Source organism: Mauremys reevesii, linkage group 24, assembly GCF_016161935.1.
Source record: "Mauremys reevesii isolate NIE-2019 linkage group 24, ASM1616193v1, whole genome shotgun sequence".
Taxonomy (NCBI): domain Eukaryota; kingdom Metazoa; phylum Chordata; order Testudines; family Geoemydidae; genus Mauremys; species Mauremys reevesii.
The window spans coordinates 20,829,192-20,890,139 of record NC_052646.1 but is presented as its reverse complement, the minus strand read 5'-3'; the positions used below and the strand labels follow the sequence as shown (position 1 = coordinate 20,890,139).

General features: G+C 59.0%; 5 protein-coding genes across 11 annotated transcripts in view; all 5 read right to left on the bottom strand.

Annotated features, from left to right (window-relative positions):
• Positions 1-206: 206 nt before the first annotated feature.
• Positions 207-7,530, bottom strand: LOC120390752 (phospholipase A2 inhibitor and Ly6/PLAUR domain-containing protein-like). The gene is made up of 5 exons (XM_039513606.1): positions 7,461-7,530; positions 4,686-4,808; positions 3,958-4,107; positions 3,385-3,528; positions 207-516 (listed from the first exon to the last, which is right to left on the bottom strand). Exons 1-5 carry the CDS (start codon positions 7,528-7,530, stop codon positions 299-301), a joined length of 705 nt encoding a protein of 234 aa, XP_039369540.1. The 3' UTR covers positions 207-298.
• A 13,516-nt stretch (positions 7,531-21,046) lies between these two features.
• Positions 21,047-27,755, bottom strand: LOC120390462 (phospholipase A2 inhibitor and Ly6/PLAUR domain-containing protein-like). 5 transcript variants are annotated; one of them, XM_039513159.1, is made up of 6 exons: positions 27,160-27,678; positions 26,504-26,620; positions 23,842-23,949; positions 23,066-23,221; positions 22,482-22,625; positions 21,047-21,818 (listed from the first exon to the last, which is right to left on the bottom strand). In XM_039513159.1, the coding sequence occupies exons 2-6, from the start codon at positions 26,565-26,567 to the stop codon at positions 21,661-21,663; spliced, it is 630 nt and encodes a 209-aa protein (XP_039369093.1). In that variant the 5' UTR covers positions 26,568-26,620; positions 27,160-27,678; the 3' UTR covers positions 21,047-21,660. The 5 variants fall into 5 exon arrangements, with proteins under 5 accessions (XP_039369093.1, XP_039369096.1, XP_039369094.1 ...); XM_039513162.1 differs by having other exon boundaries at positions 27,468-27,678; XM_039513160.1 differs by having other exon boundaries at positions 21,048-21,818; positions 27,623-27,755.
• A 3,457-nt stretch (positions 27,756-31,212) lies between these two features.
• Positions 31,213-34,846, bottom strand: LOC120390464 (phospholipase A2 inhibitor and Ly6/PLAUR domain-containing protein-like). 2 transcript variants are annotated; one of them, XM_039513166.1, is made up of 6 exons: positions 34,756-34,846; positions 34,212-34,318; positions 33,472-33,579; positions 32,688-32,843; positions 32,129-32,272; positions 31,213-31,877 (listed from the first exon to the last, which is right to left on the bottom strand). In XM_039513166.1, the coding sequence occupies exons 2-6, from the start codon at positions 34,264-34,266 to the stop codon at positions 31,720-31,722; spliced, it is 621 nt and encodes a 206-aa protein (XP_039369100.1). In that variant the 5' UTR covers positions 34,267-34,318; positions 34,756-34,846; the 3' UTR covers positions 31,213-31,719. The 2 variants fall into 2 exon arrangements, with proteins under 2 accessions (XP_039369100.1, XP_039369101.1); XM_039513167.1 differs by having other exon boundaries at positions 34,212-34,313.
• Positions 34,847-45,125: 10,279 nt separating this feature from the next.
• On the bottom strand, positions 45,126-50,802 carry LOC120390463 (phospholipase A2 inhibitor and Ly6/PLAUR domain-containing protein-like). 2 transcript variants are annotated; one of them, XM_039513164.1, is made up of 6 exons: positions 50,719-50,802; positions 50,174-50,280; positions 48,894-49,004; positions 48,179-48,334; positions 47,600-47,743; positions 45,126-45,817 (listed from the first exon to the last, which is right to left on the bottom strand). In XM_039513164.1, exons 2-6 carry the CDS (start codon positions 50,226-50,228, stop codon positions 45,660-45,662), a joined length of 624 nt encoding a protein of 207 aa, XP_039369098.1. In that variant the 5' UTR covers positions 50,229-50,280; positions 50,719-50,802; the 3' UTR covers positions 45,126-45,659. The 2 variants fall into 2 exon arrangements, with proteins under 2 accessions (XP_039369098.1, XP_039369099.1); XM_039513165.1 differs by having other exon boundaries at positions 50,174-50,275; positions 50,719-50,795.
• Positions 50,803-57,058: 6,256 nt separating this feature from the next.
• LOC120390649 (phospholipase A2 inhibitor and Ly6/PLAUR domain-containing protein-like) overlaps positions 57,059-60,948 on the bottom strand; it is a 4,155-nt gene continuing 265 nt past the window's right edge. The window contains exons 2-5 of the mRNA XM_039513411.1: positions 59,681-59,797; positions 58,536-58,688; positions 57,774-57,914; positions 57,059-57,414 (exon numbers count right to left, since the gene is read on the bottom strand). Coding sequence (XP_039369345.1) covers positions 57,257-57,414; positions 57,774-57,914; positions 58,536-58,688; positions 59,681-59,797 — 569 coding nt within the window. The 3' untranslated portion in view covers positions 57,059-57,256. The remainder of the gene's footprint in view (positions 57,415-57,773; positions 57,915-58,535; positions 58,689-59,680; positions 59,798-60,948) is intronic.

The following is a 60,948-nucleotide window of genomic DNA, read 5'->3' as shown; positions in this document are numbered from 1 at the left end:
CTGGACTCTCGGGGGCTGCTGTGGAATACAAGAAGACTCAGCGCTGTAACACAGCACATCACAGTCTGTGCAGAGACACACCAGCCCCCTCCTCCCACTCTGGCTGCAGTGGGCTTTGGGTTGGGTCCTGACTCCCTGGATCTTTGCAAACGCGGTTCAGCATCATTATCCTTTGGACACAGATGGGGAAACGGAGGCACAGGTGGGTTGGAGGGAGAGGAGAGAGACCCACGGACCATGAGGGCATCATCCAGCTGCTGGGTGGATCCCCCTGGGGTGGGGGTGGTACAGGGGGGTGTCAGGAGAGGAATTTCACCGCCAGGAGCCCAGCCAGACTGGGCAAGATGCTCCCCAGGCCGAGGGGGCCCAGCAGCCGCTGAGCGCCGCTGGGCGTGTAACACTCAGTCTGGGTTATTTTGTAGGTGAACACTCCTGAATCCAGAATCTCTCCCTTCTCGAGGGCGCAGGCGTGCGGGGTGGCGCAGCCTTTGGCTGCAAAGGGTATCGTGATGTCATCTGCGCCGAGAAAGAGACACTGATCAGACACGGGGCATCTGCTGAGCCAACATAACCCCCCCAACCCACACACCTGCAGCCTGGAACTCCCCAGCCATGCATCTTTAGCGCCGAGTGGCACCAAGATGCCAACGGTAATTAGTAGGCTTCAGAGTCAACACCTTGTTGAGACAGAAAGGGCATGCGTCACCCCCTGGGGGCTGTGGGTTTCGGCCTGCCTGGAGACTCTCTGCTGTTTGCGGGATTCTCTTGGGTCTGGTGGGGGGAAGGCAAGTTCTTAACTCCCATTAGCTAATGCCCGGTGACACAGCAGTGACGGAGGCAGTGGGCCTGGCTGAGTTGCTCTGAATGGAGAGTCAAGAACTGGTCGCTGTGACGCTGGCAGACCAGGTGCCAGCTCATGTCAGAGCCCCAGGCCATTTTACTCGTGTGTTAGTGATGGGTGGGTGGTAGGACGGGGTATTTGGTATTGGAACGTCATGCAAACGAGTGGGGGCTTCACGCGCGTTGGTTGCACGGATCTGCCTCCTGCTTTGATGTCCTAGCAAACGTTCACACCCTGTAACCAACAGAGCCGGGGTCATTCCAAAGCACGTGGCCCCTGCGTGTGAGGATGGGCAGTTAAGGACTCAAAGCGGGTTCCTCGCTCTCCGCCGTCGAAGGGGGAGCCCACGCGGGCGGGGACCCTGGCGGCTTGTTCTCTGGGAGCGGGAGCTGGACGTTTGGCTTCAGGAACAGATCCTGCGTCTCTGGCCGGCTTGGCGTCCAGCGGGGCGGCAAGAGGGAGATTCCCCAGGGTTATTCTGGGCAGCCCCTGGCAGGTTGCGGGGGTTGCAGTTGTACCTGCTATAACCTCTCCAGAGCTCTCACCTCCTTTGACTAGTGAATAAGCCTCTCGGGGGGTTACTACGGCGTTACCTGCCAGCGCTGCCTTTGGTGTGAGATCTAAAGCACCAGCTGAGCTGGGGGGAGGGACGGGGAGCAACCTGCTGGGGGGTGATTTTTGGTGTAAGTGACCATTGGTCATAAGTGCAGTTCGGTTGGGTGGCAGGAGAGAACTGGGGTGTCTCAGGGGACGGGCTGGGACTCCGTGGGGAGACCGTGTCAGCGAGCCAGGAAATGGGGCCCGATTTGAAGACCCGGCGGCGCTCCGGGGCTGCGGCAGCACTTCGGCGGCGGGGGGTCTGCTCCAGGGGTCTTTGGTGACATTTCGGCTACGGAGGGTCCGCTCTGGGTCTTCCGCGGCACCGAAGGACCCCCCGCTGCCGAAATGCCACCGAAGCCCCGGAGCAGACCCCCCCACCGCCGAAATGCCACCGAAGCCCCGGAGCAGACCCCCCCACCGCCGAAATGCCACCGAAGCCCCGGAGCGGACCCCCCCGCCGCCGAAATGCCACCGACGCCCCGGAGCGGACCCCCGCCGCCAAAATGCAGCCGAAGCCCCAGAGCGGACCCCTGCCACCGAAATGCCGCAGAAGCCCCGGAGCGGACCCCCCACACACTGCCGAAATGCCGCCAAAGCCCCCTGGAGAGGACCCCTCCGCCGCCGAAATGCCACCGAAGCCCCCCAGAGCGGACCCCCCTGCCGCCGAAATGCTGCTGAAGCCCCGGAGCGCCACCAGGTAAGTAAAAAAGTAAAAAAAAAAAAAAAAAAAATGAAAAAGGCGTCTAAGACGCGGGGCCCGATGCCGGGGAATCGGGCGAATCGGCCTAAGCCGGCCCTGCCAGGAAATCTCGCTCGATGAAATCTAATGGGAGAACACGCCGTGCTCGGGGGGTCTGCCCCGAGACAGGCACCCACGGTCCTGTCCAGGCAGCGTGACCGCCGCCCAGCCGGGGAACTGGCCCGGGCAGAACCGGGCATTAATTTGTAACGCCTGGCGAGGGGAGAGACGGCCTCCACGCGCCAGCAGCCGGGGTCCCGGGGCGGGTCACGGCCGTGCGAGCTCAGCTGCCCAGCGCTGGGGAGCAGCTGGCCGCACGCCGCACGGTGGGCGTCTCTTGTTCTGTCCTCGGCGGTTGCTACTCCAGGCTCATGGGAGGCCAGCGGGAAGCCGGGCCCCGGGGACTGCGGGACAGCTGGGGCCGGCTAGCGGAGCTGGCGACGAGCTTGAGCCTCGGCCGCACTGTAGAAGCGGATTTTGTGGGGTTGTGGGCCAGGGCAGGTGGGAGCAAGTGTGGGGGGGCTCAGCCCCCCTTCTGCCTGCGGTGCCACTCCCGTTCTGCCCCTTCCCCTGCGGCCCTGCCCCGGTTCCACCCACCCCATTGCAGCCCCTGTTTGCTCCCCCCTCCCCATGGCCCCAAGACCGGAGAAGATCTGCCCCCCTGCCAGCGCACCTCAGGCTGCGGCAGGGAGCGAGAGCTCCTCCAGTCCTCGGGCCAGGGACCAGGCTTGGGGTGCGGGGGTGCCCATTTTCCAGGGCTGAGGCCGCTGGGCACAGGCCCTGATGGCCTATTGGCTAATCCGCCCCTGCTGCACTGTGGGTAGAGGCGCGGGCTCCCCCGGCTGAGCTGGCCTGGCAGGGCAGGGCAGGTACAGGCAGGGGGCAGGGGGCTCTGTGTGTGGACGGAGCGGGATTTGGGTTTAAACATGAGTCAGAGCCGTGCCCACAGGGAGAGGGGGAAGCCGGCTGGCTTTGGACAGGGGACCGTGTCCCCGAACTCGCTTGCAAAGGGCGTTGGCCCCATAGGGACCGTGGGGCTGAGTCTGGCACAGAGCTGGGCCGGGGGTGTAGCCAGTTACAGCGGGCACTGCCGGGGGGCTGCGGGGGCCTGGCACACTGGGGATCCCGGCCCCGGGCCTCCCTTTGTCCTAGTGCCGATGGGCCCGGAGAGCCGGGGCCGGAAGGATCCGGGACACGCGCTCACCTTCCGAGATCTGCCCGCTGATGGAAATGCACTGGCTGGCGCGGCCCTCGCACTGCAGGGTCTCCTCGCTGGAACAGTTGCTCCGGCCCGGGGCAAAGCAGATCGGGCACCGGCCTCCCGTGTAGACGGAGTTGATGATCGGCCCTGCAAGGCCCCCAGAGAGCGGGTCGGTGGGGGTTGACAGGGCTGGGCTGGGGACAGATTCCTTCTCTACCTTGTTACCACTTATTTCTAGCACAGCAATAACTGAGATCAGGGACCCCCTTGTGCCAAGAGCTGCACAGAGCCCCCTCCCCGCCGGCTCGAGATCAGGGTCCCCCATCAGGGGCTGTACGCCCCCTGCCCCAGAGCAGGGGCCCTGACTGCACTGGGCACTGCAGACATCCCCCCCAGCCTGCTACTGGGGGCCCCCCATTGTGCCGGCACTGCACCTCTCCCCCCCTGGAGATCAGGATCCCTCCCATGGCACCAGGTGCTACACGGGACTCCCCTCTTCTCCAGGAAAGAACCCTTGTGACACTCAGTCGGTGCCTGGGCCGCTGGGACCAAGCAGGGAGGGATGCAGAGACGTACAGACAGGAGGGAATGCCGTATTGCAGCCGTTCGTAGAGCAGTTCTGGGACTGAATCTTCACATACACCCCGTTCCCGAAGAAGAGGGAGATGTTCCTGGGGCTGGCGGAGGATACACAGGAGAAGGAATAGCCTCTATTTTCCACAGATCCTGGTTAGAAGCAAAACAGTTACAAAAATTATTTACAGATGAAGCCAGCGCCCCGAGGGCGGGCGATTCCTGGGAGCCGCCTCACCCCTTTTCCTGGCGTCCCAGGCCAGCAGGGCCCATCCCAGCGCCTAGTCTGACCTGCCGCATAGCCCGGGCCGGAGAATTCCCCCCTCCACGGGGCCCGATCACGCGTGTTTGATGAAAGCATCTTCCAGGAGGGCAGCCGGCCTGGCCTGGGAGATGCCGAGGGACGGCGCATCCACCACGTCCCTGGGGAGCTTCCTCAGCACGTCTAGCTAAATACTTATCTGGCGCCCATCACCATGGTCTCTGAACCCCTCGTCATCTTTCATGTATTGTCCTCACAGCCACCCTGTGTGGCGGGGCTGGGCTGTCACCCCCGTTGAACACATGGGGGAAACTGAGGCACAGATCCTCTTTGAAGCTCTGGGCCTAAGTGGCGTGTCCCAGGTAACGCAGGGCGGCTGGCAGAGAGGGGACTGGAGCCCAGGTGTGCTAAGCCCTCGATGCGCCCGCCCCGCCCCGCCCGCCGCCAGCAAACGGTCGGCGCCACCCACCTTTGACCAGCGTGTTTGCTTCCCAGATACTGAGGCAGGAGCTCTGACCGGCAGGGCAGGACTGTGCCTGAGCAGGGCAACTACTCACAGAATTTTCCCTGCACTGCTTGCAGGACTGAGGATCTGGGGAAAAAACAATCAGTGTTTCCATTTTAATTTCTGGGGCCGTCGTCCCCCCTTTCCCGTCTGGTCCCCGCAGGCCTAGGGCTCGCGGCGGTGGCCTGGGCTGGTTTGATCTCACCCCCCCTGGCTGGCCGGCACGCCCAGGCCGTGCGGTACCCACCCCGGCTACGCCCACGAGGTGAAAAGTCGCAGCGTTGATGTGTGCGGTGCGGGCTGGTCACCCGAGGACACGCCGGGCTCCCGGGGCAGGATCACGTGGCCACTGGGTGCATTGCCACTTTTAGGGCTTGTCACCACTGACAAGTTACTGCGCTGAAAGTTTTTCACTCAGGGGTGTGAAAAATCGCAACAAGTTTCAATGCGGTAAAGTGCCGGTGGAGACAGGCTCCCGGCACTCGGAGCTACGCCCCTCAGTGGCTCTCTCCCACGCTCTGATAGCACCCCGAGGAGCAGTGCCTGGAGCCACTGCCTGGGATCGGTGCCGGCAGCAGCAGGGGGCACCGGCCGGTATCTGCAGCAGGTTGGGGTGCAGAGGGATGCGACAAAGTGGGAATTTAGCCGCTATTTCTACCATGCCGCGGCGTGCCTCGGTTTCCCTCCGTGCTTCGCAAGGCTGTGCAGGGCATGGAGAGGGCAGGAGACTTGCGGTATTTGGGCCACTCAGCTGTCTGGGGCGGGAGGAACGGGTTGCTCCGGGCCGGCTGGCACCAACCTTTGGCAAGGGTGGATCGGGAGACACAGTGGGACCCGATTGGCCAGGACAGTGCGACGAGACCGGAGATCCCCTCCCCCAGCTCCCAGCAGGAGAAGGCCTGGAGCTTGGGAAGAAAGGGGGAGGGGGCTGGGACGTGAGCTGCCCCCTGCAGAGACCCCAGTGCCAGGGAAAAGGGGGCAAAGTCCGAGGGCACCGGGCTGGCACGGGTGGTCTGAGCCCTGCCTGGACCTTTGCCGCTCTGTGCCAGGCTAAGGATGCTCAGCCTGGGCGGCTGATAACGCGTCACATTGCTCGGCAGAGGCTGCTGGGGGGCGCTGCAGACTCACCCTGGGACAGGGCCAGCCTCCCCTGGGCTGGATTCGCTGCAGGGAGACAGGGATCGCTGGTGGCAAAGGCCCAGTCAGGCCACGAGCCGGCCCCGGTGGACCTGTGGGTCCGTGGAGCCCGGGGCACTAAAGGGGCCCCTCTCGGGGGATCGGTGCCAGGCTGGGCGCAGCCCAGAACCCGTGACAAGGGCCCAGTTCCTCAAAGCCAAACTCCAGGGCGCATTAGGCGCCCAAAACCATTGGGCAATGGGGGCCGAGAGCTGGGACTGACTGGTTTGGGGGCTGGCTGGGCTCGGGGCGAGTGGTGTGTGTTATATGGGGGAGGGTTCCCCTTTCTGTTTGTTCTTTTCTGTACCAGCCAAGCGAGGAGCCGCCCCCCCACCCAGCAACCCCAGCGGCTCCGTTCCTTCCCCGGTCGTTGGGTCTCTCCCCTCCTCGGCTGAAACTAATTTAGGAAATTACCTGAATTTGCATTTCTGGGCCCAAAATGGTTGCCTGGTTCTAGCAGGAATGGGGGTGGGGGGCAGAGACGGGGTGACACCCTCCCACCCCTCCACTGAAAGCTGCTTTGTCCTTTGCCCAGCAGTGACGTGTTAACCTGCCCCCTTCCCCCCCACCTCTGTTACCCGCTCCTGGCGCAGTCCAGAATCACTCCCTCGCCCCGCCCCCCACACCCCCTGCCCCTCCCTGAGTCAACCCAGGGCTCCTTAAAACAGTTCCTGCCTCCCCTGACCAGCTCCCCCCTCTCTGGGCTGCCCCCCATTAGCCCCAGTGACCCCTGCTCCCTCGGAGTCCCCCTCCCCGCCCCTTGTCCATGGGCACAACCCCACTGAGTGTGCATGGAAACTGGGGAAAGCCTGATTTCTCCATCCAGGCTTCCCCCCACATGCACATCCATCCATCGTCCTACGTGCCCACCCTTCCCCCCATAAACCCATCCATCCATAATTCCATCTATCTCTCCACCCCCCTTGACACCCATCCATCCTCCTACACACCCTTCCATCCATCTATCCATCCATCCATCCCCCTACACATCCATCCATCCGTCCTCCTACACATCCTTCCATCCATCTATCCATCCATCCATCCCCCTACACATCCATCCATCCGTCCTCCTACACATCCTTCCATCCATCTATCCATCCATCCATCCCCCTACACATCCATCCATCCGTCCTCCTACACACCCTTCCATCCATCTATCCATCCATCCATCCCACTACACACCCATCCATCTGTCCCCCTACACATCCATCCCTCCATCCATCTGTTGTCCTACGTGCCCGTTCTTCCCCCAATAAACCCATCAGTCCATAATTCCATCTACCTCTACATCTGTCCCTTACACACCCCTCCATCTATCCATCCCTTGTCCATCCCTCCATCCATCCCCCTGTATGACTATCCATCCATCCATCCCTCCCTCCCTCAACACATGCCCCATCCGTCCATCTCCCTGCACTCCCATCCAGCCATCCCCACACTCCCTTCTATCCCCACACATGCTCCGCCGTCTCCCCTCTTCCCAGAGCGGCTGTCCCCCTGGGATGGCCCCTGTGTCTCGGGGACACGCGGGCACCACGGCTCCCCCGGAAGCCAGGCACGTACTTGCTGTTGTCTGGGCATCAGCCGCAGCCAGGAGCGCGGCGAGCAGGCAGAGGACGCGTGGGGCTGGCATGGCGCGTGGGTCTCCGATGCCGCCAGCTCCCCTGCCAGGAGGTTTTATGCACAGAGCCGGGAGTGCTGCCGGGACGTGGGAAATCACCGGACAGGATCCAGGAAACAGGGAATGAAAATACCTCATGTGGCTTCCCATCACCGGGCACCTCCCAGTCTTTAACGCCTCCATCCCCACCATCTCCCAGGGCAGTGACGGGCAAAGTACAAAGTCGAGCTCAAACCTGGGGCCTCTGCAGGCCCCTGCGCTCCGGGGAATGGGGGTGGGGTTATTTGCGTGCAGGGGCTGAATTGCTGTGGGGTGGGGAAGTCAGAGGGGAACAGCTGGGTAAACAGAGGCAGGGCTGAGTAGGTGGCATGAGGCACCAGGTGAAAGATGACGCCTTTATGTGGGTTTTACAGCTAGCACAATAGTGATGGGTAAAAGTCCAGGTGTCATATATGCATATATGGCTGGGGTTTTTATGATACATCCCTGCCTGGGTATGGGTCAGAATCACAGCTTTCCTTTAAAAAAAAAAGGAGGAATTTTCTAGCCTTTGTGGTTGGGGAGAAAAGTGAAAAAATGTGTGTGACTTACGCTTGCCTGAGTCTGCTGAGAGCCTGAGCTCATTGCTGTGGAGAGAGGAGCTGCTTTGTTCATCTCAATGGGCTGTTAAGTCTGAGAGCTGTGGGTCTGGAGGCCCCACCAGCAGAGGGCTCTGGATGGTCAGATGGGGTGCATGGGAAGGATGGGCAGGAGAGGGATGCATGTGGGGATGGATGGAGAGACAGACGGCAGGGCCCCGTCTTGCCAGGCACGGCCCAGATACACAGCCCCTGCCCCCAAAGGCTCACGGTGTGAGGTGACAATGGATGGGAGGGGAAACTGAGGCATGAGGGGGGAACGTGATTTCCCCAAGCAGAGTCCAGAATGGAATCCAGAAGCCCTGACACTGTGCTCCGAGCCAGCAGCCAGCATGGACGTCTGGGCATCTCTAGCCTCTCTCACCGCTGGCCAACCTCTGCTTTATTCCCCAGGCCCATTAACGGCCTGTTCCAGATGTGCTGCAGCAGCTGGTGGGGGCTCAGGGGCCTCTGCAGGAGAACTCTGGTTTTGGGGAAGCCAATATAACGTTCTTGCTCCAGCCAACGAGGGCACGAGGAGCTTGGGGGAGGGGGTTGTTCCAGAAGGATTGTGTCTCCCTTGGGTTTGCCCAAGCCAGTTGCAGACCCTTGTCCCTGGGAGTGTCTCTGGAGGACAGGAGAGGGGCTGGGGTTAGGCCCCCGTCATGGCCGGCTGGTGAGGGGTACCTGGCTGACAGAGAGGGGTGGGGCTGTCGCTCCAGTTGGGCGGCTTGTCTGCCTCGGTTTCCCCCTCTGGAGAACGGGGAGAGGGAGCTCCCAGAGATCCGGTTAGACTGGAAGCCGTTTGAGGCAGTGGCTGCCTCTCAGCACCCGGCACAACGGGGGCCCCGAGCTTGGGGAGCGGAGTGGGAGTGAGGCTGGGGGCTAGGCCGGGGGGAGGGCAGGGACTGGGAGCGAGGACACCTGGGTTCCATTGGAATCCTTCGCAAACTCAGATAAATGCCCTGAACCCGAGGGCTTTGCTACAGGCCTCCTAGACCCGGGGGTGACGGGCTCCCTGGGGTGCAACCTGGGACTGGGTTTTACTGCTCAACTCTCGGGTTTCTCGCACATGTGATGCTGTGACAAGCTGCCAACCCCTCCAGGTCCTGCACTCACACAGCCGTCCACGGGCAGGGCCACTCCCAGCCGAGCTACACGAATGCTTCTCCCAGCCACTCACGAGTCAACAATGGCGAGGCTGCAGCCAGGTCCCCCCCAGCTCCCCAGCCTAGGACCCCCGGGCTGGACCGTCCTGCCCCGGGCAGACCCTGAGCAGTGTCAGGGTGCGAGCCAGGCCGCCACGTCTCCAAGGGAAAGGCAACGTGCACCAGCACATTGAGCAGATTCCCCAGGCACCTCCCGCAAAGCCACCGTTTAGGTAAAATATCAGAACAATTGATTAACTGCAGACAGAGCCGTGTTCAGCGGCTGTAGGCAGCGAGCGAGCAGATCCAAGCTGGTCACAGAAGAACTAAAAGGAAAATCGCAGCCTGAGTTCCAGAAACCAGCCGGGGTTTGAATCAGGCCGTGTCACCCTGACGGGATCGTTCCTTGATACACCGGCTGGGATTCTCCTTTCCAGCCCAGGCTCCCTCCCCTGTTCAGTCTTTGTTCTCCAGCCGTGTGCCCAGGGGTTGGGTTGTGGGGGGAGGGGGGACAGGGGAGAACGTCCCCCCCACATTACAGGTTCCTCCAGCTGGCTGGAAAGAGCTTTTGCTGTGAGCTGAGTCAAGCAGCCCCACCCCCGTCTCCGTGCTCCCCCTGAGGCGTCTCCATCGGATCCAGTTCCTGGGTCGTCCTTGGGAGTGTGGATCCCTCAGCGCCGTCTGGCTGCTCCACTGTTTCCCCCGAAAGGCTGGTTGTGGGTGTTCCCAGCCTCGCCCCACGTTTCAGTAACACACACGCAGCAAAGCTCCATAGCGCCCCATGCAATGGCAGCGCATCCAATCCAACGGGATATTCATGTTCAACGGATCCAGACTTGTACAATGCTCCCTCCCAAGGCAGACTGGGTACAAGACACATCATGATCCTGTCACCATAATCTAACTCCCCGGGCAGCGATGAGCTGCCAAAATCGTAACAACCGGTTCCCTCTTCACCCCTCGAGGGGGTCATGGGCCAGCCCCCGGGACTCCTGCCCCATCCAACCCCCCGCGTTCCTTGATGCCCCCCCACCCCAGGGACACCTGCCCCATCCACTCCCCTTCCCTGTACCCTGACTGCCCCTCGCCACCCCATCCAACCCTCTTCTCATTCCTGATGGACCCCCGGGACCCCTGCCCCATCCAACCACCCCTTCTCTGTCCCCTGACTGCCCCTGGAAGCCCTGCCCCTGACTGCCCCCCACCGCCCCATCCAACCCCTGGTCCTTCCTGACTGCCCCCCCAGGATCCTTTCCCCCATTCAATCCCCCTGTTCCCTGCCCTCTGATTGCCCCAAACCCTATCCACCGCCCCCACCCCCGAACTCCCCTGCCCTCTCTCCAACACCCCCTCACCGCGCTGCCTGGACGTGGCTGGCGGCGCTACAGTCCGGCTGCGGATGGAGCCGAGAGCCCGGGGACGTGGGGCCGGGATAGGAGTCGCGCGGCTGGAGCCCAGGGATGTGGGGACGGAGCCAGGAGCCCGGGGACGTGGGGCCGGGGCAGGAGTCACGCGGTCGGAGCCCGGGGACGCGGGGCTGGAGGACGTGGCGGGAGCCGGGCAGCCGGAGCCGGGGAGGGCCGCGGATGGAGCCACGCGCCCGGAGCTGGAGCCGGGCAGCCAGGGATGCGGGGCCACCGCCACACCCGGACCCATGCTGCCGGAGCCCGGCCACGTGGCACCACAGCAGGAGCCGGGCGGCTGGAGCCACGGGGCCCAGCCAGGCCGGAGCCGGGGGGCCGCGTCCGGAGCCGGGCATCCCGGTAGGTGGGGTCGCGGCCGCCACCGTGTCCAGACCCGCACTGCTAGAGCCGGACCGTGTCGCACCACAGCAAGAGCCGGGCGGCCGGGGATGCGGGGCCGGGCGGGGCCACGGCCAGAGACGGGCAGGGCCGCGGCTGGAGACTGGCGGCCGGAGCCAGGCGGTCGGGGCCGGGCAGGGCTGCGGCCGGGGCGCACGTCCCTCCTCGTTCCCTCTACCCCTACCTCAGCTCCGTCTTCCTGGGCCGGGGAAGCCCGCTTGCTGCTCAGCCCTCCCAGGCTTCCCGCGCGAACAGCTGATTCCCGGGAAGCGGGGCGGGAGGAGAAGCCGGGCGGAGCATTCGTGGGAGGAGGTGGAGGCAGAGCTGAGGTGAGCTGGGGCCGCAGCAGCGAGCGCTTGTTACATTTAAATGCCCTTTTAGAACCAGTTTTCCCACGCGGGACAACCGGTTCTAACAGGGCTTCTAAATTTAACAACCGGTTCCCGCCAACCGGTGCGAACCGGCTGCCGCTCACCACTGACCCCGGGGTGTTGCTCTGGGGGGCAGAGTGTCACACCTGCCCCCTTAGTTTCCTGCAGGAGCGTTAGTCACTGATGAATGCAGAGGCCTCGGGCCCAGGTTTCTCTTTCGGTCTGAGCGTACAACGTCCCAGCATTGCTGTACATTGTAGTGTTACCCACACGGACTCTTGCAAAGTTGTGTGTCCCCGTTAACACTTTGTGGCTCGGTTTAGCGAACTCAGAGGCAAGCCAGTGTGTCTCCTCTGGGTTGCTAGAAAACGTCTCTTTGTATCCGTGCAGCGTTGTTAACCGACCATTGTGCTTTTCCAATGGGAGTTAACTCAGTGCAGATATTATTGTTTTTAGAGTGTAGGAATCTTGGCATTTAGCCATCAATGCCATGAGGTGGCGTGCCTCAGTTTCCCCTTCCACACCGCCAGGTTTATTATGGTTTTCCTGCTGTGCCAAGCCTCAAATCTGCTTACAGGTACTAGCTGAGAAGCTGTATTTCCACTGCACCAGGGTGTGTTCTTATTACACTCCTAGCATGTCCAAAAACTTCCCCCAAAATCATGCACGTTGCACCTTTTCATAGGATTTACCATCAGCACCAAATTCCTTGTCGTCAGGTTTCCCATTAACAGCTAACGTTTTATCATGATTTAACAACGCCGAATCTTTTATCACCGGGAGGCGTTTCCAAGTATCTTTCTCATAGGAGGCCTTCTGTTTAGACAGCAGAGTTTCTTGTTTGCTCAACACCCACTGTGTCCTCCAGCTCCTCCCTGAACCCTCACGTGTGTTCAGTTGCTGGTGTTTCCTTCCCTTCAGTGGGGGATCTCAGGCTCCCCGTGGCTTTGGGGTTTTGGCACTCGAGGGCCTGCTGAGTAAGGGTGTCAGGGGGCTTTGCATGTTGACTGGCCCTCTGTGGAGCTGCTTCTCAACCCCAGGGTTATGCCCATGCAAAAAATCCACCCGCCTCGTGGGGTTACCCTGTGATCCTCACTCCCAGCACTGGGACCTCCCTGGTGCTCTCTGGGCTAAGAGGCATTTCCCCCCAGCAGCTCTTCCACAGCTGCTAATCTGTGTCCTCCTCCCCATTGTGGGCAGGATCTGCCTCCTGTCTGAAAGAGACCGAGGGCTTGTCTACACGGGCACCTCACAGCGCTGCAACGTTCTCGCTCGGGGGGGTGAAAAAATGCCCCCCTCCCCAGCGCAGCAAGTTTCAGCGCTGTAACGTGCCGGTGTCCATCCCTGGGCCCTGTTCACAGCCACCAGCCCGGACCCTTGATTCACACCCCCCTCCCCTCCTGAGGTGCGTCTCCAGCCGCAGGGCAGGCGCTCGTCTCAGCCACCCCCACCCCTGGGAGCGGGCAGCTTCCCCCTGCTGCAGAGGAATCAAGGAGATTCGTTCAGCCGTTCCCGGGCCCTTCCCCTCTCCCTCTGCGGCCCCAGCAGAACGCTCCTCCTTGGGGCAGGCCGACCCCTAACAGCCGGAGAGACGAGGAGAAACCCTTCCCGATTAGCCTGTCAGTGGGGTTATTGTCCACCACACCCACTGATACTCCAGGTTCTATCCCCGCAGTTTCTATACGTGCACTTTGGCCAAAGGCACGAGGATTTGTGTGATTTGTCCTGGCAGTGTGTCACCCTCTCCTCCTGTACTCGCCCGATCGCAGAGATTTCGGCCCCTGTATCTTCCCTCCCGAGGTGTTCCCGGCCATTGACGCCGACAGCCCTTCTGTGCTTCGTGCCTGGCTCTGCGGAGGCTAATGTCACAAAGCCAGGATGATACATGGCAGGTGCCCGAGGGGCTTCTGTGCCCAGGTAGCAGCATTCCCGTGGGCTACCTGCTGCCTGCTCCCTCCCAGCACAGGGTATTTGTTCCTCAGGTGATCAGTGGAATCACGGACACCAGCTTCCCAGGAGCTCTGGGGCTGGAGCACCCATGGGAAAGAATGGTGGGTGCTCAGCACCCTCCGGCAGCCAGCTACCCACCTCCCCCAGTGCCTCCTGCCTGCCCACGGCCCCGAACCTCCCACGGCAGATCAGCTGTTCCGAGGCCTGCAGGAGGGGCTGTGGGGGAGGGGGAGGAGTGAGGGCAGGGCACGCTCAGGGGAGCTGGCAGAACAGGGGTGGGAAGAGATGGGGCAGGGTGGGGGAAGGGGTGGGGTGGGGGCTGGGGCTGAACCGGGGGTGGGCGAAGGCAGATTAGAAAATCAGCCCCGCTGCGTGGAATTACCGGGACAGCATCTTCTGGGCTCTTCTCTTTTCACAGGAGATTTGGGATGGTTTGGGGGGAGGGGAGCACCCAACCTCCCAGCCACCCTCCTTCTTCCCCGGGGTAAACGTGCTTCCCTCATTTACACCCCTCGCTCTGTGGTTTAGTCACAATAGATGCCCGGGTCTGTTCAAAGCCATCAGCTAGAGATACCAGTTCAGCCCCAGTTCTCACCTTTTTGCCCCACAGACGCTGTCTCGCGTCATCTCTACGTGTGCTCAGGAAATGCTCCTGAGCAACCAGGGCAGATATTTCTTTAAAGCTTGTAACCCCTTTCCCCTCCCCCACTTTCCCATCAATCTCCCTCGGTTTCAGGGGTCACCTGAACTCATTGCAAAACAATTTCTTTACATGTACAATCACCGAAAGCCTCCTCAGCTGCATCTTACTGAACGGAGCCAGAGCTTTACCTGTTACCTTTGTAACCCACGTGGGGAGCATCTTGTCTCCGGGAATCTGATGACTCGCACAAAGGGAGTGAAATATTCAGCAATATCACCTGCCTCGTTGTCTGCAGGACACAATTGTTCCCATTCGTGGGTTTTTGGAGCGGTGGGAATCAGTGGCGGGGGGGTTCTGGCTCCTCTTTTCTAGCAAGTCCAATTGGGGTTTCCTCTCTCTTTCTCCTCAGATTCTTTGGCTTTCCGTTCCAGGGCTCTCTGGGGTGCGGCTGCTGGCCTGGCGTCCTCTGCCCCCCATAGCCCCCTGTGTTACTCCCGGGGGACCGCGCAGAATCCCTGTGTCCCGCAGCGTTTGGTAGTTTCCTGCAGAAAATCCATTTGACCAAGAAGCGCTGCAGTTCCGCCTTTTGCCCACCAGAGGCCGCTGTGACACCAGAACAGGCATCAGCATGAATCCAGCCGGTTGATCTGGTGCCACAGTGGCCTCTGGTGGGCAAAAGGCGGAACTGCAACACTTCTAGGGCAGATTGTATTTTATGCAGGAAGTTACACCACCTGTTCCATACTTTCCCCACCAATACCCAACTTCCCTCTTCCTCAGCGCCTCTGTTACCCCTGACTCCCCACAGCCTTTGCTCTGCTTCTGACAGGTGCAGAAAAAACAGGGCTGTATCGTAGTTTAAACGAATTACACAAAGTTCTATATTTAGATGCATAGTAAGAAATCTATTTGTAAAAATATATATATATATATTTACACCAGAATTTTTTTTCTTGGTCTGTATTGTTTTAGACATACTTGCAGACAAAGATATTTTTAAATAAATTACGAAAACAATTGAAACTGGCGAGATTATATTGTGCTATTTTGACAAATAAAAATGCAGAATTTTGTAGAATTTTCAAATATTGTGTGCAGAATTTTAAATTTTTTTGGCACAGAATTCTGCCAGAAGTACCATGTGCAGCCTCCTCTCTGGCAGCCTCTGCCTGCTTTAGCTCCAAAATTCACCTGTGTTTCTTTTTCTTTTTCTGCTGCCTGCAGTCTGAACAGCTCCAGCTTCCCAATGCTTTCACTGGTTTCACTCATCTGGCTGCTTTTCTGTCCATACTTCCTTTTTCCAAAATAAGCAAACTGAAAATAACAAACTGGTGACCTCTTCGACTGATCTCCAGCCACCACACGTAACATCTCACTTCAGAGCTGTACACCGGCGTATGAAGTGCAAATCTCACTCAGAACAAGCTGTGCATTTCACACTGTAGAAGCAGCAAAGAATCCTGTGGCACCTTATAGACTAACAGACGTTTTGCAGCATGAGCTTTTGTGGGTGAATACCCACTTCTTCGGATGCAAGCCAGAAGTGGGTATTCACCCACGAAAACTCATGCTGCAAAACGTCTGTTAGTCTATAAGGTGCCACAGGATTCTTTGCTGCTTCTACAGAACCAGACTAACACGGCGACCCCTCTGATACATTTCACACTGTTCACTGCCCAACTGTGACACGTTCCCCAGGGTGCAACCTGGAGCTGGGGTACCGCTGAGCCTCTGTCCCACCAGCCTGGGCTCCCTCTTACACTGTGATGCTGTGACAACATTGCAAACCCCTCCAGGACCTGCACTCACACAGCCGTCCACAGGCAGGGTCTCGCAGAGCTGTGTTACATGAATGCTTCTCCCAGCCACTCATGAACCAACAATAGGGCGGCTGCAGCCGATTCCCCCAGCTCCCCAGCCTAGGACTCCTGGGCTGTGCCGTCCTGCCCGGGTCAGAAACCTGCCAGTGTAAGTTCATTACCCAGGTCGCCACGTCTCCAAGGGAAAGTCAACGTGCACCAGCTTTTGTACATTGAGCAGATTCCCCAGGCACCTCACGCAAACCCACCGTTTAGGTAAAATATCGAACGGATGGATTGACAGCAGCCAGAGCCGTGTTCAGAGGCTGTACGTAGTGAATGTGCACATCAAAGCTGGTCACCTAAGAAATAAAAGGAAAAACACAGTCTGAGTTCTAAAAACTAGCCAGGATTTGACCCAAGCTGTGTCTCAGCCTGATGGTAGAATATTCTTAATCCATGGGCTGGGACCAGCTCCCCCACTCAGTCTTTGTTCTCCAGATGTGTTTCCAGGTGTTGGGATGTAGGGGGGAAAGAGACCAAGTGATTATGTCACTTTCCCTCTTCTATTGGTTCCTCCAGCTTGCTGGAAAGGTCTTGTGCTATGACGTCAGTCAAGCAGCCTCCGTTGTCTACATGCTCCCTCTGGAAAGTCTCCCTTGTATATGTTCCTGGAATAGTCCTTGGGAGTGTGGATTCCCTTCAATGGGCCATCCACGCTTTCCGGAGCCTCCACTGTTGCACCTGAAAGGCTGGTTGTGGGTGTTCCTCAGATCACAACAGAATCATAGGAGTGGAAGGGACCTTGAGAGGTCATCAAGTCCCGTCCCCTGCACTCATGGCAGGACCAGCACCATCTAGACCATCCCTGACAGGTGTTTGTCCAACCTGCTCTTAAAAACCTCCAATGGTGGAGTTCCCCCAACCTCCCACAACCTGGGGGAAAAGAGGAGACTAAGGGGGGACATGATAGAGGTCTATAAAATCATGAGTGATGTTGAGAAAGTGGATAAGGAAAAGTTATTTACTTATTCCCATAATACAAGAACTAGGGGTCACCAAATGAAATTAATAGGCAGCAGGTTTAAAACAAATAAAAGGAAGTTCTTCTTCACGCAGCGCACAGTCAACTTGTGGAACTCCTTACCTGAGGAGGTTGTGAAGGCTGGGACTATAACAATGTTTAAAAGGGGACTGGATAAATTCATGGTGGCTAAGTCCATAAATGGCTATTAGCCAGGATGGGTAAGAATGGTGTCCCTAGCCTCTGTTCGTCAGAGGATGGAGATGGATGGCAGGAGAGAGATCACTTGATCATTGCCTGTTAGTTTCACTCCCTCAGGGGCACCTGGCATTGGCCACTGTCGGTAGACAGATACTGGGCTGGATGGACCTTTGGTCTGACCCGGTACGGGCTTTCTTATGTTCTTATGTTCTCTCTAGGCAATTTATTCCAGTGCCTAACCACCCTGACAGGAAGTTTCTCCTAATGTCCAACCTAAATCTCCCTTGCTGCAATTTAAGCCCATTGCTTCTTGTCCTGCCCTCAGAGGTTAAGGAGAACAATTTTTCTCCCTCCTCCTTGTAAAAACCTTTTAGATATTTGTAAACTGGTATCAAGTCCTCCCTCAGGCTTCTCTTCTCCAGACTCAACAAACCCCATTTTTTCAATCTTCCCTCCTAGCTCATGTTTTCTAGACCTTTCATCATTCTTGTTGCTCTTCTCTGGACTTTCTCCAATTTGTCCACATCCTTCCTGAAATGCGGTGCCCAGAACTGGACACAACCCTCCAGTTGAAGCGTAATCAGCGCGGAGCAGAGCGGAAGAATTACCTCTCGTGTCGTGCTTACCACACTCCTGTTAATACAGCCCAGAATGATGTTTGCTTTTTTTTTTTTTTGCAACAGCATCACACTGTTGACTCATATTTAGCTTGTGATCCAGCCTTACCCCCAGATCTCTTCCCGCAGGCTCCTTCCTAGGCAGCCGTTGCCCAGTCTCTGTGTGCAGCTGATCGTTCCTTCCGAAGTGGAGCACTTGGCTTTTGTCCTTACCGAATTTCATCCTACTTCCTTCAGACTGTTTCTCCGGTTTGTCCAGATCATTTTGAATTTTCATCCTGTCCTCCAAAGCACTTGCAGCCCCTCCCAGCTTGGTACAGTCCACACACTTTATCAGTGGGCTCTCTCTGCCATGATCTAAATCATTGATGAAGATATTGAACAGAACCGGACCCAGAACCAATCCCTGCAGGACCCGACTCGTTATGTCCTTCTAGCCTGACTGCGAGTCACTGATAACTACTCTCTGGGAACGGTTTTCCAACCAGTTATGCACCCACCTTATAGTAGCTCCATCTAGGTTGTATTTCCCTAGTTTGTTTATGAGAAGGTCACGCGAGACAGTATCAAAAGCCTTACTAAAGTCAAGATATACCACATCTACCACTTCCCCCCGTTCACAAGGCTTGTTACCCTGTCAAAGAAGGAGCTGAGGTTGGCTTGACACGATTTGTTCTTAACAAATCCATGCTGGCTGTTACTTGTCACCTTAGTATCTTCTAGGTGTTTGCAAACTGATTGCGTAACTATGTGCTCCATTAGCTTACCTGGTACAGGAGTTAAGCTGACTGGTCTGTAATTCCCCGGGTTGCCCTTGTTTCCCTGTTTAGAGATGGGCACCATATGTGCTCTTACCCAGTCTTCTCGAATCTCTCCCAGAGACAATCGCTAATGGCTCAGATCTCTCCCCAGGCGGCTCCCTGAGTGTTCTAGGAGGCATTTCATCGGGCCCTGCTGACTTGAAGACACCTAACACGTCCAAGTACCTTTTAACTTGTTCTTTTCCTATTTTAGCATCTGAACTGACCCCATTTCCACTGGCATTCGCTAAGGCAACCTCCTTGGTGAAACCGACACCAAGACGTCATTGGGCACCTCTGCCATGTCCACGTTTTCTGTGACGGCCTTTCCCCCGCACTGAGCAATGGGCCTGCCCTGCCCTTGGGCTTCCTCTCACTTCTGATGTATCTGTAGGATGTTTTCTTGTTCCCCTTCATGTCTCTAGTAGTTTGATCTCGTTTTCTGCCTTGGCCTTTCTCATTTTGTCCCTACAGACGGGTGTTGTTTGTTTATATTCATCCTTTGTCATTTGACCAAGTTTCCACTTTTTGTAGGGCTCTTGTTTGAGTTTCAGATCACTGAAGATCTCCTGGTTAAGCCAGGCTGCTCTCTTGCCGGACGTCCTGTCTTCCCTACACAGGGGGATAATTTGCTCTTGTGCCCTTAATAACGTCTCTTTGAAAAGCTGCCAACTGTCTTCAGTTGCTTTTCCCCTTAGACTTGCTTCCCCTGGGATCTACCTACCGACTCCCGGAGTTTGCTACAGTCTCTCTTCTTGAAATCCACTGGCTTTATTGTGCTGTCCTCCCTCCTACCGTCCCTTAGAACCGTGAACTCCACCATCTCATGGTCACTTTCCCACAACCTGCCGTCCACTTGCAATTTCTCAACCACTTCCTACCTCTTTGTCAAAATCAAATCCAGAGCAGCCTCCCCCCAGTAGCTGGCTCCACCTTCTGAAATAAAAACTTGTCTCCAAAACATTCCAAGGGCTTGTTGGAGAATCTGGGCCGGGCTGTGTTATTTTCCCAACAGATGTCTGGGGAGTTGAAATCCCCCATCACCACCAAGTCCTGTGCTTTGGAGGATTTTGTTAGTTGTTTGAAAAACTCCTCCTCCACCTCTTCTTCCTGGTCAGGTGGTCTGTAGTAGACCCTTACCATGACATCACCTTTATTGACCAGCATTTCGAGTTCTTCCTGCTTATTCCCCACACTTCTCCCCTTACTATACAAACATCTAAGACACTGATTGGATTCCCCCCACCCGAGTTCTGTCTGGTCTCAGGTTGATTCCTGCTCTTACAGCCCATGCGCCCCACCCAGACCATCACCCAGGGGTGCGGAGGCTGGAGTTCGCTTGTCCAGCACTCCCATTTCCCGCTTTTCAGGCCTGTTGGAAACAGGGTTACAGTGACCAGCCATCCTTGAAATACTCCAGGGGTTGCCCGGTCATGCTGGCAGGCTCGGGGGCACTGGAAGGACGGACGTGGCCTGAGTCAGTCTGTGGTGAGCCAGCCTGGAGAAAAGGGAGGGGGCGAGCTGGGCCTCTCTGCCTTAGGGAGCAGCCTGCTTTGTCTCTCTCTGGTTTGGGACGGTTCTTGGGTGTGAGTGTCCTGGATTCTAGGGGGTGTCTGTTAGAGTTGCCAACTTGGTAATATTTAAAAACCGGACACTCCAGCAGGAGTGCTGGAACCTCCCCTGTCCCGCCTCTTCCCCCCGAAGCCACACCCCTGCACCCCCTCTTCCCCAAGGCTCCACCCAGCCCACTCCTCTTCCCCCCTCCCTGCTTTGCTCACTGCTTTTCTCCTCCCCCTTCCTCCCCCGCCCCCCGAGTCAGGAGGGACTCACCTGTGGGGCTGGGGCTGGGAGCTGCAGCTGCCTGACACCGGTAGGAGGGAGCGCTGGCTGAGTAGCAGCTAGTGTGGATGATGACCCAGCACCTCCCTGCCTCCCCCACCTGCAGTAACCAGACTTTGAGTGTCCGGTCAGTGGATCTGACAGCGTCAGGTCCCTTTTTCAACTGGACTGAACTTTCCGGTTGAAAACCAGGCACCTGGCCACCCTCGTGTCCACTTGAAATGTGGCCACTGTAGCACTTCCGGGTAGACGCTATAGCCGCTGACTTCGTGGGTGCTCCAGCCCTGGAACGCCCATGGGAAAAAATTAGCGGGTGCTTAGCACCCAGCAGCAAAATCCCCCTCACTCCTCCCCTCCCCCCAAGGCATCTCCTCCACTGCCAGCCCCACCGATCAGCTCCTCCCCCTCCTGCAGCGCCTCCTGCAGGCCGTGGAACAGCTGTTCAGGGGTGTGCAGGGGGTGCTGGGAGGGAGGGGGAGGAGCAGGGCCGGGGCACACTCAGGGGAGGGAGCTTGGAGGAAGGGGTGGAGTGGGGCAGGGCCTAGGAGGGGTTGAGCACCCTCCCCCCCCGGGTACAGAGGAAGTCGATGCCTATGGGAGACACGACCTACACGAAGGGGTGGAGTGTTCCCATCCAGAGTCAGTCCATCTCCCCGAGAGGTGGGAGCTGGGACGTCTGATTTCCCCCCGTCGACCCAGCGCCGGCTACACCAGGGCTACGTCGGCTTCCTTACGGCTCCCAGCGTGCGGCTGTTTCACACCCCGGAGCGATGCAGCCGGGTGTTTAGCGCAGAGCCGCCCTCGGCAAGAGCCTCCTTTGACATGAGTCTCTGTTAGTCTCTGGGAGGAGGCGGGGGCCAGGACTCCTGGGTCCGGCATGGACGGGGGCAGCGGTACAGACACATGCTCTGCCGGGAATTTGGATTTAGGATGCAGCTTTATTGAGTGCGTTGGCGTGCGGAAATACGAAAGGTGAGAACAGAGGGTGGAGGGGTGGCAGGATGCCTGGGCTCTGTCCCTGGCTCTGGGAGGGGAGTGGGGACTAGTGGTTAGAACAAACATAGCTGAGAGCCAGGACCTTCCCCTGGGTGCACACGCTGAGGGGAAGCTGCTAATGGGTCTCTAATACTCAGGCCTGTTTTTAAGCCCGTCACACTCAGTGCAAAGCCCATCATGGGTCTCTGGCTCGGGCCTTGCATGGCACCGTTATCTCCCCCCGGGGGGAGGGAACTGAGGGACCACAGGGGGGGCAGCCACGGAGAGGCCTGGGGGTGCGGGGGAGGGAATAGCTCGAAGCAGGGGTGAGCCAGCGGGATGGAGCTCAGCAGGTGTCAGAAGTCATCCACGGTCTCCGTTCTGGGGGCCGGGCTTAACTGGATGCTCTTGATCCGATAGGTGAATACGCCCGACACCAGTATGTCCCCGGCTTTGATCTTGGCCACATCCTGGGTGGCGCATCCTCTGGCTGCGAAAGGGATTTCGACGTTGTCTGCCCAGAGAAATTGTTGTTATTATCCAGCCTGGGGGGGCGCACAGAGCCCCTGGCATGGGGGGCACAGAGCCCGTGGCCCCATTGCGCCAGGCGCTGGAGATCCAAGGCCGGCCGGGGCGAAGACGAGGAGAGGAGGAGACAATTCCGGTTGGCCTGGGGCCATTTGGAAAAGCCCCAGGAAAGAGTGGGGGGGGGGCTCCCAAAGGGGGGAGTCAGGAAGGGGGACGGAGGAGGAGACGGACAGGAAGGAAAGACGAGAGGAAAGAGGCGGACAGAAGAAAAAGAAAAAGAAAGAGGGAATCAACCAAGGAAAGACGGGAAGAGAAAAGCGAAGGGAAGGAAACAAGGAAAGAGGGGAAGTGAAAAAGGAGAGAAAAGCCAGCGAGCAGACGAAGGACGCCGAGGCAAGTGACCCTGAAGGATGAAGCGAAGGATCTGAGGGGGAAGATGGGAAGGAGAAGACGAAGTCGTTCTGAGCCATCCACCCACTGGACCCTTTTTTTGCCTCCAGATTTTGACCACAGGCCCTTTCTCCCCCCAGCCCCGCCCACGCGCCCTGCAGCCTGCCCCACTCGCGGGGGGGGATTGGTCCAGTGCCCGCTGGCAGGCCCGGGTGTCTCCCGGGCAGGTTTGGTCTGGGGGGGCCGATGGGGAACTCACTCTCTGACAGCGTCCCCACGACGTCGACACAGTGGTTGGCGGCCCCCTGGCAGTGCAGGGTGACGTTCTGGAGGCAGCGGTGGGATCCTGGGGCAAAGCACGACGGGCACTGGCCTCCGTTGGGCACGGTGCTGATTTTGGGGCCTGCGGACAAAGGGGGGGAATCAGAATCGGGGCTGAAGCAGGAAGCAGCTCCTTGTGTCTCGGCGTTTGCAGGGCGGGTGGGCTGCAGTGAAGGCACAGGACTGGTGTCAGGACGCCTGGGTTCTCTTCCTCCCAACTCTGCCACTGACAGGCCGGGGGAGCTTGGACATTTCTGGGCCTCAGTTTCCCCAATGGGAAGATGGTGAGAATGATCCTGCCTGGGTCCATTCAGATTGGAAGCTCGTTGGGACAGGAGCTGTGTCTCCTTGTGTGTCTGGGCAGTGCCCGACATGATGGGGGGGGCCCCGATCTCAGTCGGGGGGGAGGGGCTGGGCAGCGCCCGGTGCAATGGGTCCCTGATCCCCAAGGGTGCAGGGCAGTGGAGGGAAAGGGCAGGTGAGAGGTGCCAGGGTGGGGGCGGGCGCAGGCCGGGTACGTACGTTCCTTTTTCTCCCCCGTGTTGCAGTTGGTCTCTCTGCAGATCTCGGAGTGGACCCTCACGTAGACGCCGCCCCCGAATTCAAAGTCCAGGTCGCCCTCCAGGCTACGCATGTTGTAGCCACATGCCTGGAGGATGCCCGTGTTCACCACGCCCCCTGGTGGGGAGGGGAAGGAATGGCTGTCAAGGGGTGAAAGTGAGGTAGCTCCCTGAATCCCCTACCTCCCACCAGCTCCCCTACAATCAGATTAAGGCCACACCCCCCGCCCCACATGGCTCTGCCTCTGAGTTTGACCCAGGCCCCCCTACCCGGAGTGAGGGTGTGTTCAAACTGGTGGCAGTAGTGGGATCCCAAAGGCCTTAACCTGGCAGTTGGGGCTTTCTGCTTTGGGGGAGAGCCTGTTGTGCTCTGCCCCTCATGCAGAGCCCCCTGGCTGGGGGCAGGAGGGTTCATAGGGTCCCCCCCACCCAGGGCCAGGGAGCTGGGAGTTAAGACCCCATTGAGATGCCTAGGGCAGTTTACTCTCATTCTGGCAATTGGCTCAGGCTCTCGGCAGACCCAGGCAGCATCGGTCACATTCAAGGCAGCTCCCCCATCCCATCAGTGGGCTCAGGCTCTCGGCAGACTCAGGCAGCATCGCCGCATAGCTCACACTGACCGTAATGGCCTGGGACCTGTGTTTTCTTTTAGCTGAAAGCTGCGATTTTGATTTTATCTGCTGATTCAGGATGCGTGGCCTAGAGAGCCTGCGCCTTGCTCTGCGTCACGGCACGTACCGAGGGTGTTCTCTTCCTGAACAGTGAGGCAAGAATTCTCATCCCAGTTACATCTCCTGGCTACGCTGCTTTTCCCAAGGACGCCCTGGTAACAGCTGTGAGGCCACACTACGAAAACCAGAGAAGAATTCCTCCTGAGTTCTGGCAAACGATTCTTTGTCCGCTCCTTGGCCACTATTTAGTGGCTCACCAGGTCGGTTTCTGACCTCCGGGGTGGCTCAGCTCCACTGAGCCGGGTTCTCAGGCCCCCAGTGAACGTTTTGGCTCGGCTGGCTGCCCTGCGAGTTATTTCAGGGGCAGAGATCGTAAGAACGGCCAGACTGGGTCAGACTAAAGGTCCATCCAGCCCAGTGTCCTGTCTGCCGACAGTGGCCAGTGCCAGGTGCCCCCGAGGGAGTGAACAGAACAGGGGATCACCAAGTGATCCAGCCCGTCGCCCATTCCCAGCTGCTGGCAAACAGAGGCCAGGGACCCCATCCCTGCCCAGCCAGGCTACTAGCCATTGATGGACCTGCCCTCCATGAACTTATCTAGCTCCCTTTTGAACCCGGTTATAGTCTTGGCCTTCACAACATCCCCTGGCAGGGAGTTCCACGGGTTGACTGTGCGTTGTGTGAAAAAATACTTTCCTGTGGTTGTTTTAAACCTGCTGCCTGTTAATTTCATTTGGTGACCCCCTAGTTCTTGTGTTATGAGAAGGAGTAAATAGCACTTCCTTGTTTCCTTTCTCCGCACCACTCATGATTTTATAGCCCTGTAAGGGAGTGGACTCTCCCCTGCGGCGCCTCCTGCTGGTCGTCCATGGGAATTGGCTCTTCCACCATCCTGGAGCGCCCCCTGCAGGCTGGTGATCCGCCTTCTCGCTGACCCTCCATGTCCCTCCCAGGACCCCCGTGCCCCTTTCTCTGGGCTGCTGCCCCCCAGCAGTACCCCCCCACTCTGGGTCTCCCCACCCAGGGGAACCCCCACCCACTAAACCCACTTCAGTGTACGGCTACTACCAGTCCCCATCTAGCCCCACTCCCTGGGCAGACTGCGGTGTCTGCCTGTCATAGGTCTCACCCCCCCTTGGAGCTGTTGGGTTCACAAGATGGGGACCTGCATGGATCCTTCTAAACTTAAATCCTAGTTTAGATCTGGTAAAAGCTGCCACCACCCAATAATGTACGTGTATTGGGACACAGTCCTTCCCCAAAATCCTTGGGGATCCCAAGAGCCCCAAATCCATGGAGTTCTTACACCTAGAGGGGAATGGTTTATTTCTCCTTCTTCTCTCCCCCCTCCCTTTTCCTAGGAGAGATACCGGGATCCAACTACAGAGGGATGCCTCCTTACTCCCCTTTCCCTGAGAATCCACCCAAGGAAAGATCAACCAAGTCCTTAACAGAAAAGATTTATTAAAAAATAAAAAGAAAGTAACTTGTCTCTGTAATCCAAGATGGAACAATACACAGGGTCTAAATTTATTAATCTCTGGAGAGAATCCCCCTCCTTTCTTTCTCAGTGAAAGCAAAGTAACAGCAAACAGGAATAAAGAATTTCCTTCAGCAAACGCACAATTGCAAATGTAGAAATCAAATTATAAGACTAATCCGCCTTTCTAATTAATACTCACTAGTGGATAGTAGGAACTACACCAGGAGAACTTGGAGACATGTCTGGCCTCTCTTCGATCCAAAGAGAGAGCACAGAGCCAACAAAGAACACAGACAAAGGCTTCCCTCCAAAGGGATCTGAAATTATCCTGTCCCTTGATTGGTCCTCTGGTTACTGAGCTTGTTAACCCTTTCCAGGGAAAAGAGACCTTAACCCTGATCTGTTTATTTATGACACGGCCCCTCATCACCGGCAAGGGGGGGTTGGACCTGCTGCCTTGGCCTCCCCCTGGGCTGCCCTCTGCAACCCCCAGTACCCGTTGGCCTTGTGCTAGGCCGTAGCCTGGGGCTTTCCTAGGCCAGGGCTCCCCAGCCCAGCTCCCTGCAGCCAGGCCCCTCTCCCTCTACCAGCAGAGAGTCCTGCCTGCCCTGGCCTTCTTATAACGCCCGGTTGGTCTGTTTGGGGCGTGGCCCCAGCTGCAGCCACTTCCCCCATCAGCCGGGGCCTTGCTCCCTGCCCCAGCCCCAGCAGGGCATTTCCAACCCCTTCAGGGCTGGAGCGGGTGCTCACCCCGCTACCATCTCCCCCCTCAGTCACCTCTTTTCCAAGCTGAACGGTCCCAGGCTTATTAATCTCTCCTCCGGCGGAAGCCGTTCCAGACCCTGAATCATTTTTGTTGCCCTTCTCTGCACCTTTCCCAGCAGGTCCCTGGCTGGAAAATGGGAACGTTTCCCATGGTGATTTTCTCAGGGGAACAATCCACGTGATGCTTTCCTAAGAGCTGCCCAGACCCCGTCTGAGATTGCCCCACAGGCGCTGCACCAACCATGCCCGAGATTGGGCCCCCCTCCATGCCAGGCCCTGCACAGACCCACCGTGAGAAAGAGTTAACGGTCAAACAGACAGAGCGGTGGGGGAAACTGAGGCACCGAGCAGGGACTTGCTCACTCACAAAGCGGGGGATAGATCCCGTTATACCCCACTCCCTCTCCTCGAGCTGGGCTAGAACCCAGAGTCCTGGCTCCTAGCTCCCCTCCTCTAACCCATTAGCTCCCAAGAAACTCACACGACACAGCATTAGCTGTAGCTAGCAGAGCCCAGAGGAGGCAGAAGATGAGACGAAGTTCCATGGGTCTGGAGAGGGCGGGGGGCTGGTCACAGAGCCACGATGGAGCCGCCTAGCCTGGAACACAGGAAATACCACAGGGCAGAGTCTGCTTTTCTGGCCCCAGCTCTGGGAGGGGAGTGGGGCCTAGTGGTTAAACCAGGAGGGGCTGGGAGCTTGGATGCCTGGGTTCTCTCCCCGGCTCTGGGAGGGGAGCAGGGTCTGGTGGTTAGAGCAGGTGGGGGCTGTGAGCCAGGATGCCTGGGTTCTCCCCCCAGCTCCAGGAGGGGAGTGGGGTCTAGTGGTCAGAGCAGGGGGGGCTGGGACCCAGGACTCATGGATTCTCTTCCTGGCCCTGGGAGGGGAGGGGAGTGGTTAGAGCGGGGGGGGGGGGAGGGCTGGGAGCAAGGACTCCTGGGTTCTCCCCCAGCTCTGGGATTACCCCCTGCATTAGGAAGCCCTGATATTCTGTAGGGGGCCCCAGCATTGTGCAGCTGTCTCTGGGGAGTGCTCCGGGCAGGGTTACCCATCTCACCCGCTGAGCCCAGCCATGGAGTGAGGGAATTCCCAGAGCCAGGCCCCTCCCATGCTGCCCAGCTCGAGAGACGCCCTGGTACCTGGCATGTGGCTTTCTCCTGCCCTGAGCACTGGGTTTCATGCAGCTCCATCAGGAGCAGGGGCAGGGACTGGCATAAGAGCCAGGGCCTGTGGCCGGTGAGGGAATTCTCCCCCCAGGCTGTGGAGGGTTCGGGGGTGGGTTTGTGGCTCTTCCCCTGGAATTAGCTGGTGACCAGGCACGCGGGGGGGTGGGGTCCCCCGATTCCCGAGCTCTTGGTAATGTTACGCTCCATGAGGTGGTCTCAGGACACCAAGGGAGACGCAGCGCTTCCGTCTTCTACGGCTGACACGAACCAACTGAAAGCACCTGCTTTCCCTTCATGCCTCCACTTTCCTCGTCTCTAGCACCCCCGCCGAGCACCTTTCCTCTCAGTCGCCGCTTTGCGCAGTCTCCAGCCCACCCAGACACCCCAAACTGAGCATTACCCTGCAGGAGGCTGGAGCCGTATTCGCGTGAGTCACCTGCAGATTTCCGGTGGCCAGCCAGGGCTGGCGATCGCAGTGTGGCCACGACACGTCCCGCTTGACCCACACCCACAAATCCCCTTTTATACCCCAAAGTTACACAGCCGGGTCTATCAGCCGTGGGGCAGAGCCGATCGAATGGACTCAACTGCTGAACAAAAGGAAATCTGACCCAAATGTCAAAACAGGATGTGGTGATGCGGTTTCCAGCTGTTCGTCTGGCAGGCAGAAATATTTCCAGACGCCTGGTTTTCACAGACATCCAACCCCACACATCAGGAAAAGGGCACAGACACAGGGTGTCCGGTTCACCCCTCCTGCTCCCTTCCAGCATTGCCGTAGCTAACCCGAGTCGCTACCAAAATCTACTAACTAACTATTCCTGGCAATAAGGAAAATAATTGACAGTAGTTGGCTGTGGCTTATGCACCTGATTGTTTGCAAAACTGCCCCTGTTCAGGGGCGGGCTGCTTAAATCGATGGTGCGGCGCCCGTCCAGGGCACTTCTCCCCCGCTCGCCCCTCTCCCTACTGAAGGGCGGCCCACAGAGCTGGCTGCCAGGGGCCAGATTTGCATCTGGTAACAGAAGCCACCTCACCGACTCCAGTGCAGTGACTCCTGATTTACCCTGGGAGAAGTGAGAGCAGAATGCGCCCCAGGGGGGTGACTCCTGATTTACACCGGGGGGAACGGGCCCCAGTGGGGTGATTCCTGATTTACACCGGGGGGAACGGGCCCCAGAGGGGTGATTCCTGATTTACACCGGGGGGAACGGGCCCCAGTGGGGTGACTCCTGATTTACATAGAGGAATGGGCCCCTGTAGCCTATAGGATTAGCCTGCTTGCTTGCGTATCATGGAATCTCAGGGTTGGAAGGGACCTCAGGAGGTATCTAGTCCCACCCCCTGCCCAAAGCAGGACCAATCCCCAGACAGATTTTTGCTGCAAATGGCCCCCTCAGGGATTGAACTCACACCCCTGGGTTTAGCAGGCTAATGCATATCTCTATATATTTCGTATAGGCGAGCAGGAGGCGCTGGGTGGGGGGAGGAGTGAGGGCAGGCCACGCTCAGGGGAGGTGGCAGAATGCGGGTGGGAAGAGGAGGGGCGGGGTAGGGTGGGGGCTTCGGGGAAAGGGTGCAGTGGGGGCGGGGCCAGGGGCTGAAACTCAGGGTTGAGCCCCCCCTGGCAGATTAGAAAATCAGCCCCGCTGCGTGGAATTACCGGGACAGCACCTTCTGGGCTCTTCTGTTCTCACAGGAGATTTGGGATGGTTGGGGGGAGGGGAGCACCCAACCTCCCAGCCACCCTCCTTCTTCCCCGGGGTAAAGCAGGAGCCTGCTTCCCTCCTTTACACCCCTCGCTCTGTGGTTTAGTCACAATAGATGCCCGGCTCTGTTCAAAGCCGTCAGCTAGAGATGCCAGTTCAGCCCCAGTTCTCACCTTTTTGCCCCACAGACGCTGTCTCGCGTCATCTCTGCGTGTGCTCAGGAAATGCTCCTGAGCAACCAGGGCAGCTATTTCTTTAACGCTTGTAACCCCTTTCCCCTCCCCCACTTTCCCATCACTCTCCCTCGGTGTCAGGGGTCACCTGAACTCATTGCAAAACAATTTCCTTACATGTACAATCACCGAAAGCCTCCTCAGCTGCATCTTACTGAACAGAGCCAGAGCTTTACCTGTTACCTTTGTAACCCACGTGGGGAGCATCTTGTCTCCAGGAATCTGATGAATCGCACAAAGGGAGTGAAATATTCAGCAATATCACCTGCCTTGTTGTCTGCAGGACACAATTGTTCCCATTTGTGGGTGTTCGGAGCGGTGGGAATCAGTGGCGGGGGCGGGGTTCTGGCTCCTCTTTTCTAGCAAGTCCAATTGGGGTTTCCTCTCTCTTTCTCCTCAGATTCTTTGGCTTTCCGTTCCAGGGCTCTCTGGGGTGCGGTTGCAGGCAGCCCAGAGCCCTCTGATTCCCAGCCACGGCTGAGATTTAAAGGGCTCTGGGCTCCCCTGCACTCCAAGCAGCGGAGAAACCTAGCTCCAAATATTGGTGGAGCAGAGCCCCTGAGTGTGAATATTCCTGGGGCTTTAGCCCCACGAGCCCATATAAGTTGGCGCCCATGCCCGCTCCAGCTGCCCCGAGGAGGGGCCGAGCCTGCCCCTCGCCAGCTGCCCCGAGGAGGGGCCGCGCCTGCCATCCGGTACTTACCCCGAGGAACTGATGGTGGTCGAGGCTGCCGGCGATGCTACGACGACTCAGGCACCCTACGAGGGGGAGTGCGGAAGCCGCCCGGGGGCAGCCGACCCCAGTCTGGCTGCTACACGGCCAGAGCCCATGTCGGTGCGGCCGGGATCCCCATTGACGCAGCGAGTCTCCGCCGCTGCCAGGGCCCCGGGCTGGGACGCAGTGGAGAGGGAGGGGCCTGCGGCCCCCCTGCCACCCCACTCCTTGGGTGGCATCTCCCCCCCTCCCTGGCCTGGAGAGGCTGGGATCTCCTGTTAGGTAACTGCTGCCCCGCCCTGACCTAGGGCCTGGGCCGCTATGGGGACTATGGACTCAGCCCCCGCTGCAAGGGCCTGAGCCCCGAACCGAGTGTGTGTTACTGCCCCCGACCGCAGAGCCGATGGGCGGGGGACCAGGGCCAGGCGGTGGGATACCCCACGGCCCCGCTGAGAGACCAACCGCGGCAAAGCCGCACCACAGTCCTCCAGCCGTGTGCCCAGGGGTTGGGTTGTGCGGGGAGGGGGGACAGGGGAGAACTTCCCCCCCCCCCCGTTACAGGTTCCTCCAGCTGGCTGGAAAGAGCTTTTGCTGTGAGCTGAGTCAAGCACCCCCCCCGTCTCCGTGCTCCCCCTGAGGCGTCTCCATCGGATCCAGTCCCTGGGTCGTCCTCGGGAGTGTGGATCCCTCAGTGGATCCACTGTTGCCCCCGAAAGGCTGGTTGTGGGTGTTCCCAGCCTCGCCCCACGTTTCAGTCACACACACGCGGGAACGCCCTGCACAGCCCGTCCGACGGGGGATTAATGCTCAGCAGATCAAGGCTTTTCGAATGATCCCTCCCAAGGCAGACTGGGTACAGAACACACCTTAATGCTCTCACCGCGGTAAATACGGGGCTGCCGGGGTGTTGCTTTGGGGTACAGAGTGTCACAATGGGATGCTGGGGGGCACAGACTGCACCTAGATCGGGGGCCCCCATTATGCCAGGTGCTGCGCAGCCCCCCGGCTGAGATCAGGGAATCCCTGTCGTGCCAGGCCCTGCCCTGAGAGCCAGCCCCTGCCCTGGAGAGCTTCCAAGCTAAAGAGACAAAGGAAAGATTATTGCACAGAAGGGGAAACTGAGGCCCAGAGTGCAAAAGTGGCCGATTTTCTAGACAGCTGTTTCTTCGCTGTCCCTCTCCCGCCCTGCCTGGACTTGCAGCGATGCAGCCGGGTCCCCCCAAGTGTTTAGTGCAGAGCTGCCCTCAGCAATAACGTCGACTGGCACAAGAGTCCCTGTTGCTCTCTGGGAGGTGGGGGTGGGGGCCAGGACGCCTGGGTCCAGCATGGACGGGGGCAGCTGTACAGACACATGCGCTCTGCAGGGAACTTGGATTTATGATGCTGCTTTATTCAATGCATTGGCATGTGGAAATAGAAAAGGTGAGAACAGAGGGTGGAGGGGTGGCAGGATGCCTGGGTTCTGTTCTTGGATCTGGGAGGGGAGTGGGGACTAGTGGTTAGAGCAGGGGGCCTGGGAGCCAGGACTCCTGGGTTCTCTCCCTGGCTCTGGGAGGGGAGTTGGGGCTGGTGGGTTAGCGCAGTGGGGCTGGGAGCCCGGACTCCTGGGTTCTACCCCTCAGATCACTCTCCTGGGAGAAGCTGCTAATGGATCTCTAATACTCAGGCCTGTTTTTAAGCCCGTCACGCTCAGTGCAAAGCCCATAATGGGTCTCTGGCTCGGGCCCTGCACCGATGGGTCTCAATGCGCTTTACGAAGGCGGCTCAGCACCGTTATTCCCTGCCTGGGGTGGGGGGGACTGAGTCACAGCTGGGGGTGGGGGGGAGGGAATAGCTCGAAGCAGGGGTGCGCCAGTGGGCTGGAGCTCAGCAGGTGTCAGAAGCCGTCCTCGATCTCCGGTCTGGGGGCCGGGCTTAACTGGATGCTCTTGATCCGATAGATGAATATGCCCGATACCAGTATGTCCCCGGCTTTGATCTTGGCCACATCCTGGGTGGCGCATCCTCTGGCTGCGAAAGGGATTTCGACGCCGTCTGCCCAGAGAAATTGTCGTTATTACCCGGCGGGGGTGTGTGTGCACAGAGCCCCTGGCATTGGGGGCACAGAGCCCTGGCATGGGGGTCACTGCGCCCCTGGCACAGGGTTTGGCCCTTTCTCCCCCCAGCCCCGCCCACGCGCCCTGCAGCCTGCCCCGCTCCGGGGGAGGGGATTGGTCCAGTGCCCGCTGGCAGGCCCGGGTGTCTCCCGGGCGGGTTTGGCCTGGGGGGGCCGATGGGGAACTCACTCTCTGACAGTGTCCCCACGACGTCGACACAGTGGTTGGCGGCCCCCTGGCAGTGCAGGGTGACGTTCTGGAGGCAGCGGTGGGATCCTGGGGCATAACACGATGGGCACTGGCCTCCGTTGGGCACGGTGCTGATTTTGGGGCCTGCGGACAAAGGGGGGGAATCAGAATCGGGGCTGAAGCAGGAAGCAGCTCCTTGTGTCTCGGCGTTTGCAGGGCGGGTGGGCTGCAGTGAAGGCACAGGGCTGGTGTCAGGACGCCTGGGTTCTCTTCCTCCCAACTCTGCCGCTGACAGGCCAGGGGAGCTCAGTTTCCCCAGTGGGAAGATGGTGAGAATGATCCTGCCTGGGTCCATTCAGATTGGAAGCTCGTTGGGACAGGAGCTGTGTCTCCTTGTGTGTCTGGGCAGCGCCCGACATGGTGGGGGGCCCCAATCTTAGTCAGGGGGGCTGGGCAGCACCCGGTGCAATGGGTCCCTGATCCCCAAGGGTGCAGGCAGTGGAGGGAAAGGGCAGGTGAGAGGTGCCAGGGTGGGGGCGGGCGCAGGCCGGGTACGTACGTTCCCTTTTCTCCCCCGTGTTGCAGTTGGTCTCTCTGCACATCTCGGAGTGGACCCTCACGTAGACGCCTTCCGCAAACTCAAAGTCCAGGTCGCCCTCCAGGCTGATCAGGCTGCTGGTGCAGGACTGGAAGACGCCCCTCTGCACCACGCCCCCTGGTGGGGAGGGGCAGGAACGTCTGTCAAGGGGTGAACACAAGAGAGCCCGAATCCCCAACCTCCCGCCGGCTCCCTACAGCTGGACCAAGGCCACCCTCCGCCCCACGTGGCTCTGCCTCAGTGTTTGATCCAACCCCCCTACCCGGAGTGAGGGTGGGTTCAAACTGGTGGCAGTGGTGGGATCCCACGGACCTTAACCTGGCCGTTGGGGCTCTCTGCTTTGGGGGAGGGAGGGCAGGCCTGTTGTACTCTGCCCCTCATGCAGAGCCCCCTGGCTGGGGGAGGGGGGGTTGACAGGGTCCCTCTAGGGCCAAGGGGCTGGGAGTTAAAACCCCATTGAGATGCCTGGGGCAGTTTTCTCTCCTTCCTGCAATGGGCTCAGGCTCTCGGCAGACCCAGGCAGCATCACTGCATCGGTCACACTCAGGGCAGCTCCCCCCTCCCAGAAATGGGCTCAGGCTCTGAGCAGACCCAGGCAGTGTCACTGTGTCGGTCACACTGACTATGAAGGCCAGAGACCTGCCGTTTTAGCTGAACGCAGCAATTTTGCTCTAATCTGCTGATTCAGGACGTGCGGCCTAGAGAGCCCGCGCCCTGCTCTGTGTCACGGCACCACGGCACGTACCGAGGGTGTTCACTTCCTGAACAGCGATGCAAGAATCTGCCCCACTTCTACAGTTCGTCACTGCGTTGCTTTCCCCGGGCATGCTCTGGTAACAGCTGGAAGGACGTGCTGTGAAAGGAATTGCTCCTGAGTTCTGGCAAACAATGATTCCTCATCTGCTCCTTGGCCACCATTTACGGGCTCCCCAGGTCATTTTCTGCCACTGGGGTGGCTCAGATCCCGTGAGCTGGGTTCTCAGGCCCTCAGGGACCCTTTCTGCTGGGATGGCCCCCCTGCAAGTTATTTCGAGGGGGGAGGCAGAGTCACTTCTGCTGACTCCCTCCAGTGGCCAGACCAGGAAGGTCCCTGTCTGGAAAATGGGAACGTTTCCCATGGTGATTTTCTCAGGGGAACAATCCACGTGATGCTTTCCTAAGAGCTGCACAGACCCCATCTGAGATCAGCTCCCTGTCGTGCCAGGCGCTGCACAAACCCTGGCTGAGACTGGGGCCTCACCCCCCATCGTGCCAGGTGCTGCACAGACCCAGCTTGAGAAACAGATCATCCCCAAAGAGATTATGGTCAAAAAGATGGGGGAGGGGGAACTGAGGCACGGAGCAGGGACTTGCTCACTGGCAGAGCTGGGGATAGATCCCATTATACCCCACTCCCCCTCCAGGAGTTGGGATAGAACCCAGGCGTCCTGGCTCCCCCCACCCCCACTCTAACGCATTAGACCCCCAGAAATTCACACCACACACCGCTGGCCGTAGCTAGGAGAGCCCAGAGGAGGCACAAGACAAGACGAACGTCCATGGCTCTGGAGAGAGCGGGGGCTGGTGACGGAGCCGCGACAGATCCACCTAGGCTGGAACACAGGAAACATCGCAGAGCAAAGTCTGCTTGTCTGCCCCCAGCTCTGGGCTGGGCTTCGGATCCCGTGGTCAGAGCAGGGGAGCCAGAAGTCAGGACTCCTGGGGTCTCTCCTCAGCTCTGGGAGAACCCCCCTCCCCCGCACTAGGAGCCCCGATATTCTGCAGGGGGCCGTGGCGTTGTGCAGCTGTCTCTGGGCAGTGCCCGCCCGAGCGAGCAGGGCTGGCAGCGTCGCCCGCTGAGCCCAGCCATGGAGCGAGGACATTCCCAGAGCCCCCCGCTCTGCCCTGCGGCCCCCTGGCTGGACAGCATCCCTGGCACCCGCCGCCCGGCTTCCTCCTGCCCTGAGCACTGGGTGTAATCCAGCTGGGCAGGGGCAGGGCCTGGCACAGGAGCCAGGGCGGCGGTGTCGGCAGGGGAGGGAATTCTCACCTGGGGCAGCGCAGGGCTGGGGCTGGGGGTGGGTTTGCAGCTCTGTCCCTGGGCCGCGGAGATGCCGGGCTTAGCTGGTGGCTGGGCAAGCGGGCAGGGGCCGACTGCTTAAATAGCTAGTGCAGCGGGTGGGCACCAGGCCAGACCGGGGCTCGTCTCCAAAGCCCTCCCCCGTCCGCCCCCTGCTGAAGGGCGGCCCCCGGAGCTGGTGTAAACAGGAGCAACCTCGCTGAGTTACTCCTGATTTACCCTGGGGGAAGTGAGAGGGGACTGGGCCCAGGGACCCCAGGGAGGTGACTCCTGATTTACACCGGGGGGAATGGGCCCCAGTGGGGTGACTCCTGATTTACACCGGGGGGAATGGGCCCCAGTGGGGTGACTCCTGATTTACACTGGGGGAGGAATAGGCCCCAGTGGGATGATCAAGACTCACTACCCCCGTCCTTGCTGCTTCATCCCCGCACACCCCTGGGCAGCAGGGCAGGGCTGCTAGTCCTGTTGTCCAGATGGGGAAACTGAGGCACAGAGAGTCCAGGTGATTTACCCAAGGGGTCTGGGGCACAGCAGGGAGTTGAACCAGGGTCTCTTGTGTCCGAGGCCCATGCACTAACCACTGGACAGCACTGCCTCTCCTATTAGGAAGTGCCCGAGATGGGAGCGTCGGGGGTTTGCCTCTGTTCCAAGCAAGACTGGAGCCCCCTTTGCACCAGTCACTGCCCAGACCCCCTGGGCGCTGCCCACACCTCGCACAAGACCAGGGTCCCTCTGTGCCGGGCACTGCCCAGACCCCAATTGAATCTAGGGTCCCCCTGTGCCGGGCGCTGCCCAGACCCCAGTCGAGTCCAGGCCCCCTCCGTGCCGGGTGCTGCCCAGACCCCAGGTGAGATTGGTGCCCTGATGTGCCAGTTTTGCAACAGCGTTAAAAAATCACACGTGTTTCCCCCCCTCACCCGCTGGTGATGCTTTATTCAGGGACGTTCTCACAGGAAATTAATCTCCCCCCCAGCAGTTTGCGGCACGCGCCCGACACTGGGACTTGATCCTGGATCGTGCTGAGAGCCGACAGCGACAGGAGCGACCACCCAGCCGGGCTCCGTGTGCCCCAGGCAGCAGCTGGGCTGGAGCCTGGCACCGGGGGGGCTAAGTGCTCTGCTTGGGGCCGGGTGTGGGGGCCGGGCTGCATTTGGACGTGATCACGATGTCGGTGAAGACCCCCGGCAGCTTGTACACCCCCCCCTTGCTGACACAGGTGCTTTTGGTGGCACAGCCACGCATGGCGTAGGTGTAATTCTGGGTGCCTGGAAGCAGAGCGGAGAAGGCGTCGCCGGGGGGATCACGCCCCAGAGAGTCCCCAGGGAACAGCCCCCTGAGACGCTTCGATTGCGACCAGACTCCACCAGGCACCTGCCTGCTGAGGGGACGGGGACGCCCTGATCCCAGCCCCTCCGCGCCCCACAGCTCACCAGGTGGGAGGCCCTGTGGGTGCCGGGTACCACGCTGCCGGCCAGAGGGTAACCCGGAGATAGGTCCCAGGGCTACCAGAGCCTGGCGGGCCTGCCCGAGCCAGGACCTCACCCTCCTTCGGTTCACCTGGCCAGCCCTGAGCTGGGACCTCCCCCTCCATCGGTTCACCTGGCCTGCCCGAGCCGGGACCTCACCCCCGTCGGTTCACCTGGCCGGCCCGAGCCGGGACCTCACCCTCCTTCGGTTCACCTGGCCAGCCCTGAGCTGGGACCTCACCCCCGTCGGTTCACCTGGCCGGCCCCGAGCCGGGACCTCCCCCCCGTCAGTTCACCTGGCCGGCCGGCCCCAAACCGAGACCTCACCCCCGTCGGTTCACCTGGCCGGCCCCGAGCCGGGACCTCACCCTCCATCGGTTCACCTGGCCGGCCGGCCCCAACCCGAGACCTCACCCCCGTCGGTTCACCTGGCCGGCCCCTAGCCGGGACCTCACCCCCGTCGGTTCACCTGGCCGGCCCCGAGCTGGGACCTCACTCCCGTCGGTTCACCTGGCCTGCCCCGAGCTGGGACCTCACTCCCGTCGGTTCACCTGGCCTGCCCCGAGCTGGGACCTCACTCCCGTCGGTTCACCTGGCCGGCCCCGAGCCGGGACCTCACCCCCGTCGGTTCACCTGGCCGGCCCCGAGCCGGGACCTCACCCTCCATCAGTTCACCTGGCCTGCCCCGAGCTGGGACCTCACCCCCGTCGGTTCACCTGGCCTGCCCTGAGCCGGAACCTCACCCCGTCCATGCTTCTGGCCATCCGCCTGGAGCCAGGTCTTCACCCTCCGCCTGGGCGGCTTTCCAGAGCTTTCCCATGGGTGGGGAATTTCCCGGGGGGGGGCGGGGGCGGGGTTTGTTCTTCTGAATCTTATCTGCATTTTAGTTCCAGAAGGTTCTTGGCTAATTTCCCCTCCCGCAGAGCCCCGGTGAGTCTCCCCCGGCACGGAGCTCAGGGACGTGTATTGCACGAAAGCAGCGGCCAGAGAGGACACAATGGGGGCGAACCCACCCCAGCCCGTGGGAGCTTGTTACAACGGGGCCTTATCCCTGACCGCGCTGTGCCTGGTGCTAACGCCCCCGTTGTTATGCTCACAAAAAACACACGAGATCTTTGTATAGGGAAAAGGCAACACGCCGCATTTATTGAGAATCCAGCAGCCAGCACATAGAGTCATAGAATCTCAGGGTGGGAAGGGACCTCAGGAGGTATCTAGTCCAACCCCCTGCTCAAAGCAGGACCAATCCCAACTAAATCATCCCAGCCAGGGCTTTGTCAAGCCTGACCTTAAAAACCTCTAAGGAAGGAGATTCCACCACCTCCCTAGGTAACCCATTCCAGTGCTTCACCACCCTCCTAGTGAAATAGTGTTTCCTAATATCCAACCTACACCTCCCCCTCTGCAACTTGAGACCATTGCTCCTTGTTCTGTCATCTGGTACCACTGAGAACAGTCTAGATCCATCCTCTTTGGAACCCCCTTTCAGGGAGTTGAAAGCAGCTATCAAATCCCCCCTCATTCTTCTCTTCTGCAGGCTAAACAATCCCAGTTCCCTCAGCCTCTCCTCATAAGTCATGTGCTCCAGCCCCCTGATCATTTTTGTTGCCCTCCGCTGGACTCTCTCCAATTTAGCCACATCCTTCTTGTAGTGTGGGGCCCAAAACTGGACCCAGGACTCCAAATGAGGCCTCACCAGTGCTGAATAGAGGGGAATGATCACATCCCTCGATCTGCTGGAAATGCCCCTACTTATACAACCCAAAATGCCATTAGCCTTCTTGGCAACAAGGGCACACTGCTGACTCATATTCAGCTTTTCGTCCACCGTAACCCCTAGGTCCTTTTCTGCAGAACTGCTGCCCAGCCATTCGGTCCCTAGTCTGTAGCAGTGATGGGATTCTTCCGTCCTAAGTGCAGGACTCTGCACTTGTCCTTGTTGAACCTCATCAGGTTTCTTTTGGCCCAATCCTCTAATTTGTCTAGGTCCCTCTGTATCCTATCCCTACCCTCCAGCGTATCAACCACTCCTCCCAGTTTAGTGTCATCTGCAAACTTGCTGAGGGTGCAGCCCACGCCATCCTCCAGATCGTTAATGAAGATATTGAACAAAACCGGCCCCAGCACCGACCCTTGGGGCACTCCGCTTGATACCGGCTGCCAACTAGACATGGAACCATTGATCACTACCCGTTGAGCCCGACCATCTAGCCAGTTTTCTATCCACCTTACCGTCCATTCATCCAGCCCAGACTTCTGTAACTTGCTGGCAAGAATACTGTGGGAGACTGTATCAAAAGCTTTGCTAAAGTCCAGAAATAGCACATCCACTGCTTTCCCCTCACCCACAGAGCCGGTTATCTCGTCATAGAAGGCAATTAGGTTAGTCAGGCATGACTTGCCCTTGGTGAATCCATGCTGCTGTTCCTGATCACTTTCCCCTCCTTTAAGTGGTTCAGAATTGATTCCTTGAGAACCTGTTCCATGATTTTTCCAGGGACTGAGGTGAGACTGACTGGCCTGTAGTTCCCTGGATCCTCCTTCTTCCCTTTTTTAAAGATGGGCACTACATTAGCCTTTTTCCAGTCATCCGGGACCTTCCCCGATCGCCATGATTTTTCAAAGATAATGGCCAATGGCTCTGCAATCTCATCGGCCAACTCCTTTAGCACCCTTGGATGCAGCGCATCCGGCCCCATGGACTTGTGCTCGTCCAGCTTTTCTAAATAGTCCCGAACTACTTCTTTCTCCACAGAGAGCTGGTCACCTCCTCCCCATACCGTGCTGCAGAGTGCAGCTGTCTGGGAGCTGACCTTGTCTGTGAAGACAGAGGCAAAAAAAGCATTGAGTACACTAGCTTTCTCCACATCCTCTGTCACTAGGTTCCCTCCCTCATTCAGCGAGGGGCCCACACTTTCCTTGACTTTCTTCCTGTTGCTAACATACCTGAAGAAACCCTTCTTGTTACTCCTAACATCTCCGGCTAGCTGCAACTCCAAGCATGATTTGGCTTTCCTAATTTCATGCCTGAGCAACAGAAAATTATGCTTTCCAGTCCCACACCCCCCCCATGCGCACAGTCCGTGATGGGAGCTGTCCCTGTGAGGGGTCGAAGGGTTGCACTGCCCAGCCGGCTGCCAGGCATTCGCGTTCGCAGGGGTCAACGTTTAGCTCAGCTCCCGCAATTTCCTGGATTCAGACACTACTGGAACCAGATTTCCCACCTCACTATTTTGCAATAGCCTAGCAGCCAAGGCCGTACTGCTGGCAGCCGAGCGACTAACAAGGGGGTGTGATTCATCGGGAGAGCGGAGGGCTGGAGCTGCCAGAGCCTTTTGCGTTAAAAGCCTTAAAGCAGCGTCCTGCGCCTCTCCCCATTCCCATTGGGCCTTTTTCTTTAGGAATCGCCACAAGGGGGGAGTGATTTCAGCATCTTTCTATACGTGTGGCCTAAGGAAATGGACTCCTCCTAGCAGAACTCTTACAGAAGAGCGGGCGTCGGCAGGGGCCGGCGTTTCTACCAGTGCCCCGACCTTCCTCTGCCCTACCTGTCTCCCTTCCTGTCCAACCACTGTGCCCAGGTGTGTAACCGGAGGTAGCGCCAGCGGAGCCCTGTCTCAGGCTACTTTGAACCCTGTTTCCTGAACTAGCCCCAAAACTTTCTCCGTTAGTGTTTGAGTTGGTGCCTCAGTTTCCCGTCGCTTACTTGCAAGGCATGAAGAAAAAGGAAATGGCTAATCCTAGTACCCACGATCCTCTTTGTTTATTCTAATACTTTAAGTCTTAGTATAAAACTCACACCGCATATGGCCAAACCCTAACCAGGACACCCTGATCCCAGCCCCTCCGCGCCCCGCAGCTCACCAGGTGGGAGGCCCTGTGGGTGCCGGGTACCACGCTGCCGGCCACAGGGTAACCCGGAGACAGGTCCCAGGGCTACCAGAGCCTGGCGGGCCTGCCCGAGCCGGGACCTCACCCTCCTTCGGTTCACCTGGCCGGCCCCGAGCCGGGACCTCACCCCCTGTCGGTTCACCTGGCCGGCCTGAGCCGGGACCTCACCCCCCGTTGGTTCACCTGGCCGGTCCCGAGCTGGAACCTCACCCCGTCCATGCTTCTGTCCATCCGCCTGGAGCCAGGTCTTCACCCTCCGCCTGGGCGGCTTTCCAGAGCTTTCCCATGGGTGGGGAATTTCCCGGAGGGTGCGGGGGCGGGGTTTGTTCTTCTGAATCTTATCTGCATTTTAGTTCCAGAAGGTTCTTGGCTAATTTCCCCTCCCGCAGAGCCCCGGTGAGTCTCCCCCGCACGGAGCTCAGGGACGTGTATTGCACGAAAGCAGCGGCCAGAGAGGACACAATGGGGGCGAACCCACCCCAGCCCGCGGGAGCTTGTTACAACGGGGCCTTATCCCCGGCCGGGCTGTGCCTGGCGCTAACGCCCCCATTGTGATGCTCACAAAAAACACACGAGATCTTTGTATAGGGAAAAGGCAACACGCCCCATTTATTGAGAATCCAGCAGCCAGCACATTGGACACCCCGTGCACACAGTCCGTGATGGGAGCTGTCCCTGTGAGGGGTCGAAGGGTTGCACCGCCCAGCCGGCTGCCAGGCATTCGCGTTCACAGGGGTCAACGTTTAGCTCAGCTCCCGCAATTTCCTGGATTCAGACGCTACTGGAACCAGATTTCCCGCCTCACTATTTTGCAATAGCGCAGCAGCCAAGGCCGTACTGCTGGCAGCCGAGCGACTAACAAGGGGGTGTGATTCATCGGGAGAGCGGAGGGCTGGAGCTGCCAGAGCCTTTTGCGTTAAAAGCCTTAAAGCAGCGTCCTGCGCCTCTCCCCATTCCCATTGGGCCTTTTTCTTTAGCAATCGCCACGAGGGGGGAGTGATTTCAGCATCTTTCTATTCGTGTGGCCTAAGGAAATGGACTCCTCCTAGCAGAACTCTTACAGAAGAGTGGGCGTCGGCAGGGGCCGGCGTTTCTACCACTGCCCCGACCTTCCTCTGACCTACCTGTCTCCCTCCCTGTCCAGCCACTGCGCCCAGGTGTGTAACCGGAGGTAGCGCCAGCGGAGCCTTGTCTCAGGCTACTTTGAACCCTGTTTCCTGAACTAGCCCCAAAACTTTCTCCATTAGTGTTTGAGTTGGTGCCTCAGTTTCCTGTCGCTTACTTGCAAGGCTTGAAGAAAAAGGAAATGGCTAATCCTAGTACCCACGATCCTCTTCATTTATTCTAATACTTTAAGTCTTAGTATAAAACTCACACCGTATATGGCCAAACCCTAACCAGTTATATCGCACAGCACCGTGGTGCAACATCGCACTCGCTCCTTGCCCTGCCTTCCTCTGCTAGATGCAAGAGCCCTTCCCCGCCCCAAATTGTCTCCCCCGAGACAGGCCTGTCCTCGTTACAGACAGCCCCCCAACCTGCAGCAAATACTCACCAGCAACCACACACCACACAACAAAAACACCAACCCAGGAGCCAATCACTGCAACAAACCCCGATGCCAACTCTGTCCCCATATCTATTCAAGGGACACCCCCCCCCTCCATAGGACCTAATCACCTCAGCCAGACCATCCGGGGCTTGTTCACCTGCACAGCTACCAACGTGATCTATGCCAGCGTGTGCCAGCAATGCCCCTCTGCCATGTACATTGGCCAAACCCCACAGACTCTACGCAAAAGAATAAATGGACACAAATCTGACAGCAAGAATTATAACATTCAAAAACCAGTAGGAGACACTTCAATCTCCCTGGACACTCAATAAGAGACTTAAAATTGGCCATTCTTCAACAAAAAAACTTCAGAAACAGACTCCAGTGAGAAACTGCAGAACTGGAATTAATTTGCAAACTGGACACCATCAAATTAGGCCTGAGAAAAGACTGGGAGTGGCTGGGGCACTACAAAAATTCATGTCCCCCCTGCTGATACTCACACCTTCTTGTCAACTGTTGAGAATAGCCCACTTCCACCTGAATTGAATTGGCTCGTTAGTACTGATCCCCCACTTGCTAATGCAACTCCCATCTTTTCATGTGCTGAATATTGATACCTCCCTACCCTATGTTCCACTCCATGCACATGATGAAGTGGGTTTTAGCCCACGAAAGCTTATGCCCAAATAAATGTGTTCGTCTCTAAGGTGCCACAAGGACTCCTCGTTGGTTTTGTATCTCAATGTGTTTGATTGTAAGTAGCATTAGGGAAGCATTTGGTCGGCTTCTTGAGAAAGGAGTTTGCAAGTTAAGTGCCCAGTCAAGAAACACTTAACTGACAATGGACTTGGGCGACCCCAAGCCAGGTAAGAATTCCTCCGGGGAACTTTCAGGATAGCGTGTAAACAATGGCGCTGGCCTGCCAAGTGAGCCATGCATGGACATGTGACTTGCCCATGTGACCCCAGACTCCATCTTGCTGCTGTGATTTTCCCCAGTGAGAACCAAGGGGCGTCCTTCCAGGGGCAGAGAATATAAAAGGGCCTGGAAACCCTCCATCTTGTCTTCAGTCCTGCTTCTGGAGGAACCTTGCAACAAACTGAAGCTCTGAACAAAGGCCTGAATGACCCATCCCAGCTGGGGATGTTCCAGAGACTTGATTTAAACCTGCAGTTTATTCCTTCACTGCTACAAGCCTGAACCAAAAATTTTGCCATCACTGTATGGAATTGATTCCATTTAACCAATTCTAGCTCTCAGCTCTATCCTTTTCCTTTTATGAATAAACCTTTAGATTTTAGATGCTAAAGGATTGGCACCAGCGTGATTTGTGGGTAAGATCTGATCTGTATATTGACCTGGGTCTGGGGCTTGGTCCTTTGGGATCGGGAGAACCTCTTTTCTTTTACTGGGGTGCTGGTTTTCATAACCATTCATCCCCATACGAGTGGCGCTGGTGGTGATACTGGGAGACTGGAGCATCTGAGGGAATCGCTTGTGTGACTTGTGCTTAGCCAGTGGGGTGAGACCAAAGTCCTCTCTGGCCGGCAGGTTTGGTGCCTTATAGGGACCCCCAGCCTGGGGCTGTGACTGCCCTGCTCGGAGCAATTTGTCCTGAACTGACACTCTCAGAAGTGTCCCACCGAAGGCAGCAGCGTCACAGGGGCGTAGTCGGCAGGATCCACAGCACCAGGTCAATTAACCTTTGGGTCAGAACCCCACACTGTCCAAATTTGAATTTTGGGATTGAGAGTTTGGTTGGTTAAAGAGCGGTGACCGTGAGCCAGAAAGCATCAGCAGACGCAGTGAAACTGCAGGGCCTGAGAGACAGGCTGCCATCTGAACATCATCACAAACCGGCAGAAATTCGAATGAGAGAGAAGCAAGCCTTGGCCCAGCTGGAGAAAGAAGCTGCTGAAAGACAGAGAGAAGCTACGGAAAGAAATGCTGAACTGGAAAGAGAAGCTGCTAAAAGAAAGAAGGAGGCTGCTGAGAGAGGAACGGGCTCGTCGGGGGCGTATGGAGCTGCTGGCTGCTGAGCAGAGGTGAGGAGAAACGATCATCCCGTGTTAGCGCACACAATCCAACAGCACATTAATGCTCAGATCAAGGCTTTTAGAATGATCCCTCCCAAGGCAGACTGGCTGAGATCAGGGAATCCCTGTCGTGCCAGGCACTGCCCAGACCCACCCTGAGAGCCAGCCCCTGCCCTGGAGAGCTTCCAATCTAAAGAGACAAAGGAAAGATTATTGCACAGAAGGGGAAACTGAGGCCCAGAGCGGCTGATTTTCTAGACAGCTGTTTCGTTGCTGTCCTTCTCACGCTCCACTCGGACTTGCACCCAGGGGCAGTGGAGGCTGGCGTTCGCCTGTCCAACGTTCCTTCCATTTCCCCCTTTGGGGACATGTTGGAAACAGGGTGACAGTGACAAGCCATCCTTGAAATCCTCCGGGGGTTTCCCGATCATGCTGGCAGGCTCGGGGGCGCTGGAAGGATGGACATGGCCTGAGTCAGTGTGTGGAGAGTCAGCCTAGAGAAAGGGGAGGGGGCAAGCTGGGCCTCTCTGCGTTAGGGAGCAGCCTGCTTTGTCTCTCTCTGGTTTGGGACGGGTCTTGGGTGTGAGTGTCCTGGATTCTAAGGGGGTGTCTGTCAGAGTTGCCAACTTGGTAATATTTAAAAACTGGACACCGCAACAGGAGTGCTGGAACCTCCCCTGCCCCTCCTCTTCCCCTCCAAAGCCGCACCCCTGCCCCACCTCTTTGCCAAGGCTCCACCCCGTCCACTCCTCTTCCCCCCTCCCCGCTTTGCTCACTACTTTTCTCCTCCCACCCCCAGCTGGGGTCAGGAGGGACTCGCCTGCAGAGCCGGGGCTGGGAGCTGCAGCCGCCCAGGGAAGGCCGGAGGCAGCCCCGGCTCAGTAGGGAACTGGCACAGGAGATGACCCAGCACCTCCCCACCTCCCCCGCCTGCAGACTTTGGCTGTCCGGTCAGATCCACTGTCAGGTCCCCTTTTTGACTGGACTGGACTTTCTGGTTGAAAACCAGGCACCTGGCCACCCTGGTGTCCACTGGAAACGCGGCCACTGCGCCACTGTAGCGCTTCAGTGTAGACACGACAACGCAGAGGGTGCATCTATTGCTGGAGTCAGTCCATCTCCCTGAGAGGTGGGAGCTGGGACGTCTGATTTCTCCCCGTTGACCCAGCGCTGGCTACACCTTACGGCCCCCAGCGTGTGAATGTTTCACACCCCGGAGCGATGCAGCCGGGTCCCCGCAAGTGTTTAGTGCAGAGCTGCCCTCAGCAATAACGTCGAGTGACACAAGAGTCCCCGGTAGTCTCTGGGAGGTGGGGGTGGGGGCCAGGACTCCTGGGTCCAGGGTGGATGGGAGCAGTGGTACAGACACATGTGCTCTGCAGGGAATTTGGATTTATGATGCAGCTTTATTCAATGCATTAGCGTGTGGAAATAGAAAAGGTGAGAACAGAGGGTGGAGGGGTGGCAGGATGCCTGGGTTCTGTTCTTGGATCCGACAGGGGAGTGGGGACTAGTGGTTAGAGCAGGAGGCCTGGGAGCTAGGAATCCTGGGTTCTCTCCCTGGCTCTGCGAGGGGAGTGGGGCTGATGGGTTAGAGCGGCAGGGGCTGGGAGCCCGGACTCCTGGGTTCTACCCCTTAGAGCACTCTGTGGGGAGAAGCTGCTAATGGGTCTCTAATACTCAGGCCTGTTTTTAAGCCCGTCACGCTCAGTGCAAAGCCCATAATGGGTCGCTGGCTTGGGCCCTGCACCGATGGTTCTCAATGCACTTTACAAAGATGGCTCGGCACTGTTATTCCCTGCCGGGGTGGGGGGGACTGAGTCACAGCTGGGGGGCCGGCCACGGACAGGCCTGGGGAAGTGGGGGGGAGGGAATAGCTCAAAGCGGGGGTGCGCCAGTGGGATGGAGATCAGCAGGGTGTCAGAAGCCGTCCACGTTCTCCACCCTGGGGGCCGGGCTTAACTGGATGCTCTTGATTTGATAGATGTATAAACCCGACACCAGGCCCATCCCGGCTTTGATCTTGGCCACATCCTTGGTGGCGCATCCTCTTCCTGCGAAAGGGATTTCGACGTCGTCTGCCCAGAGAAATAGTCGTTATTAGCCAGCATAGGAGGGGAGCGCACAGAGCCCCTGTCATTGTGAGTGTGGGGGGGGTCATAACCGTGGAGATGCGGGTAACATAAAATCCCTCCTTGGCAGCTGTACTAAATCCCTTTACCTGGAAGGGGCTAAGAACCTCAAGTAACCAGAAGGGCCGATGGGGAAAGAAGATACTTTGAAATCTGGGTGGGGGAGGATTTGTTTTGTTCCCGCTCCAGACAGAGAGAGAGACCAGGCAGGGACAACATCGCCTGGAAACATCCCTGGAATGAGTCATCTAAGATTACAAAGGTTGTAAGCAGGGCAAGGAAATGCCTTAGATTATCTTGTGTTTTAGCTTGTGAATTTTCCCTATGCTAAGAGGTAGTTTTATTCCTGTTTTTGTAACTGTGAAGTTGAGTCCAGGGGGAACTTCTGTGTTTTATATCGTCTTATTACCCTGTCAAGTTACCTTCCAGCCTGATTTTGCAGGTGTGATTCTTTCACCTTTTCTTTAAATAAATTCTTCTTTTAAGAACCCGATTTTCAGTGTCTTAGAGACAAAGGGTCTGGTTGGTACCCACATTATTCTCAAGCTACCCCAGGAAAAGGGGTGAAGGGGCTTGGGGGGATATTTTGGGGGGACAGGGACTCCTAGTGACCCTTCCCCAAATGTTTGTTGAAATCGTTTGGTGGTGGCAGCAATAGCGTCCAAGGACAAGGGAAGGAATTTGTGCCTTGGGGAAGTTTTTAACCTAAGCTGGTGGAATATAAGCTTCAGAGTCTTTCATGTACCCCAGAGTTCAGAGTAGGGGGGAACCTTGATGGGGGGCACAGAGCCCTGGCATGGGGGACACAGAGCCCCTGACCTTGGGGGGCACAGAGCCCCTGGCATGGGGGAGACAGAGACCCACTGCACCAGGCACTGGCCTGGCAGCTGCCCCCCAGATCTGCCAGTCTCAGTGTAAAACAAGAGACGCCAGCAGGAGACAGACGACTGGCCGGGGGGGGACGGACGAGGAAAGGGGACAATTCCGGTTGGATGGGGCCATTTGGAAAAGCCCCAGGAAATGAGGGGGGGAGGGTTCCCAAAGAGGGGAGTCAAGACGGGGGAAGGAGGGGGAACCGGACAGGAAGGAGAGACGAGAGGAAAAGAAAGGGGAAAAGAAACAAGAAAAGACGCCAGAGACGGATTAAGGCTTCCCGGGGCCCTGGGCCAGAGCAGGTGGGGGTCCTGCCCCCGCTCTGCCCCTTCTCCCCGTGGTCCTGCCCCCGCTCTGCCCCTTCTCCCCGCGGTCCCGCCCCATGCTCCGCCCCTTCTGCCTGCGGCCCCGCCCACAGCCCTCTCCCTTTTCGCCCCCTCCCTGGGGCCCCGCCCCTTCCCCCCCAGGGTCCCCTCCCCCGCATTCCACCTGCCCCACAACCCGTTTGCTCCTTTCCGGCCCCACGACCGGAGCAGCTCTGTCCCCGCGCCAGTGAGACTCCTGCAGGCCCGGGGCTGCGGCGGGGTCCAGGCGCTGGGGCTTCCCCCGCCACGGGGCAGCGACCCCAAGGGGGGAGGGCGGAGGGGGGAAGAGCGGAAGAAGAAAAGGGGGCGAAGATGAAGTCGTTCTGGGCCATCCACCCGCTGGACCCCTTTTTCGTTTGCAGATTTTGAACACAGGCCCTTTCCGCCCCCAGCCCCGCCCACGCGCCCTGCAGCCTGCCCCGCTCGGGGGGGGGGATTGGTCCAGTGCCCGCTGGCAGGTTTGGCCTGGGGGGGCCGATGGGGAACTCACTCTCTGATGCCGTCCCCACGACGTCGACGCACTGGTTGGCGGCCCCCTGGCAGTGCAGGACGTCGTTCTGGAGGCAGCGGTGGGATCCCAGGACATAGCACGAGGGGCACTGTCTCCCGTTGGGCTTCAGGCTGAGTCTGGAGCCTGCGGACAAAGGGGGGGAATCAGAATCAGGGCTGAAGCAGGAAGCAGCTCCTTCTGTCTCGGCGTTTGCAGGGCGGGTGGGCTGCAGTGAAGGCACAGGACTGGTGTCAGGACGCCTGGGTTCTCTTCCTCCCAACTCTGCCGCTGACAGGCCGGGGGAGCTTGGACGTTCCTGGGCCTCAGTTTCCCCAATGGGAAGATGGTGAGAATGATCCTGCCTGGGTCCATTCGGATTGGAAGCTCGTTGGGACAGGAGCTGTCTCCTTGTGTGTCTGGGCAGTGCCCGACATGATGGGGGGCCCCGATCTCAGTCGGGGGGGAGGGGCTGGGCAGCGCCCGGTGCAATGGGTCCCTGATCCCCAAGGGTGCAGGCAGTGGAGGGAAAGGGCAGGTGAGAGGTGCCAGGGTGGGGGCGGGCGCAGACCGGGTACGTACGTTCCTTTATCTCCCCCGTGTTGCAGTTGGTCTCTCTGCAGATCTCGGAGTGGACCCTCACGTAGACGCCTTCCGCAAACTCAAAGTCCAGGTCGCCCTCCAGGCTGAACCGGCTGTTGGTGCACGACTGGAAGACGCCCCTCTGCACCACGCCCCCTGGTGGGGATGGGCAGGAACGTCTGTCATGGGGTGAACACAAGAGAGAGCCCGAATCCCCAACCTCCTGCCGGCTCCCTACAGCTGGACCAAGGCCGCCCCCCGCCCCACGTGGCTCTGCCTCAGTGTTTGATCCAACCCCCCCTACCCGGAGTGAGGGTGGGTTCAAACTGGTGGCAGTGGTGGGATCCCATGGGCCTTAACCTGGCAGCTGGGGCTCTCTGCTTTGGGGGAGGGAGGGCAGGCCTGTTGTACTCTGCCCCTCATGCAGAGCCCCCTGGCTGGGGGAGGGGGGTTGACAGGGTCCCCCTAGGGCCAAGGGGCTGGGAGTTAAAACCCCATTGAAACGCCTGGGGCAGTTTTCTCTCCTCCCTGCAATGGGCTCAGGCTCTCGGCAGACCCAGGCAGCGTCGCTGCGTCAGTCACACTGACTATGAAGGCGTGAGAGCTGCTGTTTTGTTTTATCTGAATGCCTTGGTTTTGCTCTCATCTGCTGATTCAGGATGTGCGGCCTAGAGAGCCCACGCCCTGCTCTGTGTCACGGCACCACGGCACGTACCGACGGTGTTCACTTCCTGAGCAGCGATGCAAGAATCTTCCCAAAACCTGCATGTCCTCTCTCCTTGGCTGCTTTCCCCGGGGAGTCTGTGGTAACAGCTGGAAGGACGTGCTGTGAAAGGAATTTGTCCTGAGTTCTGGCAAACAATGATTCCTCATCTGCTCCTTGGCCACCATTTACTGGCCCCCCAGGTCATTTTCTGGCACCAGGGTGGCTCAGATCCCGTGAGACGGGTTCTCGGGCCCTCAGGGACCTGCGAGTTATTTCGAGGGCGGAGGCAGAGTCACTTCTGCTGACTCCTTCCAGTGGCCAGACCAGGAAGGTCCCTGTCTGGAAAATGGGAACGTTTCCCATGGTGATTTTCTCAGGGGAACAATCCACGTGATGCTTTCCTAAGAGCTGCACAGACCCTGGCTGAGATTGGGGCCCACCCCCTGCTGTGCCAGGCGCTGCACAGACCCACCTTGAGAAGAGTGTAGGGGGGAACTGAGCACGGAGTGCGTGTGGCAGTGTGAGGAAGTGGGACTGTGAATGGATTGAGCTGGGACGGCCTTGGGGAAGGGAGGACACCTGAGCATGTCACCTGAGACCCCAGGAGGGGGGTTGGAGGCCAGGTGACACCTCTGCCCGGGACACTGGACAAAGGCAGGGGGAGGAGCCGGGGGGGTGGGGGCTGAGTGAGATGCTGGAGGGAGTTTCAGTTTGGAGCTGGCTGGGGAAATGGAGGGAGGGCCCAGACGGGGTCTGGTCTTCCTGCCTCCCCAAGATGGACCTGGCTGAGGGGTCCCGTTCTCTGTCCCTACAAGCTCTGTTTTAGACCATGCGCCTGTCGTCTAATAAACCTCTGTGTCCCTGGCTGGCTGAGAGTCACATCTGACTGCGCAGTGGGGGGGCAGGACCCTGTGGCCCCCCAGGACCCCGCCTGGGCGGACTCGCTGGGGGAAGCGCGCGGAGGGGCAGGGGACGCTGAATGCTCCAAGGAGAGACCCAGGAGGTGAAGCCGTGGGAGCTTCTTGCCCTGCAGACAGGCTGCTCCACGGGAGAGGAGGTTCCCCAGGGTCCTGCCTGGCTTGGTGGGGAGCAGCTCCAGAGCAGCGCCCGGGGACTCCGTGACAGGGAGGAAACTGAGGCACGGAGCAGGGACTTGCTCACTGGCAGAGCTGGGGATAGATCCCATTATACCCCACTCCCCCTCCAGGAGTTGGGATAGAACCCAGGCGTCCTGGCTCCCCCCACCCCCACTCTAACGCATTAGACCCCCAGAAATTCACACCACACACCGCTGGCCGTAGCTAGGAGAGCCCAGAGGAGGCACAAGACAAGACGAACGTCCATGGCTCTGGAGAGAGCGGGGGCTGGTGTCGGAGCCGCGACAGATCCACCTAGGCTGGAACACAGGAAACATCGCAGAGCAAAGTCTGTTTGTCTGCCCCCAGCTCTGGGCTGGGCTTCGGATCCCGTGGTCAGAGCAGGGGAGCCAGAAGTCAGGACTCCTGGGTTCTCTCCTCAGCTCTGGGAGAACCCCTCTCCCCCGCGCTAGGAAGCCCCGATATTCTGCAGGGGGCCGTGGCGTTGTGCAGCTGTCTCTGGGCAGTGCCCGCCCGAGCGAGCAGGGCTGGCAGCATCGCCCGCTGAGCCCAGCCATGGAGCGAGGACATTCCCAGAGCCCCCCGCTCTGCCCTGCGGCCCCCCGGCTGGACAGCATCCCTGGCACCCGCTGCCTGGCTTCCTCCTGCCCTGAGCACTGGGTGTAATCCAGCTGGGCAGGGGCAGGGCCTGGCACAGGAGCCAGGGCGGCGGTGGCGGCTGGGGAGGGAATTCTCACCTGGGGCAGCACAGGGCTGGGGGTGGGTTTGCAGCTCTGTCCCTGGGCCGCGGAGATGCCGGGCTTAGCTGGTGGCTGAGCAAGCGGGCAGGGGCCGGCTGCTTAAATAGCTAGTGCAGCGGGCGGGCACCAGGCCAGACCGGGGCTCGTCTCCAAAGCCCTCCCCCGTCCGCCCCCTGCTGAAGGGCGGCCCCCGGAGCTGGTGTAAACAGGAGCAGCCTCACTGAGTTACTCCTGATTTACCCTGGGTGACTGGGCCCAGGGACTCCAGGGGGGTGACTCCTGATTTACACCGGGGGGAATGGGCCCCAGTGGGGTGACTCCTGATTTACACCAGGGGGAATGGGCCCCAGTGGGGTGACTCCTGATTTACACCGAGGGGGGGAATGGGCCCCAGTGGGGTGACTCCTGATTTACACCGGGGGGAATGGGCCCCAGTGGGGTGACTCCTGATTTCCCCAGTTCCGCACTGGGCACTGGCTGATCTGGAGGCTTTGCCGAGGGGCGCAGGTGAGGCATGGCTGGGCGGCAGCCGGCAGGACGCCGGGGTAACCGCCAGGCCCCCGGCACAGACAGCCCCGCTGCCCTCCTGGGTTGTTTGTCTCAGCCCTGGGGGCATGGGCCGGGCCTGGCCCCAGATGATAGCTGAGGCGGAGGCAGATGTGCATGGTGGGGGCCGGGGGAACGCCCAGGGCCCCCATCCCAGCCGTGCTGGCACCAGATCAGGGCTGTTGCAGCCACAGGCATAGTCTGACGTCGCTATTTAGGGGAACAAGGGCCGGGGGCAGGGTGAGGCTCGGTGGGGGATCCGGAGGGGACGTCTCCCCTGCATCACCTCTGCAATGTGTCCAGTTTGGGGGGCCGTGTCCCTGCCCCCGATCTCTGCCCATGGGTGCAGTTCAAGGAGGGGGCAGGCAGACTGCGGAGGAGAGATCCCCCGGGGGCTGGGCATAACTCAGCGCGTTCCCCCCCCAGGACGTTATTGACATGAACTGTGACCGTATAGACCATTGTTGCAACCAAGATCCTGTTGTACAGAGGAGGTCAAGTGAGGTGTCTACGGGGACGCGATGATTTGCTGGTTACGATGATGCCGTCTGTAGGGGTGTCTCATTTTTGTAGCTGAAGTTATGAATATTGGCTCTGTGCTGGTATCTCAATGTGTTTGATTCTAAATAGCATCAGTGACGCATTTGGTCGGCTTCTTGAGAAAGGAATTTGCAAATTGAGTCTCCAATCAAGAAACGTTTCACTGACAATGGACTTGGGAGACCCCGGGGAACTTTCAGGATAGCGTGTAAACAATGGCGTTGACCTGCCAACTGAGCCATGCATGGACATGTGACTTGCCCATGTGACCCCAGACTCCATCTTGCTGCTGTGATTTTCCCCAGTGAGAACCAAGGGGCGTCCTTCCAGGGGCAGAGAATATAAAAGGCCCTGGAAACCCTCCATCTTGTCTTCAGTCCTGCTTCTGGAGGAACCTTGCAACAAACTGAAGCTCTGAACAAAGGACTGAATGACCCATCCCAGCCGGGGATGTTCCAGAGACTTGATTTGAACCTGCAGTTTATTCCTTCACTGCTACAAGCCTGAACCAAAAATTTTGCCATTACTGTGTGTAATTGATTCCATTTAACCAATTCTACCTCTCAGCTATTTTTCTTTTATGAATAAACCTTTAGATTTTAGATTCTAAAGGATTGGCACCAGCGTGATTTGTGGGTAAGATCTGATGTTTATATTGACCTGGGTCTGGGGCTTGGTCCTTTGGGATTGGGAGAACCTCTTTTCTTTTACTGGGGTGCTGGTTTTCATAACCATTCATCCCCATAACGAGCGGCCCTGGTGGGGATACTGGGAGACTGGAGCGTCTGAGGGAATTGCTTGTGTGACTTGTGCTTAGCCAGTGGGGTGAAACCAAAGTCCTCTCTGGCCGGCAGGTTTGGTGCCTTATAAAGGACCCCCAGCCTGGGGCTGTGACTGCCCTGCTCGGAGCAATTTGTCCTGAACTGACACTCTCAGAAGTGTCCCACCAAAGGCAGCAGCGTCACAGGGGCGTAGTCGGCAGGATCCACAGCACCAGGTCCATTGAGCTTTGGGTCAGAACCCCACACTGTCCAAATTTGAATTTTGGGATTGAGAGTTTGGTTGGTTAAAGATCAGTGACTGTGAGCCAGAAAGCATCAGCAGACGCAGTGAAACTGCAGGCCCTGAGAGACAGGCTGCCATCTGAACATCATCAGAAACTGGCAGAAATTCGAATGAGAGAGAAGCAAGCCTTGGCCCAGCTGGAGAAAGAAGCTGCTGAAAGACAGAGAGAAGCTACGGAAAGAAATGCTGAACTGGAAAGAGAAGCTGCTAAAAGAAAGAAGGAGGCTGCTGAGAGAGGAACGGGCTCGTCGGGGGCGTATGGAGCTGCTGGCTGCTGAGCAGAGGGTTGCCAAGTCAAAAAAGCAAGGGGAGAACAGGAGAAACTGTATCCTCTAGAAAGTCCAGTTTCTAGCAATGTTGGGATGTTGTATTACTCTGAGCAGTTTTCTGAGTTTAGCGCATTGTGCCATGACCCGGGGAGGGGGACTCTAACCTGGTGGGAAATAGCTGTTTGTCTGTGAATGAAGTTTCTGAATGTCTGTCTGATGTCTCAGAAGTGTCCCACCACAGGCAGCATCATTCCCGATGTCCACTGGCGATAAGCAGCGAGCGAGCAGATCCAAGCTGCTCACAGAAGAAATAAAAGGAAAATCGCAGTCTGAGTTCCAGAAACCAGCCGGGGTTTGAATCAGGCCGTGTCACCCTGACGGGATCGTTCCTTGATACACCGGCTGGGATTCTCCTTTCCAGCCCGGGCCCCCTCCCCTGTTCAGTCTTTGTTCTCCAGCCGTGTGCCCAGGGGTTGGGTTGTGGGGGGAGGGAGGACAGGGGAGAACGTCTCTTCCCCCCCATTACAGGTTCTTCCGGCCAGCTGTCTCTGTGCTCTCCCTGAGAGGTCGCCATCGTATCCAGTTCCTGGAGTCGTCCTTGGGAGTGTGGATCCCTCAGCACCGTCTGGCTGCTCCATTGTTGCCCCTGAAATGCTGTTGTGGGTGTTCCCAACCTCACAACATATTACACACATGTAGCAAAATGTTGTAATTCCCCACACACTGTTAGGGTTTCCCGGTCATGCTGGCAGGCTCGGGGGCACTGGAAGGACGGACGTGGCCTGAGTCAGTCTGTGGTGAGCCAGCCTGGAGAAAGGGGAGGGGGTGAGCTGGGCCTCTCTGCCTTAGGGAGCAGCCTGCTTTGTCTCTCTCTGGTTTGGGACGGTTCTTGGGTGTGAGTGTCCTGGATTCTAGGGGGTGTCTGTTAGAGTTGCCAACTTAGTAATATTTAAAAACCGGACACTCCAGCAGGAGTGCTGGAACCTCCCCTGTCCCGCCTCTTCCCCGAGACTCCACCCTGTCCACTCCTCTCTCCCCTCCCCGCTTCGCTCACTACTTTTTTCCTCCCACCCCACGGGCTGGGGTCAGGAGGGATGATGACCCAGCACCTCCCCCACCAGCAGACTTTGGCTGTCCAGTCAGTAGATCTGACCAGACACTGTCAGGTCCCCTTTTTGACTGGACTGGACCTGCTGCCTGAAAACCAGGCACCTGGCCACCCTAGTGGCCACTTGAAATGCGGCCACTGCGCCATTGTAGCACTTCAGTGTCGACACGACTACGCCGAGGGGAATTTGGATTTAAGATGCAGCTTTATTCAATGCATGGGCGTGTGGGAATACAAAAGGTGGCTAATGCCCCTGCCCCCCATGGGTGCAGTTCAAGGAGGGGGCAGGCAGGCAGTGGAGGAGAGCTCCCCCAGGGGGTTGGGCACAGCTCAGTGTGTTCCCCCCCTGCCTGGACCAGGACTTGCTAGCCCCATCCTTGCCGCTTCATCCCCACACACCCCTGGGAGACAGGGCAGGGCTGCTAGCCCTGTTGTCCAGATGGGGAAACTGAGGCACAGAGCAGCTGGGTGATTTACCCAAGAGGTCTGGGGTACAGCAGGGAGTTGAACCTGGGTCTCATGCATCCGAAGCAAGTGCACTAACCACTGGACCACACTGCCGCTCCTCGTAGGGAGTGCCTGGGATGGGCGTGTCTGGGGTTTGCCTCTGTTCCTAGGGATCAGCTGAGAGATGGGGGCGCGGCCCAGACCCCAAAGAAGACTGGAGCCCCCTTCGCACCAGGCACCGCCCAGACCCCCGGGCACTGCCCAGACCTCGCACAAGACCAGGGTCCCTCTGTGCCAGGCACCGCCCAGACCCCAATCGAGTCCAGGGTCCACCCTGTGCCGGGTGCTGCCCAGACCCCAGTCGAGTCCAGGGTCCCCTCGTGCCAGGCGCTGTCCAGACCCAAGCCGAGATTGGAGCCCTGTGTGATGAAGTGGAGGGGGGGGGGTTCTTAGTTTTTCCAGGGGGCTGCATGCGGAGGGAGGGGACTCAGTGTCCCCGGGTGTCACTGGTTTAACGAGGGGAGGGGAGAGGGAGTTTGTGGGTACACAGGACCGGAGAGGGACTCGGGACCCCGGCCCGGCCTGGAGGAGACCCCAGCGACTGGTGACCTGGGGACCCGGAGACCCAGCTCAGGAGTCGCAGCCGGTTCTGGCCAGTGGGGGACAATGGGCTGCGGGGAGAGGACCCCGGTGACCTGCCCAGCCGGCTCCAGCCAGAGGGGCCAGAGGGGGGTGGAGAGGACCCAGGCCCCGGTTTACGACCCTGTTTCCCTGGAGAGAAGACAATGGTGTGACGTTATTGATATAAATTGGGACCATATAGAACATGGGTTGCAACCAAGGTCCTGTAGTGGCACCAAATCTTAGGTAAAGGGGGTCATATAAGGTGTCTAAGACCAGGTTATGGGTTGCTGGTTATGATTATGCTGCCTGTATGTCTGTGTCATTTTGTAGTTGAAGTTGTGAGTATTGGCTCTGTACTGTCTGTACTTCAAACTTATGCTCTGCTTCTGGGTGACACCCCAGACAAGTTGGTGTCAGCTCTGCCCAGCCTGCTTGATGCCCATTAAGGACCATCAGCGACACAACTGACCCATGGAGGGAAGGCAGACACGCCTTGTGACTCAGCAAAGTGCAGGGACTGGCCCATGTGACTCCAGACTCCATTTTGCTGTAATTTTCCACAGTAAGAACAAAGAGGTTCTTACACCTGGAAAAGCCTATATAAGGCTGATGCCTCATCTCCATCTGGTCTTCAATCCTGCTTCTGACCTCTGGAGGGACTTTGCTACAAGCTGAAGCTTTACACAAGGGACTGAGGACCCATCCCAGCGGGGAATGTTCCAGAGACTTGATTTGAACCTGCAGTTTACTCCATCACTGCTGCAAGCCTGAACTAAGAACTTTGCCATTACTGCATGTAACTGATTCCATTTAACCAATTCTAGCTCTCAGCTCTAGCTTTTTCCCTTTATGAATAAACCTTTAGATTTTAGATTCTAAAGGATTGGCACCAGCGTGATTTGTGGGTAAGATCTGATGTGTATATTGACCTGGGTCTGGGGCTTGGTCCTTTGGGATCGAGAGAACCTTTTTCTTTTATTGGGGTGTTGGTTTTCATAACCATTCATCCCCAGGACGAGTGGGACTGGTGGTGATACTGGGAGACTGGAGTGTCTAAGGAAATTGCTTGTGTGACTTGTGGTTAGCCAGTGGGGTGAGACCAAAGTCCCTTTTGTCTGGCTGGTTTGGTGCCTCAGAGGTGGAAAAACCCCAGCCTAGGGCTGTGACTGCCCTGTTTGAGCAATTGGTCCTGAATTGGCACCTCAGTTGGGTCCCGCCAGAACCGCCTCGTCACAAATGGACAGAGGGGGCCTGGGGCCGGGGGTATCGGAGGCCCAGCTGGGAGCAGGGGGCTCGGGGCTGGAGGGGGGAGCAGGCAGAGCCCCCCTGGCTGCAGGGGGACTGGGATGTGCTGGGCTGAGGGAGGCCAGGCCTGAGGGTCAGAGAGTTTCCTGTGCTGGGTTCAACGCTCAATAAACCTCCTGTGTTACGCTGGGGGAGAGTCGCTCCGGGCTAGAGAACGGGGGGCATTGCTCCCTCTGGGAGTGGAGGCCCCGGGGGGTTCACAGTGAGGGGACTCCCTGGGGGGCCCACGGCAGAGACAGACGTGCTGAGGCTCAGAGAGGTGGGGGGGCCTGGCCCCAAGGCAGTGAGGGGCCCCCCGAGAAGCGCTGTCGCACTGAAGGGGGTTCCCCCCATGACCGCACGGGGCCACAAGTGGGAACGACCTGGGACTCTGTGACATCCTGTTGTGCCAGTTTTGCAACAGTGTTTAAAAAAATCACACGTGTTTCCCCCCTCACCCGCTGGTGATGCTTTATTCAGGGACGTTCTCACAGGAAATTAATCTCTCCCCCCTCCCAGCAGTTTGCGGCACGCGCCCGACGCTGGGACTCGATCCTGGATCGTGCCGAGAGCCGACGGCGACAGGAGCGACCACCCAGCCGGGCTCCGTGTGCCCCAGGCAGCGGCTGGGCTGGCGCCTGGCACCGGGGGGCTAAGTGCTCTGCTTGGGGCCGGGTGTGGGGGCCGGGCTGCATTCGGACGTGATCACGATGTCGGTGAAGACCCCCGGCAGCTTGTACACCCCCACCTTGCTGACACAGGTGCTTTTGGTGGCACAGCCGCGCACGGCGTAGGTGTAATTCCGGGTGCCTGGAAGCAGAGCGGAGAAGGCGTCGCCGGGGGAATTTCCCTGGGGGGGGCGGTTTGTTCTTCTGAATCTTTCCTGCATTTTAGTTCCAGAAGGTTCTTGGCTAATTTCCCCTCCCGCAGAGCCCCGGTGAGTCTCCCCCGGCACGGAGCTCAGGGACTCGTGCTGCACGAAAGCAGCGGCCAGAGAGGACACAATGGGGGCGAACCCGCCCCAGCCCGCGGGAGCTTGTTACAACGGGGCCTTATCCCCGACCGGGCTGTGCCTGGCGCTAACGCCCGCGCTCGCTCCTTGCCCGGCCTTCCTGCGCTAGATGCCAGAGCCCTTCCCCGCCCCACATCGTCTCCCGCCGAGCGGTTACCAGTTGTGATGGATCCAGCAAAGTAGACGCAGTGGTTCTCGGCGCCCAGGCAGCTGACGGTCTCATTGGCCTGGCATTCGGTGCCGTCGGACAGGCAGCCCGGGCACTGCAGCCCGCTGGGTTTGGGCTGGGCCCGTGGCACTAGGGACAGAGAGACACAGTCAGCGTTGGTGCTCGGAGCCGGGCGTGGGGCTGGGGCTGGGTGTCCTAATGGTCAGAGCGGCAGACCCCTGAAGCTGAGACAGGAGTGGGGTGTACTGGGTTGGAATGGGAGGCGTGGGTGGGAGCTCAGGGCCAGGACTCCTGGATTCTCTCCCCGGCTCAGGCAGGGGAGTGGGGGCTGGTGGTTAGAGCGGGGTGAGGGCTGGGAGCCAGGACTCCTGGGTTCTCCCCCCGGCTCAGGCAGGGGAGCGGGGGCTGGTGGTTCGGAGCAGGGGGGGCTGGGAGCCAGGACTCCTGGGTTCTCTCCCCGCTCAGGCAGGGGCGCGGGGGCTGGTGGGTCAGAGCGGGGGGCTGGGAGCCAGGACTCCTGGGTTCTCTCCCCAGCTCTGGGAGGGGAGTGGGGGCTGGTGGTTCAGAGCAGAGGGGGCTGGGAGCCAGGACGCCTGGGTTCTCTCCCTGGCTCTGGGAGGGGAGGGGAGGCTGGTGGTTCGGAGCAGAGGGGGCTGGGAGCCAGGACTCCTGGGTTCTCTCCCTGGCTCTGGGAGGGGGGTGGGGGCTGGTGGGTTAGAACGGGGGCCGGGCAGGCGACTGGTCCCGTACACCTCACGGCCCCCCTGTTGCACAGGTCCCGCTGGCAGCACTTGGCAGCGCTCCGCACACGCAGGCCGAAGGCGGAGCTGAGGCTGGAGGAGCGCGGGGGGCAGAACTTGTTCTCGGTGCAGCCCTTGTAGGTGCCCAGCTTCTGCTCCTTCCCTGGGGGCGAGACGGGGGGGAGGCGTCACCGGGCTGGACGGGCTGCGGCACGGCGGGGCTAAGGCAGCCCCCTGGCTCTGCACGGCTCCCGGAAGCAGCCGGCACGTTCCTCCAGCTCCTATGCGGAGGCGCGGCCACGGGGGCTCCATGCACTGCCCCCACCCCAAGCGCCGGCTCCGCAGCTCCCATTGGCTGGGAACCGTGGCCAATGAGAGCTGCAGGGACGGCACCTGCGGATAAGGGCAGCGCACAGAGCCACCTGGCCGCGCCTCCACCTAGGAGCCAGACATGCCGGCCACTTCCAGGAGCCGCCTGAGGTCAGTCCCACCCGGACCCCTCACCCCAAAACCCCTCCCACACCTCATCCCCCTGCCCCAGGCTCAAACTCCCTCCCAAAGCCCGCACCCCCTCCCACACCCCAGGCTCAAACCCCCGCTCGCACCCAAAGTCACACCCCTTCCCACACCCCGAACCCCTCAGCTCCGGCCCCACACCAGAGCCCGCACCCCCACCCCCTGCCCCAGCCCTGGAATGGCCGTAGAGGAGCGGGCCAGGGGCAGGGCCTTGGGAAGGGGCGGGGCAGGCAGGGGTGTTTGGTTTTCTGCAATTGGAAAGTTGGCCCCCCTACCCAGAGGGACTGAACAGAACGGGGAATCATGAAGTGATCCCTCCCCCGTCGCCCGTTCCCAGCTGCTGGCAAACAGAGGCTGGGGACCCCATCCCTGCCCAGCCTGGCTAATAGCCACTGATGGGCCTATGAACTTATCTAGGGGTTTTTTTTGGACCCTGTTATGGTCTTGGCCTTCACAACCTCCTCCGGCGAGGAGTTCCACAGGTTGACTCCACGGCACCTGGCGTGACAGGCCCTGATCTCCGTTGGGGTCTGGGCGGTGCCTGGCGCGACGGGGGCCCCTCTGGCTGGCCAGCAGCAGGGCCCGGCCCCTCCCCCTCAGGGGTGGGGGGGAGATGCCCAGGCATGGTGCCGTACCCACCGACTCTGGTCTCCGAGGTGAGGATGAGGCAGGAGGTCTGGGAGGGCGCGCAGTCCTGCGGCTCTCCAGTGCACGCCCGGTCAGCGCTGCTGCAGCGTTCGCACTTCAGGCAGCCACCTGGGGAGAGAGGGGAGGATTCGGGAGAGGGATAATCCGCAGGGCCGCCAGCCCCCCATTAATGGATCATTCCAGGGGGCAGCTGGTCACCCGCAGCAGCTGACTAGCAGAGCTTAGATTGGGGCTGCTGTTCTGGGAGCCAGGACTCCTGGGTTCTCTGAGTGGGGTCTAGTGGGTTAGAGAAGTGGGGCTGGGAGCCAGGACTCCTGGGTTCTCTCCCTGGCTCTGGGAGGGGAGTGGGGGCTGGTGGGTTAGAGTGGGTGGGGGCTGGGAGCCAGGACTCCTGGGTTCTCTGACTGGGGAATGGTGTCTAGTGGTTAGAGCAGGGCTGGGAGCCAGGACTCCTGGGTTCTCTCCCCGGCTGTGGGAGGGGAGTGGGGTCTAGTGGTCAGAGTGGGGGATGGAGGGGAGCGGGAGCAGGAACGGGGCTGGGAGCCAGGACACTTTGGTTCTCTCTCCCGCTCTGGGAGGGGAGTGAGGTCTGGTGGTTAGAGCAGGGGGGGTTGGGAGCCAGGACTCCTGGGTTCTCTGCGTGGGGAATGGTGTCTAGTGGTTAGAGCAGGGCTGGGAGCCAGGACTCCTGGGTTCTCTCTCCCAGCTCTGGGAGAGGAGTAGGGTCTAGTGCTCAGAGTAGGGGACGGAGGGGAGCGGGAGCAGGAAGGGGGCTGGGAGCCAGGACACGTTGGTTCTCTCTCCGGGACTGGGAGGGGAGTGGGATCTGGTGGTTAGAGCAGGGGGGCTGGGAGCAAGGACTCCTGGGTTCTCTCCCCAGCTCTGGGAGGGGAGTGGGGTCTAGTGGTTAGAGCAGGGGGGCTGGGAGCCAGGACTCCTGGGTTCTCTCTCCCAGCTCTGGGAGAGGAGTAGGGTCTAGTGCTCAGAGTAGGGGACGGAGGGGAGCGGGAGCAGGAAGGCGGCTGGGAGCCAGGACACGTTGGTTCTCTCTCTGGCTCTGGGAGGGGAGTGGGATCTGGTGGTTAGAGCAGGGGGGCTGGGAGCCAGGACTCCTGGGTTCTATCTGCTCTGGGAGGGGAGTGGGGGCTGGTGGTTAGAGAAGGGGGGCTGGGAGCCAGGACTCCTGGGTTCTCTCCCCAGCTCTGGGAGGGGAGGGGAGGGGAGGGGAGTGGGGTCTAGTGGTTAGAGCAGGGGGGCTG

What these genes read in the sequence shown, in the direction of transcription:
- LOC120390463 (XM_039513164.1), bottom strand. Translation starts at nt 50,228, where the DNA reads ATGGACGTTCGTCTTGTCTTGTGCCTCCTCTGGGCTCTCCTAGCTACG. An exon ending in TCTCCTAGCTACGGCCAGCG is followed by an intron (nt 49,005 to 50,173) that starts GTGTGTGGTGTG and finishes TTCCTTTCACAG; the next exon opens with CACGTCCTTCCAGCTGTTAC. An exon ending in CACGGGGGAGATAAAGGAAC is followed by an intron (nt 47,744 to 48,178) that starts GTACGTACCCGG and finishes CTTTGTCCGCAG; the next exon opens with GCTCCAGACTCAGCCTGAAG.
- LOC120390464 (XM_039513166.1), bottom strand. Translation starts at nt 34,266, where the DNA reads ATGGACGTTCGTCTTGTCTTGTGCCTCCTCTGGGCTCTCCTAGCTACG. An exon ending in TCTCCTAGCTACGGCCAGCG is followed by an intron (nt 33,580 to 34,211) that starts GTGTGTGGTGTG and finishes TTCCTTTCACAG; the next exon opens with CACGTCCTTCCAGCTGTTAC. An exon ending in TCAGGAAGTGAACACCCTCG is followed by an intron (nt 32,844 to 33,471) that starts GTACGTGCCGTG and finishes CCTCCCCACCAG; the next exon opens with GGGGCGTGGTGCAGAGGGGC.
- LOC120390462 (XM_039513160.1), bottom strand. Translation starts at nt 26,567, where the DNA reads ATGGAACTTCGTCTCATCTTCTGCCTCCTCTGGGCTCTGCTAGCTACA. An exon ending in CACGGGGGAGAAAAAGGAAC is followed by an intron (nt 22,626 to 23,065) that starts GTACGTACCCGG and finishes CTTTGTCCGCAG; the next exon opens with GCCCCAAAATCAGCACCGTG. An exon ending in CGTGGGGACGCTGTCAGAGA is followed by an intron (nt 21,819 to 22,481) that starts GTGAGTTCCCCA and finishes TTCTCTGGGCAG; the next exon opens with ACAACGTCGAAATCCCTTTC.
- LOC120390752 (XM_039513606.1), bottom strand. Translation starts at nt 7,530, where the DNA reads ATGCCAGCCCCACGCGTCCTCTGCCTGCTCGCCGCGCTCCTGGCTGCG. An exon ending in TGATGCCCAGACAACAGCAA is followed by an intron (nt 4,809 to 7,460) that starts GTACGTGCCTGG and finishes TTTTTTCCCCAG; the next exon opens with ATCCTCAGTCCTGCAAGCAG. An exon ending in AGCAAACACGCTGGTCAAAG is followed by an intron (nt 4,108 to 4,685) that starts GTGGGTGGCGCC and finishes GCTTCTAACCAG; the next exon opens with GATCTGTGGAAAATAGAGGC.